Here is a 72,089-nt window from a genome sequence, read left to right as displayed (position 1 = left end):
GGGTTTTTTTATCTTTAAATATACACATAAAACAAAGTTTTTTTAATGCTCATTTATTAAGCTCAAGATCTGATGTTTAGGGCACCTAACATTTAGGGATGTTTAGGCTTTTCTGCTCACCATGTTTTCACAGAGTGCTTATTTGTGTTGCTATAGACTTCCTGTTAGATCAGACCACTCTTCTCATAAGCACTTACCTTGTGATAATAACAATATACACATAGCATCCACTTTAATAAGAACACCTTTACACCTGTACATTTTTGCATTTATCTAATCAGCCAATCATGTGGCAGAAGCACAATGCAATAAAAAACATCATGCAGATACAAGTCAAGAGATTCAGGAATGCTCTGTGCTCTATACATCTGTTCTTTCACAAAAAAAAACTTGTAATAAAATTGTGGCATGGTTGCTTCAATCAGATGGGCTGATTCGAGTATTTCAAAAAGTCCTGATCTCTTGGTATTTTCACACACAACAGTCTAAGAGTTTATACAGAATGATCTGAAAAACAGAAACATCCTGGGTGCAGACAATCTGCAGGCTGAAACACCATTGCTGAGAGAGATCAGAGGAGAATGAGAAGACTCTTCTGATCTGACAGGAAGTCTATAGTAACTCAAACAAGCACTCTGTGCAATCTTGGTGAGCAGAAAAGCATCTCAGATGCTCAGAAGATCCAATCATGAGGTTAATAAATGAGCAGGTGTCTATTAGGTGTTCCTATTAAAGTGGCCAGAAAGCGTATAATAAAGTGTAAAGTATATTTTCATTATGTTTTATGTATATATGTATATTATATTATATACTCTCATTATGGAAACATTATCAGCTGCAAAAACAAAATAACTACTTTCCAAAATTCACAGGCAAACAATCACTGGAAAAGATCCAACATTTGATGTTTTCTCTGGTATCTGATTTTTTTTTCTTGTTTCATTGAGATATCAGATACTGATATTGGGTTGGTGCCATCTCTCTCTCTCTCTCTCTCTCTCTCTCTCTCTCTCTCTCTCTCTCTCTCTCTCTCTCTCTCTCTCTCTCTCTGTCTCTCTCTCTCTCTCTCTCTCTCGCTATAATTAAACCTCCTTCTTCCTTCAATCACAGAAACCGACTAAAGATATAGAATGAAATATTACTTATTCCATAATTACATAATGGACTGTTTCACAGATCATCTCCAACACCTTCTCCTTATCCATCTATCCTTCTTTCACAGCATTTCTAGTATTAAATATTATTCATGTACTACCTTATTTTCTCTCTCTCTGTCTCTCTCTCTCTCTCTCTCTATCTCTCTCTCTCTCTCTCTCTGTCTCTCTCTCTCTCTCTCTCTCTCTCTCTCTCTCTCTCTCTCTCTCTCTCTCTCTCTCAGTAGAAACATATTCCATTACCGTGTTAAGGTTCTGAAACCTTTATGTAAAATTCCCGTAACATGCTTTATAAAACATTCCATGTTCCAGGAATTGGGATTTCCTTCTGCTTTTCTCGAATCAGATCAGATCGGCTGTTGTTCCTGCGGCTCTGTCGACAGATAAGGGACAATTTTTTACTTGGCTATCAACTAAAGCCATCAGCCCAAACAATGGAGCACAGGGACAATTACCGACATTATGCTGCAGCTGCGGTGTGTAAATAAAGTTAAAAACCTCACAGTACATATTTTAGTTTAGGAGAGTAATGTGGTTTTAAAGGAAAAACAGGTGTGTGGAACCAGGCAAGCATGGCACCTGCATGGGGTAAAACCATTTGGACCAAAATATTTTGATAAAGACTATTAGACATATTAATCCTGTGGGTTACCTAACGTTCCATGTGTCTCAGATCAAGTGCTATAACTTTAAGGAAAACCCCACTTAGCGACACTTAGCGATTATTGTGCTAATTATTTGGTCTGTGATTGTCTGCCACTGCTAAAATTATGTTAATACAAGATCCAGTGTAAATTTGACAACAGAATTCTGTCAGAAAGGCCTCGAGATCACCGCATATCTTTGTTACTTGGCGAAGGTGAGAGCTACAGGACCAAAGTGCTGCCACATCGCTCTATTTAGGTATAGATGAAGAAGCTATCAGCGATGGCATTGTGGGGAATGTAGGAAACCGAATCAACATGTCAATGAAAGACGGTTAAACAAACAAACATAAAAAAAACCCAGTGAACTCAGACTACCTTTACAAAGTAAACCTTGTACATCGTTCATATGACCACATGTTAATTGTTAAGATATGTATGTGAGAGCTGGACAGACTAAAGGAAAGTAAAGCGCTGCTGCATCGTGCCCTTTAGGTTGAACTGAAGCAAGGGATAAATCATAGTATAATATAAATCATAGTATATATAATAGTGTTGTGCTGCATGCATGTTAAGCTTCTTATATTAGTAACTGGAAGGTTGTGAGTTTAAATCTCCTGCCACTAAGCAACATACAGTATTAAAACTATATTTCACCTCAAACCTAATCACTAAATGGAAATCGAGCTCCTCGCAGGCTATTTGTTTATGTCTGTATACCAGACACAATGAGGGAAAAGACTTTATTACAAAATCACTGTATGTAATCACGGTATCAGTGCCACAGAGTTGACATTGTGTCATTACACGTTGTGAAATGTTGCACCGGTGAGTATATAAAATCAAATGCTAACACTAAGGCTTGGTTTTACACGAACAAACCAGTATACAAATCCGGTTTTAGCCGGTTCACAGCTGCAGCTTTAACAGCATGACTAAATTAGAATAAAGATTCTATAAATTATTGATTATCTTCTTATGACCTTTTATATTAATGAACCTAAGATCTGTCTGAGATATCAGTGCTTATTAATGGTGCTTGAAAAGCAACATTATTACTATTGTGCTGGACAAAACTTCGGCGCGTAACTTGTCCCGCAGCTTTTGTCCTAGACCCATGAATGAGGTATCAAATCGACCGCTCATTGAGGAGCAGTGTGCTATGACTTTTGGTACTTCCGGTACCGGGTCTCAAAATGGCCTTTTTTCCCATAGACTCCCATTATAAATTTTGGAGGTTTATAACTTTATAACTAAGCTTTCGAACTATCTACACCAAACTCTGCCAGCTCCTTTAGGGTGATACTCTAAACAAACTTTTAAATTGGTGTACCGACTGGCCTTCCGGTTGTGCCGCAGCCCCGCCCCCAAAATATGCAAAATCAAAAAACTTTTTACAACATGGACATGTGACATATCAAAACACTCAGAACAATGAGGGGAACTTTCTCACGTGTATTTTGAAGACGTCACGTGATGTCACTTGAAAATAAAAAATTAGCACAACATGGACATGTGACATATCAAAACACTCAGCACAATGAGGAAAACTAAGTCAAGAGTATTCAGATGACATCACATGCTCGTCTCGACTAGCCTCTGGGATTTGCCACGTGCAAGCACCATTCACATTTTCTTCAGGAAATGTACGTTCTAGTTATTATTATTATTATTATTATTATTATTATTATTATTACAGTAGACTCGTGATTTAGGACTCTACACCTAGTGCAAGAAATGAAAAAAATTCAATGTCACATCATCCCAGATTCCATCGCTGAGACCCACAACACCCAGACATTCTCATGTTCGTGTTCACCAGACTACTGAATACACACTCCAGGACTCAGGATCTTTTTGGGCAAGACTTTGGCCTGATGTTAGACTTTCTGGTTTTGATATCACCTTCATTCACCTCTTGTTTTGTTCCTAGATTAAAGATCAGCGTGTACCTGCACTTGTGTCCACAATGAATTCCTGACACTCAACATAATGAGTGAAGACATTATCTATGTTGCAAATGAACCCATTTGCTCCCTGAATGCAAAAAAACGGTTCATTACATCTGGGTAATGTACAGTATGTTTCAGCTCAATTCTCACAGAATTCTCAATTCTCATTCTCAAAGCACTTAAGTGTAATGTTTAGAATGACTGCAAGCAGAAAATGTATCTTATAGTTTTATGATTTAAGTACAGAGTCTTATGTAAAAACATTTTTTAATCAAAATCTCTGCTTCCACTGCTTCATACTTTTAAATATTACTTTGTTGAGAAGTCTATTAACACAAATATCTATGAAAATTAATGACTTGTGGGCAGGGTTTACTGTTGGTTGGTTAAAAATACTGTGCTGTACATGCGAGAGGCTAAAAGGTGTGATTTGGTGTCAGTGCAGGATGTAGTGTATGGGGCTAGAAACTGTTTATTAAAATGAAGCACCTGTTCAGTGCTACATAACCACACCAGCTTTCAGGTCTTTTATTCTCACACACTGCACCCAAACAGGATGTTGCAAATTTTGGTTCTGAGGTGAACATTCGCATGCGACGTCGAGCAGCGCAGACAGAATGTTCAGCCATCTGTTATATTGTGCCACAGAGAATTCTTCGTTTTCACATCGCACTGGCTTCAAGATAAGGATACAATGCAGACAAACCCGTAAAAAATAAAAAGGTTTTCATGCTATCGTTAGTAGGTTAAGTTAGAATCCAAAGATGATACTGGGCTGGGAGTCTATGAGAGCAATTTTGGATCATGGTGGGAGGGATTTCATAAACTATCTCCGCTGTCAATCACAGTGACACTAGCCAATCAGTGGTGAATGTATGTGGAAGAGGGAAGAGAGCACAAGTGTGTTGCCTGGAAAACATGCAGTTGGTTAGTGAGTAGGAATTGGCCAAGACTAAATTAAGGACTAATAAGGGAGACAACCAAAACAGAATAACATTAAAATGTAACATGAATGGAGAGAACATACTGGAAGCCACTATGTACCTCTATTAAACCCAAAGTTTCTTTCTTCACAGAAGTAGTGATCAAAGCATATTAACAATCTGTACAAAAAGCAAATCTGCCCTTATTGTCTATTTGCTTAAACATACAGTGACAGTTATAGTTTTAGCTTTCACCAGGACAGCACCGCTCAGATTTTGCATTCTCAGTGATACTGCAGGAGGTAAAAATAGGATCAGGGGGAGAAAAAATTCCAACCTGCAAAACACATCAGAAACACCCAAATCCAGCCAAGTGCAACATAAAGTGGACATGCTTACAAAGCACCACCTGCAGAGGAATGTATGCGGATGTGTGTGTGTGTGTGTGTGTGTGTGTGTGTGTGTGTGTGTGTGTGTGTGTGTGTGTGTGTGTGTGAACGTGTGCTAAGGGATCCTCTGGTGGTGCATTTTTTCCTGTGTGTGAGGATAGGTTTGGGTTTCTCTGTTCTCTGGGAAAGTCATCAAGGCTGACTGGAACACAGAAGATTGCGATGATTAAGACACTATTGCGCACAGGTAGCAGCTGAAAGTGTAAGTGTATGTATGTAGAAATAAACCAAATAAAATGGAGATATTTCTGATATCTGTAACTTCTTATTTTGTTAAAATAATTAGGCTGCATAATAGCTAAAGATCATTTTATAAGGGTAGCCTTGCTTTTCTGCATTTCTGACAAGACTTGAATCGGCTTTGAAACAGTGCATTAAACGTATACAAACGTAAAAATACATCTTATATACTGTAGACACAACATGTCTGAGTGAACTTAAAACAAACTCAAGTGCAGACAAATCAGTTTTATTTAATAGCTAGATCACTGAACAAGTGACAGCTCCAGTACGTGTTTGTTGCCTGGAAAACATATTGAACTAAACAGTGGTACTGTAGCTTAAATAATGTAACAACATATTCGCGAGCTTGTTAGCTAGCTGAGTAAAACAAACACGTTTACGATCAGCATATTATTTAGGCTCTTGTCAAGAGGACAGCAAGTCACTTTTCCTCATGAAATGTGCTAGCATGAAGATTTTTCAACAGCTTTGCTTATGAGTTTGTCTGTGTTTTGAATGAAAAAGAGAATGAAAAGAATGAAAAAACATTCGCATCTCATCCGTGTACGCTAATTATTCCACCTGTTAAAAACTTGCCTTCAGTCAAGACCCAAGCACCCAAACAAGTTTTAAAAAAGTTGGAACATCAACAAGTGAAAAATGTAGCTTTGCGAAAGTTAATACAGTGAATTTGTTTAAATTGTTCAATGCGAATATGAATGTCATTTAAATCGTGAACGTGTTCTTAAAGGATGTACATATTCAAATAGGAGGAACACTAATGTTCTTGAGATTTTTTTTTCTTCTTTTCGAACGCTCAGTTTGCCAAAAATTTGCTCAGACAACTAGAGGTGTGAATTGAGACTGGAATCCCACAGGCAACAAAAAAAAAGCTTCCCGAAGGCGGGAGGTTTTTGCTTTTGTGTGGGCATGAGCAAGTCCTCAGATTTAAAGCACAAATAAAGACCTCAGAAACCGCCTGGTCTGAGTTGTGCCAGTTTAAGTTAGGCTACTATTTTGTTCATATTTTAGGAAAGTGAATCAGTTAAATGTAAAAATATCATGGTTATGTAAAACAAAAATACTAACCCAATGAAAAGGATTCAATGATAACAGTACAAAAAACACCTCTCTGGAGGTTATGGGGTTGTTTGAGCCACTATTCACTGGCTTTTCTTTTTTTTTTCCACAACTTTCTATTTTAATTTCCAGTTTTAATAACCATATTGATGATAATATATATTTTTTAAAAATATGTTTTAAAGCCACGCCCACTTCAGGTTTCAAATTTGAATACAACTACAGTTCAAATATTTGATACATGACACAGATACCTATACAGGTTGTGTTACTGTAAGCGAAGAGAAATGTGTAAGTCTGGAAATCAATATCTTGTTCCTTAAACATAAAACCAACCATAATCAACCTTAAACTACAGAGTTATAAAACACAGGTACAATTCTGGTTTCCATAACGACCCCCTTCATTCATTCTGAAAATGACCCCTTTACTCAGTTGAATATTTTGCACCAGACTCAGAGCAGTACTGTAAAGCGATGTGTAAATAAACCTTGAATTTGTCCTCTTACACCCACTGAAAATGATAATAACACACTGGTGAAACATTATTGGAAGCCTCAACAAACTTCTTTTAAACATGACTACTGGTTTAAAGGTCAGCTTTGCCCTTTAATTCACTTCACTGAGCAGATTTCAGAAGGCAGATCAGCATCTTCGAGCACATTCTTTCTTTCTTCTGTGGTCATAGGATAACATACGAGCCAGGCCAGAATAGAAAAACTCAACATCCAAAGCAAACAGCCACAGAGAGAGACTTGCTATTTGTTCTTGGTTGTACTTAGAAGTTCTGACCACGGCCTTAGGGAAAGTGTACACTAGCAACTGAGGTTAGAGGCTGTCTGATTGGATAGCCATTTGACCTGGAGGTCAGAAAAATGTCATAAATGTAATTCATACCCTGCATGTATGTATGAAGGAGTGTACTTCTGTCCCCTTGAGGAAATCAGTCTACGTCAGTCATTAGCAGTAAGATCATGACCTTTAACCTAGATCGTTTGTGTACTTGGCTAGTTCCAATCTAAATGGTTGGTTCCTCTTTTGGGGGAAGAAGCGAAGCTTGGGAAGTAAGTCGTGGGAAAATGTTCCCATCTCCAGCGGCCAAAAGGAATGCTTGATATTGACCTTTGAGCTCAGATGGAGGAATGAGGAACAAGGAACATCCTTTTCCTGCTTTCACACCACATTTTCAGGTCAGAGCTTTTGTTACTATTATGGATGTGTATTTTGAGGAACACCACAAATTGGGCATCACAGGTTTAATAAATATGAAATGACATACTCATTTAAAATATCTTTGCTGTTGAGTGACAACTTAAAGTTCTGCAACCAGGATATAAGGCTCTTATTATGTTAGATATTTTTTAAGGAATACTCTTTTGTACTGGACTTCCTAGTGGCACTACAGAAGAGCATCCACTCTAATATTAGGAGATTGTTTGAATACCAACGATGTTAAAGAATAAAGATAGTTTGATTTGAGAGGAATTGATGAATGAGACAATAGATCAGAATTTCAACATTAATTTCCTGATATTTACATTTAGATGTATTATGAAATGAGGCATGGAAGCCTTTATTATCACCACATTGGAATTCTGGAGCACATTGGAATTCTTTTCTTCGCCATATCCCAACTGAGGAGGTTGGGGTCAGAACGCAGGGACAGCTATGATACAGCACCCCTGGATCAGGAAGGGTTAAGGGCCTTGCTTAAGGGCCCAACAGTGGCTCGAGCTTGATCCTCGATCCTCCAATCAACAACCCAAAGCCTTAACCACTTGAGCCACCATTAAACAACTTAGAACATGAAATCTTTGGTGGCAGACCACTGAATTTCTAGTTTAAGCGAAAGTATTGAAACTAAGCAAGTTAAAGCATGTCTTAACTGAGCCACTTCATTTTGGAAGGAAATGGAAAATATTTGTTTGGACAAAATATTCTGTTTATTGTAAAATACTAGTTACTGTGAAAGATCATTTCCTGGTTTCATTTCCTAGTTAATATTTTGTAGCCTATCCTTTGCTTGTAGTAACCACATATAGCCTATGAGTCACAGACATAACCAACTGCTGCATTTTTCTGTTGTGCTGCCTTTCCAGGTTCATACCACAAGCTGCCAATGTTGGGCCATTGAGTAAAGCCCTTACCCCGTCTGCTCCGGGGTACTGTATTTTGACTGACCCTGTGCACTGACCTCAACTTCCTGTGATAGAAAAGAATTTCACTGTGCTGTAATTTATATGTGACAAAATAAACACTGCTTCTTAATCTTTAACTTTACGTTGTTTGTTTTTTTTGGGTTTCTTCTTTCAGTTTTCTCTTCAGGAGGTGAAATAAATGCTCAGTTTAGTCAGTGACTGGTGATCGGCTTGGCAGACTAAATCCTTTCCCCTTATGAAGTCTTTTGTTATGTTGGCATTGTGTTTTGTGCTATTGTCTGGCAGTGTGAGGAAATTCCTTTCAGTTATATTGGATGCATTTCTCTTAAAATTGGTAGACAGAATGCTAAATTCATTCTGCTGCTTCAGTCATGATTTCCAGCATCAATAACGATTAATGAATCCACTAAGTGAGGTCCAGACCATGACACTACAGTACTACCACCACCATGTTTCACAGACATTCATTCATTCATTCATCTTCTACCGCTTATCCGAACTACCTCGGGTCACGGGGAGCCTGTGCCTATCTCAGGCGTCATCGGGCATCAAGGCAGGATACACCCTGGACGGAGTGCCAACCCATCGCAGGGGTTTCACAGACAAGCTTGCATATTTTGGATCATGATCATTGTTTGCGCTACACTTTGTCCTTTCCATCACTTTGATAGTACTTCATCATATTTTTGTTTTCAAAATCTTCACTGAACAATGGTTTGTTATACATTCACCCCATGCCCTGAGGAGGTGCTTGGTGATGCTACAGTCTGTTTTTTTGGACAATGTTTTAATTATAAACTGCACTTGGTTTCATTTGCTAAATTATTTTGATGGATTTCTTTTAGTCGATATTCCGATTCATTGTGTAATGGCTCGGATCAATTCTCTTTCTCTTCTCGGAATCATAATGGTTTCTTTTTCTCTCAAAGACAGCTCTCTGGTCTTTGGAGCTATTAATTGTTAGAGAACTCAATCTAACAGGGCACACCTGGGCAACTAGAAACCAGAAACTCCTGTCTGTCACATGTTACAATATTTCTGATCAGTGGAAAATGGGTGGGCTGAAACACAAGGTGACAAGGTGACATGTTTAGATAACTAGGTAATTATTAGGAAAATAAAACTGAAACGATCGTCTCATTTTAATCATTTGATCTCAAACCATCTATTTCCAGTGTATAGCAAAGATATGTCAGCCCCTAGACTTCCATTACATGAGATTTTTCAAGTGAACAACTTCTCTGTGTGTTCTCCATGGACTAGTAAATAGGAATTTTGTTTGAAAAATGCCTTAAATCTTAATCTTCATTTCTGAGATGAGAGGAATGACTGACTCTCCTTTGACCTTCTAACTACAGAGCTAACAGGGCTTTGTCTAATTTTTACCAGAAACAGAAAATTACTGCCCTGTCATTCCAAAGGTGTAAAGGTGGTGTTGTTCAGATGAAAGGAAAAAGTGGAATGTTTTAATCTCTTGGAGACAGTTGGATGAGAAAGTAAAAAAATAAGTGAGTAAAAGAGAGAGAGAGAGAGAGAGAGAGGGAGAGGGAGGGTGGGAGGAGAGGTATGTGGGTGGCTGCCACACCTGCAGCTCAGGTATGGAAGGGGGACTCCAGAGGTTTTAACACTAACATGATGACACATCAGATGTTAAGTATTCTGTTTCGAAGGAGTGGCAGCAATCATCATGGCAAATCAGTCTGGCATTCTCTCTCTCTCTCTCTCTCTCTCTCTCTCTCATACAAAAAACAAAAGTCATTGATTCAAGACAGTATCCTTTCTTTGCCTTCTCTAAAGTGTATTGTTGTAAACAATATAAACTCACGCTTTCCTCTACCTGCTGATGTTACATGCTCCTTCCTGTTTCACTCCTCTGATGTGCGGATGTTTTTCACACACCTATAACAATCTACACAACTCCAAACATGAACTTTGAAGCCTTTATGAGCTTTCTGCATAAACAATAATGAACTCTAGACAAGTCTTGAGTTCATCGCATGGCACCACACACACACACACACACACACACATATTTATTAATAAATGAGGCGTCATGCTTTTACAGTTACAGTTTATAAATTTTGTCTGATGTCCATGTGGCAAGTTAGTTTCTACAATCCTGTAAAAACTCTCTCCAGGCTTTTTTTCTCACATGAAATTAAAAAGAAAAAGAAAAAACACACCTTGTCTTGTGTCCATGATTACAACATTCTGACACTGGAGATTTCTTGCATGTATATTAAATAATATCCCTATAGAAATAGAAGGTTTTTTAAACAGTACTATGGAAAGTTCTCCCTAGTAGGCTAGGTAAAAATAGAAAAACCTGAAATAAAAAAAACTCAAATTCTTAAAGACCTGAGTATCTACTTTCATATGAGTCATTAAGCAGCAATATGTAGTGAGACATGACAAAGACATTCAGTGCTGAACAAGAACACAACAAAACAGGAGCAAATTCCATTCTTTGGCCTCTGGGAAAAAGAGTTAAATAACAAGCCTTTCCTTAATCTCTTAATCTGTAATTAGACTCAGATTATATATCTTGTCACAAAATACATTATGACATAATGTATTTTGTGATGAATGTACAGCCAGAAATAAAGTCAGAGCTGCTGTTATAGAAAATTCATCAAGACCTACAGACCAATCAGATTCAAGAATACAATAAATATGATATTAAACCTTATCATAACAATAGAAATTTCAATCTTATTTTTCATTCAAGCCTTATCAAGTATTCCATAGAGGCATGAAGAAACAAACAGAAAAAACAACCTCTCATGCAAAGAGAAATATGCCACAGCATTCCATAAATGCCACGGTTCTTTATTGCCTTTTATGTCCATTTTGCTAAGCAGTGTGTGTGTGTGTACAGTATGTGTGAGTGAGTGTGTATTGCTTTGGCGGTGCCGGCATAACTTTAAATCACCTGTGTCATTCCAATGAACCTATTTCTCTCTGCCCAAACATTATAACATGAGAAGATTATTTATCACATGACTACATGAATGTTTTTTTTTGCATTTCTCACATGCATAGCATAAGCCATATAAGCTCTCTGCTACCAAAATAGGAAATGTCACCTAGCTTCATACTTCACATTTTGCACATTGCTGCTGAGAGATCATTCCAATAAACACCATGTAAGTGTCTTATTAAATGGTCTGGAAATGTTTCTTTTAATGGTATGTGTATCTGCATTGGATTTGTGTCATATGGAGCATGGTGTGCATGTGCTAGGCTAAAGGAGTAGGTGTGCATGTTTTACAGTTTTGCCTAACAAACCCATCAAACAACCCAGTCTGTCTCGTTGAAAAATGTACAGCTAGCAAAATTGCTGATGAACCTAGCAAAACATTGAGAAAAGCTGCCCATCAAGTCAAGTAAAGACCCTTTTTAAAAAAAACATATATAGCTGATGCAATACACAGTGAAATGAAACTTCCTGGTGGTACATAAAGACATAATAGATAAATATTTTCTGCTTGGATTTGTGCTTTGAGTGGCTATTTCCAATTTTTCATTTAATTGGGTGTTAAAAATTTTCTGCTGAGGCCTGCATGTTTATTCAGTAGCTGTGAAACCCATTTTGGCACACGGTTCGGAGAAAAGGAGTTCAAGGAAGCCATTTTACACTAAAGCGCAGAATATAAAAAATATGAAAGATAGTTGTCACAATCAGGGAGTGAATAGTACTTGCTGGATATTCCTGCAGCATAGAATATTCAATATTGAGAATTCCAACGTATACCAGATTACGCTTATTTATTTGTGATGCAAGCTAGTTTACTAACAGTTAGCTAACTGAATAGCTATGAATCATAGGTGAACATGGCAGCATTTCTAATTTCTCCATTTATACCTTTTTAAAGAAAAACATTTCTTCATGTTTAATAATTTATTATTTTACATAAATTACCTTAACGGTAAATTTCTCTGGATGAATGTTGAACATTCACATTGCATTAAAAAAAATATAAAAAATAAAAAACCTATACAACGCGACTGAAGAAAACCCATAATGGTCATATTCTTTTGCAGCAAACAACCTCCAGCTGTGCCTTCACTCTGCCATGAACTACATGAGGAAAGCAAGATTGCATCTGAAATAGAACTTAAAACAAGGCTCAATGTTCCATTTTGAGCCAGTAATAAAGATCTTAAAGTGACACCGAACTGGAACTGCTGAAGCAGGCAACATACTGAACATGATACACCGAAAACTGCGATAACTGCTTGAATTAGCGATTAGTTACCCAAAAGAAATCCCCACATAGTTCAAATGTTTTTTTGTAAAATCTGTATTAAAATGTATACAGACAGCTCAGACAGCAAAAGTCTTTTGGCAGGTAACCCAAAACCTCATGAAAATCTAAACCCACTATGAGCTACCTCAGAGGCTTACAATCGCCCCTAAATAACAGTGGAAACAAAATCGCTAGTGGAAAAACTAAGAGGCCAGTCAGTTCAGTGTGACCTCTCAAGATCTTTACTGTGATGATACGCTAAATATGATGCCATACAAGTCTACAGGATCCAATGAAAGCAGCTACTTTGCATTTAAAAGTTCAAGCTACAAGCTCGCCATACCAGTCTTTCCATGAAGTAGCAAGCTAAGAAAAATGCAGCCAGTTACACTAAAGCTACTTTGTCAAATTGAGAGAAAAAAAAAGTAATGTTAGAAAAGTTACTTTGCATTTGAAAGCTACGCTTCATGCTACAGGCCAGCTCCAGCCAAACTCCTCAGTACGTCATGAAGTAGCTAACTATAAGTTACTAAGAAAAAATAGCTAACGAAAAATAGCTCTTAAGCTAATTTGTCAAAACTGATTTTTACTTCATTTTATTGTTTAATTCGGAATGCTGATTCAGTTTGTTTCTATCTAACTAGTTATGCCACCTTGGATAAAAACATCAAGCAAGTTTGTAGTTAGCTAGTCATTAACAGTCTAATTTCAGATTGGAATCAAGAGTCAAAGAGTCTTACTGGAAAAGCTACATTATTTTGAACTCATCTACAATGCTAATAGTTAAACTAGTATCATTGTTACTCGTAGCTAGCTTCATCCCAGCACAGTTTAACGCTGTTGCCTTGTACACTTTAGCTCATATTGCTACAGCTAGCTATTTGCATCCAGCTAGTTTGTATCAGCAGAGTTATTATTATTCTAACAAACATTTTACAGATTATCAATAAAGCTTTTTAGAAAGCTTCAATAGTTAGATTTCAGATTAGTTTCTGGGCTCCTTGGTGAAAGAGACCCTACTTTCTTGCACATTGAGTAGATTTTAGTTTATATTTGATTACTTTTACTAGCTCGGATTATAATATAATTAAAACTGATTCACAGACTGAAGCCCACAGAAGCTACATCACTATTTTGTTTACACACATAGAGAAAAATGGAACATTCCAGAGGATGAGCAATGTCATATCTTTTAAGCTCATCACTTCCTGGGTTCTGTAAAAATAACCAAGGAATGTATTAAGAAAATGCTAATTTCTTCTTCTTCCTTTTGGCAGAGAAGATTGTCCTCAGTAAAAGGACATAGCGAACACTTTCCATCATCTTCATGTTGAGGATGAACGTGCTTCACAGCACATGTCCTCGAAACAGGACAAATTCCTCAGTAAAGAGCTCCGGGTTTCCGACCTCTCCTCTCCTCCTCCTACAGCGTTGGACCACGGCGTTGGTCTTTTTGAGTGTAATTGCATAATAATTCACGTTGATTATCATGTTAAGCAGTTTGACCTATAGTGACCCAGTATCATGGATTATGGTTGGGGAATGCAAGTGTGCAACTGGTCACATTTATTCATGCATAATAATAATAATAATAATAACAACAACAGCAATAATAATAATTATTGTTATTATTGTTATTATTATTATTATTATTGTTATTATTATTATTACAGGTATATTTATTTTCCTAAAAACACTGTTCAGTTTCCATGGTTTCTGGTTTGTTCCAGCCTCCTAAAACCAGTAAAATCCAGTAGGTGATTTATGACTTCAGGTAAGTTCAGGTCACTTTGATTGGCTCAATACGGAGGTGTACGTTCTCTTAATTAACTCCAAAAAAAATAATATAGCAAGGTCCAGGAAGAAAAAGAACGGGTTAATGTTTTGCTTTTGAATATTTTTAATCAATTTATGAATCTACTGTAAGCATTATTGTTATATATTATAGCGTAATTAAACCATTCTATGTTCTATAGATGCTTGTTTGTATTTCAGTTGCCAGATAATAACTGAAAAATAACTGAAATCAACTTCTGAAATAAAAAACAATAATTTCAACAAATTAACCATCAATTACAGACGTTGCATCTCCCCTGAATCCAGAGTTTCCCACTATTGGTTACGACTTTGTGGTGGCATTTATGTGCTTTCAACCGATCGGACCTATACGCTCATTACGCAAGTTGCGTAGGTCCCCGCAAATTACGCAAGGCCTCGACCTCCCCCGGCCTCATTTTACAGCGCGTGTTAATGTTAACCGTGTAGATGACAATATGAAGTGGAGCTATCCATCTGGCCATGAAAAGAGAAAAAAGAAACAAAATGAGAGTGAAATGCGAGAACAGCAATCAGGTAAACTTGTGTTCTCTTCAAGTTTGATGTCAGCAAGAGCAAATAACAGTAAAGTTAAGTTGATGTGATTCTGTCTCTAGTCTCTATCTGACTAGCTAAATTAGCTGTGCAGTGCTGCCAGTGCAAGTGTGAATGTGTGGCAAATGGTTTACATGGCTCACGGGTCAGGTAGGAGGGCCCCTTAGCAGAATTTTGCTTAGGGCCCCAGGGAGGTCAGGATTGGCTCTGTTTCAACTAGTAAATACAATCTTTCTGACATGACTTGAATGCACCAATAATCTATTAAAAGCCTAGTGTTTAAACCTGATGTTTAAATCTGATTGGCTCTTGTAGTTTATGATGCAATAATACTTGCCACACTTGAACTCAGATCGACAGTTTATTAAGAAAAAACTTAAAAAAAAACACCACAATATTTTTTACAATCATTATTTAATCAGGCTACCATCCTCTTAAAGAGGAAAATTCTGCACATTTTATGATATTTAAGATTAAGTGATACTTCTGGGGTTGGTCAAGTTGCACTAATCTCTTATGTGTCTCTGGCTCCAAGTAACCTGCTTCTCCTCTCTCTCTCTCTCTCTCTCTCTCTCTCTCTCTCTCTCTCTCTCTCTCTCTCTCTCTCTCTCTGTGTGTGTGTGTGTGTGTGTGTGTGTGTTTGGGTGTTCCTACGCACATATATGTGTGTGTCTTTTGCCATACCTCATCATCACATTCTAACACACAACTGAGAAAGATTTCTATGAAAATGTCATCATCTGATCCGAGACCAGGTATAGTCTCTGTCTCACAGTACGTGTAATACGACTTTAAGTCGCAACACTGGTCTGGGATCTGAAGGATGGAGCCATTTCCATGCAAATGCTCTTCAGGTCAGAGGGTATTAGCGTCAGTGGTAGGGATTCCTTAAGAGCTTTGTCAGGGGTGACATTCTTCTTCATGTCGCTGCGTCTCTGTGTCAACAGTGGGATAAAGAAGGTCACTGAAGAAGCTTGCGCAGCTGAGGAGAGACGGGGGGACAGAGAATGTGAGTGTCACAAGGTACTATGAGTTCTGGACATTGCTGCGCAAATAAAGCTAATGGACTGAACACACACTCATAAAAAAAAAAATAAAAAAAAAAGTCAAAATGGCCTCTGCCCTTGTCATTTGTCAGGGCTGCTGAATATGAACCAGACAGAATGTATGGCACATTTTCTCAATTCTTTCTTCTCTGATTCCTTTCATAAAGCTGAGAAAATATGAAAGTGTGTGTGTGTGGTATTGTGTGGGTGGGAAATTTAGCGAGCAGTTCTTTTTCTGGGAAGTAAAATAAAAACAGCTGAGTGTCCACACACACACACACACACACACACACACTGTTCTGAGGCAGCAGGAAAGTGTGCTGCAAAGATGTATGTGAGACAAGGAAAAAACACTCGCAGATTCTTATCAGGTTAACAGTAACAATTGAATTCAATTTTATATTGAATTTAATAATAGTCCTAATAATTAAAATATTTAAGGATATATATTTTTGTAAGTCTATTTTTACTTTTTGTGTGTTTGAGGGAAGAGAAAGACTAATATGAGACATCATTTATACAGACTGTACAGTATATTCACAAAGGCTGTGTTTTTTTAACGACTGCATACATTTGGTCTGCTCTCACAGCATCTGTTTTTCGATGAGAAGAAAAAATAGTGGTGGGGTTGCGTGCTGTGTAAACCAACAGAGAGATTAATGGGGGGATCCAAATGATCTGAGTAAATCCTGAATAAAAAATGGAAGGTATGATATAATTTGGGTGGGAGAAAGGGGTGTTGGGTGCATTTGGTAGTATAAAGGTACTCAAGAGCACCAGTAGCTGAGACAGGAAATTCTGGAAATTCCTAACAGAGACACGGAAATCCGTCAGCTGTTCCACGGAGTGATTGTTTCTTTCTCTCTATCTATTTTTCTCTCTCTCTTTCTTTCTTTCTCTCTCCGAGCGCCGAGCTGATCTGAGCAGCGAATCAAAGCATCATAAGCAATGATGTCAGCTAGTATTTATAAAAAAAACAATATTTGCGGTATCATTCATAGCCAAACAGTGACACACATCCAAACACTTCTTTCTCATGAAATGGGTCAGTGAACTCATAAGTCCTAGGGATTTAAATGCAAAGCCTGTGGTTGAATTGAATTTCTGTAGTTTCATCGCATATTTTCCAATGCAGTTAACTATTTATTTATTTATTTTTTGGAAATCCATCTCCAAACCACCAGCCTCTCCCATTTAAATGATGGAGTTCCCATGCAGCCTCTTTCTCTCTCTCGCTCTCTCTGACTGCTGATCTTCCTGGCACTGAGGTCTAAAAGCCAAAAATTACACTCAATTTTTAATTTTATGGGAAAGAGGAATTTGTGTTGATGTTTTCTTTTTTTTTTGCTGAGTTCACATGACTAGTAAAGAGCGCTCACAACTAGTGCAGTTCACATACACACACACAAACACACACACACATAATTGTCTTACTGTTATGAGGACCTTCCACTGACAAGCAGTTTTCCTTCAAGGCACCAGCCAAAAGTACCAACAAACACACACACACACACACACACACACACACACACTTTTCCAATGTAGCAAATTATGCAAGAACTAAATAAAGTAGTTTTCTTTAAGGCCACCAGCCAAAAGTACCAACAAACACACACACTTATGGAATCATCACTATTATAAGATCCAACACACACCTGGAGACCAAAGAACAAGGAGCGTACTGTAACCTCCTGCCTAGACGACTCCGTGGTAACCAAATAAACCAAAACCTGTGACCAGATTCACAAGCTAAATGTCAAATGTTTGTTGATTGATTGATTGATTAACTAGGTACAAGTTAATGCTGCATATGCAAATGTAGCCATGGAATTTTATAATAGCTTCTTTGCACAAGAACAAGAACACACACTCACACACAAACACTTACACACTCAGAGCCGGTTGCGTGTGTAAGTGGTTGGCTGCCTTTGCAAATGAGCTCAGAAAGCAGGATGTGGGCAACAGAAGATCACGCTGTTACCTGCGAAATCTTTTATCCTTTTTTTTTTCTTTTTCTCCTCAGCGGCTCTGCTCTCGTTTCTTTTGCTGCTGTTCAGTTCACCTCCCACTCACTGCAGAAACACAAACTGCTGAGACTTCAGTGGAACTAAACCCCTTGTATCAGCAAATGTCTCAGATCTGAGAAATCACTTAGCAGATGAATGTGATTTCAGTTTTTGCGTCATCAGGACCCACTTTTTTAATCACTAGCATGTCGATGCTCTCTTAATACACGTGTGTATGCTTTATAAATTGCATCTATACCTCCTATTAGTACACTGTATATTACAGGTATGTAGAGTACAGAATGTTCTACTATGTGCTGATGTTTAGTGCAAAAGTTTATACACCACCATTGAACAACAAATGCAACAAGACATTAGCTGGTGACAAAATATCCAAGATGTCGGGATGTGCCATTACTGTAAAAAATAATCAAGCATTTTATTGTTTGGTGTGAAGCAGAAGGCGCAAAATTGGATTTTTTTCCAATAAGAGCTCAAGTTGTTTTATTCCACATATACTACAGCGAATGCCAATTTTCATTATTTATTTTCCCTTTTAAAATTCCGACATGAGAATTTTAGTGGTTGAAGATAAACATCTTTGAATTATTGACCTCTCAGACAGCAGAAATGGGATCCATATCATTTACTTAAAAGGTAGAAACATTTGTGTGGAAAAAAAAAATATATATTAACCACCTGACACCACTAGGCTACCACATCTATCTATCTATCTATCTATCTATCTATCTATCTATCTATCTATCTATCTATCTATCTACAGTATCTATCTATCTATCTATCTATCTATCTATCTATCTATCTATCTATCTATCTATCTATCTACATCTACCATATATATACCTGTAGATGTGGTAGCCTAAAATATAGGTATTGGGCTACCAATTGGAAGTTTGTGAGTTTAATCTTAATTCCCTTAATCCTCAATATAGATAAACAGAGAAAGACTTATAAAAAACTTTAAATTTCATATTAACCACCATAGAAGAGCACAACCAAACAGGAGGAAATTCCATATTTTTAGTCTCTGGGAATAGAGATGAAGTCATAATATTCTTATTATATTCTCTAATTGTTAATATGGGGGTTGTGGGGTAACAGGGTGGGGGTAGTTGCCTCTCAAGGTAAAAACCAGGCCCAAACGCAGGGATAGCAATTTGGATAGGGACTGGACTAGAAATGAAACCAAAACTCAAAACTACGTAACTAAATACACAAACTGGTGGCACTGAACACAAACCTTGGACACGAGCTGGAAGACTCTGTGCTGTGAAACACAACGCATCAGGGATAAATAGGGAAAACAATTAATGATACATGAGGAACTTTTTTTTTTTTTTTTTACCGTCTGTTGTTTTCAGCACCATGTACTGTACCATGTATCATATTTCTTTTGATTGAGCTTTAAAGAATATTTAGTTACAGATTCATACTATCAGTGAAAAAAAGACAAGATTGGAATAAGATTACTCTTAAGATTAGCTCACAGTTTCCAATATCAGGCTGTAAAGGGTGGAGGGTTTGGTGTGTGTATGTATATACACACATGGCTAGGTGATGATGTGAACTAAAGGATGTTTGCTCGGACTGCCTTCAGTTTTCACCTCTGTGTAATTACTGAAGGCTCTGGGGTCAAATTCACATCTCTGTGTGTGTGTGTGTGTGTGAGTGTGTGTTTGTGAGTGTGCATGTGTGTGGAAGAGACGCAAGGTGTGTCTAAAACAACCTTTTTGTGGTTTCTTCAAACTGGAGATCCTGGCTGGAAAAACACCAGGAGCTGCATATTATCAGTAATTACAAACATGCCGTTTTTCAGGAAAACTGGAAACTACAGAGTTCCCATTTTATTTCTAGGCTGAAATTTTTACCTGGCTAGCTACGGGAGGTCACTTTCAAAACTGTGATCGGTACAAGAACGCTCATCTCATCCGAGACTTTTTCGTCGTCTAGTTAAAGCCGCCTTGACTCGATTACTCCTGAGTAATCTGCTACGAAGTGACACTTGATCCTCCATCCCTTGCTAATGACTTCATTCTGTGCTCAGATTCTGCTTCGGGTTTCTCCACGCCTTTTGTTTTTTGCCTGCTAAAAGGATTAAGAAGAACACGTGAGAAGAGAATGTTTGGGAATAACTAACATGCCTTTTAACAATGCAGAGACGCTGAGCCTCGGGTCCCATGATGCTCTCTCACGCATAGAAGCTGTTCAGAGCTTGTGCAGTTCAGGAAGTGCAAAGTGTTCCTCTGTCTGACCTTTAACCTTGACACACACATATACACAAACACAAGCAAACATTAAGTCTTCAGGGTTAATAGGCTAATAGGCTACATGCTCTTTTAGCGACAAAACACAAGAGAGACGTAAGCATTAGAACCATTTTTATCTGAATATTTTTCTGTGATTTGTAGACAACATACACGCACACACACACACACACACACACACACACACACAAATACACAGAGACTAAGTGGTAGAGGTCATCAAAAAGGTGTGAAATGAGTGTAGCATTACATCAGACTTCTACTAAGTCAGCAGAACCCTGATGTTAGATGATAGTGCAAACATTTACATGAATGCAGTTGACACACAATGCATGGTGGGAAATCCCTGATCAACTACAGTATATACCATTCAGAAACCTGCATAGTAGTTTGTGTGTGTGTGTGTGTATGTGTGTGTGTTAAGAATAGGCATTGTCTCAAAGCAGCTTTACAGGACATAAGAAATATAGTTCAAATACGTTCAAGATTTATATTAGACATAAATGTGTTTTTTTTTATTCATAATGAACAAGCCTGAGGTGACTGTGGCATGGAAGAGGAAGAAACCTCGAGAGGAACCAGACTCAAAAGGGAATCCATCCTCATTTGCGTGACACTTTGGGTGACAATCGGCCTACAATGCATGTTGTAGGCCGATTTTTGCGTGACACTTTGGGTGACAATCGGCCTACAATGCATGTTGTTGTTTTTTTTTAACTAGGGAAGCAAACCAGAGTACACAGAGGAAACCCCTAAAGCATGAGGAGAACATGCAATGACTTTAACACCCCACCCTGGAGATGTTTGCAAATGTTTTAACCACTGAGCTACTAAGATATTTGTTTGAGTGGAAAATGTGAATTTTATGTTCAGCGTGTTTTGTTTACAACATGATGCCGTACCAATAATTTTGCAGTTTTCATGCATTGTAAGATTATTTGTAATCATTTAAAGCATTTTACAGACTTCCTTATCAAGAGTGCCTTACATTTTATCTCATCATTATACTGAGCAATCGAGGGTTAAGGTCCTTGCTCAAGGGTGCCGCAGTAGATGTATGGTGGGCCTGGGATTTGAACTTGCATCCTTCCAATCAGTGGATCATTTTTTTTTTTTTTTGCATATTTGACACATAAATAGACTTAACTAACATTACATAACAATACTCAATCTCTACTCCTGCTGAAAAGTACAGACTAGACTTGTATTTGACAAAGACCAGTGACGATCAGCTCGACCTGTTCATAATAATAATAATAACACAACACAAGACTTAATAACAGCCTACACACAGCCCAGACATTATATGCTCAAACTTATGAAGCAGACACATAATGATGCCTTGCTTTAATTCTCCCTCTGAGTGTCGTCTAATGTGTAGGTACACTTCCTCTTTTGCATAACCACTTGTGTTCCTAAGAGAGTACATGACTACTGAAGGATTCAGGTTCAAATGATCTTTGACTCGACCTGAAATCTGAGGTAAGTGAAGGTTATTTCACAAGTTGCCCAAAACAGACACACTGACACTGTAATGCCAGCTCTTTCCCTCAGCATCACATGCTTTTGGGTTTAATTAGGACCATCTGGAAAATGGGATTGAGAAGCACACACATATGCACATAAACACACAAAGAAAAACACACACACACACACAAACACACACACACCACATCCAAAGTGATCAGAAATAGTAAAGGCATTTTTGTTCAATTTTATAGTTACTTGCCTTCAAAGTTTCCCAGACTTTAGTTTTTTTGGTTGTTTTGAATAATTTAAACTAGTTAGTTGGGGTTTGGAATTATTTAGCACCAACACACTTTGGTGCTTTTCATACACCTTTTCTAATTTCGTCTTAATTGGATAAAGTGCAGAATTTGGCAACCTGAACTAAACTCCAATCCTTGATTAAGCCATAATTCATAATTATGACTTTTTACACACCCTCTGATCTTTCTAAAAGTATAAATTTACTGGTTTTAGTCTGGTGGATTTGTCATTTAGGTGCTCTCTCGTTCACTCTGTCTCGTTTGCAGAGGAAGGTCATGACCCTTGCTGACTACCGCTCCAGTTATATGTCTTTCAGTTGGCTGCCATCAACACAAAAACAGATACACACACACACACACACAGATTCCTGGCCAGCTAATGATGAGGTGAAAGATTTCTAATGCTGAACAGTAGTTGGCATGACTCGACTACTCTTATTTGTGTTTTACAAACACTTCTCTCTAATTCTCTAACACTCCTCTCCTCGTCTATTACTCACACTCATATCTTATATTATTTACACATAAACGTTGTCTACAGGCTTAACCTTATTTTATCAGCTCCTTTAGTCATAGTCATGCTAATCTACACTTACGTTCAGTCCCTAAAACGTTCTGATCAAAAGCTTGGTTGAACAGACAAGAAGGAGAAGAGGGATATTTTTAGTATAACGTTAACGTTTGATTGAGTTCGGCGCAGACTCTGTCCAAGTATGAGTATTACGATACATCTCAGGTGGTACAGCTCTATTTCAGACACCAGTTACAGACTGAAAAACCCTGCAATTAGAAATGAATTACGTAATGTGTGTGTGCGTGTGTGTGTGCACTCAGTGGCCACCCTATTATGTGCAACTACCAAGTACCTATAATCACTGCATTTTTTATCATGGTGTGCTTTGTAGGTAATTACTGATTGTAGCTCATCTGTTGCTATGTTTATCCTCCTTATCCATCAGTGGAAGGGGGCCACAAATTGCCAGATATTATTTTCCTGGTGGTTCGTTCTCAACAAAAGTGATGCTGACGCGGTAGCATTGCGTTTGTTATGCTAGTACGACTGCATCAAATGCCGTAGCACCATGTCGGTTCAGCATATACACTTAGAGACAAAGCTCATCTCTTTCCAAACACAGTTTATGTTAAACGCTCTCTATCCTGGACCCCTGGTCGGGTGTTATTTTAGGTTGGTGGACTGTTTCTCCATGCAGGTAGTGACATGTCTGACAAGGTGAATGAAAACATAAAATCCTAACACTATGACAGCATCAAGAACAACACATTATGTGAAAAACGAACATGTCAAATGACCCCCTGGATCAATAAATTATAGTCTGGGTCTGAGATTTTCCATTTTTGTTACAGGTGGAAATCATAAACCATCAATATCAAAGTTGTTATGAATATAACTAATATCCTCATACTAATATCCTATCATATCCTACTAACAATATTATAATCAAAGTGTGTGAAAAGTTTAAAAATGGAAAAGATAGATAGAAAGATAGATAGATAGATAGATAGATAGATAGATAGATCAAATATTATTGTAAATGAGATATATACTGATTATATATATATGTCTGTGTGTGTGTTATATATGCATATGATATCAGTGTGCATGTGTGTGTTTTATAAAATAATTAATTTGCATAACTTTATGACACAACCATTTATTTTATTTTATGCAACGCACTAGTACTTAGTTTCCTGAACCACGCGTTTAGAAACCTAGCCCCGCCCCTTCGCGTCGATTGGCTGTTGAGTTGCGTTGCAGCAAAAAAAGGGGCGGAGTTCACGGAGTCTCTTATTGTTCAGAGTGTTTGCGCTCGTGCTCAGAGCTCAAGGCACGTTCATGGACGCAGGACGTTGCTGGAATGTTTAATCGCGGCTTTACAACTAAATAACTTGCAAGAAAAAAACAATTTTGTGCTCTCTGTTCGCTTTCAATTGAACGTTTTTGTTTTTCTTGAATAATCCAATCTTCTTCAGGGAGGTCAGCCTGCTGATGCGCGTTCACCTGATGGAATAGCGCGCGTTCCCGTGTCCAGTGATTAATTAATAATTAATTAATTAATCAGTTAATTAATTAGTTGCGCACTTCTCAACGCCGAAATGTTGGACTCCTCCGTCATGAATAAGATCGGAATGGTGACTAAAATCCACACAAGAATCCGCACAGAACCTTTTAAGAACAACTACGACCTGGTCGGTAAAGAACTCGGCAGGTAAGCGCGCACCTTTCACTCGGGAACGCGCTCAGAGGTTAAACTAATGTTTTTACTTGTTTAATTAGTACTTATTAACTTCCCACAGCTCGGTAACCATAACTTTACCCTTTTATTTCTCCGACTGACTCATAAAACTGCGTTTTATTTAGTTGTCAACGTTACATTTCACTTGGTCCTGCTTGATAAACTCTTTCTAGGCTTAATAAAGACATAATGTAAATCATAATGTGGTATAAATAGGGTTTAGTACAAACCTGTGGTTGCCAGGTGTGCAGTTTAAATTTAAGTGTTTAAAAAATAATAATAATAATTTAAAGTCCTGATTTTATTTGATACGTTTTGCATCACCAGACCTGTTTATTCTAAGGTTCCATTTATTTATTTATTTATTTATTTATTTAGCCCTGAAGCTATGAGTTTATGAAAGAGTGTCCCAGAATAAAGCGACGTAGATTTCTGCTAAAAGTCCTGGTGGAAAGAATAAGTGGTAATAAATTCAATTTTGGACCAAATATCGATTTCAAAGCCAAGACTTTTAATGTGAGGGTTTTTTTTAATTGGTGCCTTTTTTGCCATCTGTGCATGAGTTTGGTTCTTAAGCTGAAAAAGAGATTTCTGGGTTTTTTTTTTCTTTTTTTTTTTTTTTTTTGGACACAATTCCCAAGGCGCAGCAGCAATAAAAAGGAAAAACGCGTCAGAACGCACTGGATGCCAGAGATGTATCTGAGATCCCGCATTTGCTGTGGTTTTTAGATCACACAAACGTTAGGAAAATTCCAGCACTGGGTGTTAACATTGTGCATTTAATCAGTCAGTAGTAATTAAACTTCAGCAGGGCATTTTCACTGATGATTATCTGCCGGCAGATGGGTTTCAGTTTCTGGTTAGAAAACATGGAGATAAAATCTGTTTGCTTTCATGGATTCTTGGAATGCTTTTTTTTCCTGTATGAAAACATTCATGACCCCACATGCATGTGTCACTGGGCACATAGTTCTTTATGTAATGCATGCTATCTGATCTTTAGCTGAAAGAGAAATCCAGATCTGAGGGAAGATCGAGATCCATGAGTACAGACAGTCAAAATATCGTGCCTACCTTCTGCACCCAAACACCACCTGCTGCATGCATGTAACGAGCGCACGCACGCACACACATCTTAGCCATTAGACTTCAATATCTCACTGTAGATGCTTTTCCTTTACTTGTCATGTTTGCACATTCTGTCTTGTCATTCATTTCGTGTCTGCCCGTGAACCTCGGCTGTCTGCTCATTTGGAAATTGGTTTGAATAGATGCAAATGAACACATGTTTTCTTTGTTGGTTGGACAAAGTAATGTCTCCCACTCTTTCTCTCTCTCTCTCTCTCTCTAATGCATTTTAAAGTGTTCAGGTCATCACATTTTTGCTGCTTTGGAAGTGGACAGGACAGAAAGAACAGGAGACGGGTTCCTCTGCAGAAAGTGCTCCTCGCTTTGTTTTTCTGATTCATGCTGCATACGAGTCTTTTGCGAGTTGTCCCACTTTTGAGCGCTGCGTAGGACTTTGGCCTGATTTCAGCTCTGCCTTTTTTTCCTTTTCTTTTTTTTTGGATGAGTGTCATATTAGGATCTTTCCCTAAGGGGCTTAGGAGTTGATTCTGCCCTTGTTCTTGCTTTACTGTTGTGTGCCGATCAGGTACAGCGGCCTGTCCAGGTTTTCAGAAATATAGACTATTTAGAGGACAAATCACTCTATGGAATAGCACCAATTAATTTTATGTGGGACAAGCTGCATTTGCAGAATATTTTATTTATATTATAATAAGTTTTCACTCGAAGACGTGAATTATACTGAACAGTGCTGAAGCCTTGGAGTGGCCTTTAGTTGGGGCATTTCCATGGCTATTGGACTGTATCCATCACTGTATCCAATGCCCTTTTCTGTATCTATTACTGTATCCAATGCCCATTGCTATATCCTTTGCTGTGGTCACTGGACTGTCCAATTCTGTAGGCAGTGGGTAGCCATTGGCGGTTCTGTTAACATGCCATGGGCACAGGACTGTCCATTGCAGTATTCATTGCTGTCTATTGGGTTATCCACTGCTTTAGGTGCTGGATTGTCCCTTACCCTTTCCAATGGCTTCTATCATGACCATTTAGGCAACTAAACTTACTTCAAGGATGAAGGCTTATTTTAAAGTGGCAGGTTGTTTTATTAAGAGCTAAGACATCTATGGTTGCCTTTCTATTCTCTGTCTCTCTTTCAGCACTGACATGGAGGAGGGAGGTGGGGGGGGAGGACAAGTGACAGTGTTGGTTTAGATTCGTGCAGGATTTACAACCACTACTGCATCTGGGTCGTGTAACCACATAGCGTGTTTCCTGTCTGCATAGTGTGTGAAAACATCCTTTTAAATCCTTTAAGGTAAAAGACTGCAGATCAGTAGGGCTAAGGGGCAAACGAGGACACTGAGCCATTTTAGGGTGGTTTTGAAGAAAAAAAAAAGAGACACTGCGTATCGAACAGTCAAATACCAGATGCCGAACGAGTGGTAATTACAGCCTGCAACACTTTGCACAGTGGTTGTGGTCTTGGTGAATTATGATGGTTAGAGTCATGCCCTCGGACTTTCTTCTCACCCCACAGCATTCTTCTTTTGTGTCGGACATGAGCAGATACGCCGAGAGCTGGAGGCACCATTTATCAGGTGTATATAGTGGGTGGTCTGGTGTCCCCTACCATCCACATCCACCTCCTGTGCTTCATACAGGCCATAGTGTGTCTTATTGTGAGTCTTTCTAAAGAACAAACAGTGAAGGCAGAGTTACAAGCAAATTGTTTTTTTTTGGGTGTCGGACAAAGGATTGTACAAACTGGTGGCCTTTGTATTGTGTGGGTGGTGGTGGCTGAGTTGACTTTTTAAAGTAATCACTGAAGTGTGGGTTAGACATCTGATGTAGGCAAAGACCCTGTGTGTGTGTGTGTGTGTGTGTGTAAGAGTAGGAGGAGATCCTTGTGTCCCAACTGTTGTTTGTCTCTTGATTTGTCAGGCTGTCAGAAGAAGCAGCACAGATAGCGAGAAAGAGATGGACTCCGTATGAGTCAAGTGGTTTAACCGATAACCGAGCAAGAGCAGTGATGTAACATCTGATTGATGTGTTCTAGTTCTCGATCTCGTAGACCCACGAGAGCCTTATTAAGGTCGTTAAAGCCGCAGGGATTTTTTTTTTCAGCCCATAACAAGGAAGTGCCTGGTCAGCTTGTGGCATCACAGGCGCGTGGATTTTCTTCATCTCAGTAATTCTGAAAACAGCGTATGCGGAAGTCGTGAGTCATTGTGGGCAGCAGGCGAGTCGCTCTTCATCTTGTGTGGGGACACGTTTTCAGCTGATGAAGCTCTGATCGGACACTTTCCCATACCTACACAATGTCAGTTCAGCCTTCCAGGCAATTAAACGGGTTTACTGCAGGCTGAAGCTCCTATTTTAGAGTGCAAAATATTTCTATATAATGCTAGCTATTTACTGTTATTAATTCAGGTCAGGGTTTACCGCAGAACCCGATATTACATGGCCTGAATTTGTGTGTTGGATTTACAAACTCAAATGTCTCTCTCTTGATCGTTATAATTATTAATATTCCTACAAATGATTTGTCAGACACATTTTAGAAAGATTACTTGATTATGATAACTAATCATTTTTTCTCTCTCTCTCTCTCTGCCCCTAGAGGGAAGTTTGCCGTGGTGAAAAAGTGTGTGGAGAGGGCCACACAGAACGAATACGCTGCCAAGTTCCTCCGCAAAAGGCGGAAGGGTCAGGACTGCCGAGCTGACATCCTGAATGAGATCGCCGTGCTCGAAGCGGCCAAAGCCAACCCTTACGTGGTCGGGCTGCACGAGGTGTACGAGACCAGCTCTGAGATCATCCTGGTGCTTGAATGGTAAGTCTCTCTGTGTCTCTCTCTCTGTCTCTGTGTCTGTCTCTCTGTGTCTCTCTCTCTCTCTCTCTCTCTCTCTCTCTCTCTCTCTCTCTCTCTCTTTGTGTGTGTGTGTGTGTGTGCGCACCTTGGAGCTGTTTCTGCTGGTCTCCGCTGAAGCGAGTCAACGCTTCAGCTTAATAACCAGCAGAAATTGGAGGAAATGCTAACCTTAAAATCACCCCTCATGGGAATGTAATGTTCTTGCATGTTTTTATTTTCTCTTAAGCTTGTCCAGGTACCAGATCCTCTCTCTCTCACTCTCTCACTCGCTCACATGATCCGATTCTACCTGCAACATTGTGGCCCATGAAAGATCAAGATGATCTTGTCATGTACGTGCACGGAGGTCTTGCAGGATAAACCCACAAGCTCAGACCGAAGCTCCATCAGTACACAGAGTCGATAACCATCTATAATGAGGCTCTAATTAACCCTGAAACATTTCCCAAACTGCCTTCTCTCTTTTTTTTTTTCTTCTTCTTCTTCTTTAGATTTTCCCTTATTGTCAAAGCTCGACAAAAGTCGCTTTCACCGACTCTGCACTTTTTTTCCCCCCGACTGTTTCTGTAACACACAGCGGATGCTGCTCGAGTGTGTTAGAACTTTTGAGAAACGGTAGATTGCATCTGCGTCTGACTCTGTAGCCCACTTCCTGTGCACAGTTCATCAGCTTCTGCTGAAAATCAGCTGTACGTCAGTTATTATCCTGACGTAGACAAGTGTGAACACACAGCACTACAGTGTGTGTCATTGCCTTATTAGGAAGAAGTTCTTAATTTAATCATTCTTTTTGCCTGGAGGTTTATCTGGTTATTATGACACTTCTTCTTCCTGTATGTGTCTCTCCCCTGTCTCTCCCCTGTATTAGCTTCAAGTACTGAACTCAAGTTTTTTTTTTTTTTAATTCGCTGTGTTTCTAAGGCACACATACAAACTGAATACGATGACGCTTCAGTTTCTAACGACGATGCATCAGTTTCTAACAAAGCTTCCTTCTGTCCATTTAATTTTGCATGCTGGGGCAAAAACAACCTTCCTTTGTTTTAACCAATTAGCTTTTTTTGTACCTTTTGCATAGAAGCACAGAAACAGAGAGAATTGTGAGCAAGAAAAGAGCAGGAGTTACAGAGAAATGATTTGTTTCCATTTCCTTTGGCTTTTCTTGTTAGGCTTTAACCGGCTTCTAAAAACAGAGCGCACACACACACACAGCCACAACCACATCCTCAGTGCTGAGCACAAACACACACGATGCGACACTGTCGATCACACGCATCATACATTTATACTGCAAACAGCGGTGAAGTGTTACAATAAATGCAGCCCAAATACCATCAGTTCAATGGCTGACTCTTGTTGTGACTCCTCGCTAGCCCTTTTCTTCTTCTTGCTTTTTCGTCCGAGATTTTTATTTCGCTTTTTTTTTTTTTTTCTTTTTTAAATTTTGTTCCAAAACGATGACACTATTACACAAGTGTTGTCATTAAAAAAAACCTCCAGCAAAGTGTCAAATGCAGTCAGTCCACAAATCCACCTTCAAATTTCAATTTGAGTTCAGTTTATTTTGTATAGAGCTTTTAACAACTCGCATTGTCCCAAAGCAGCTCTACAGATATATAGAAACAGATGAAATATTGTAGAGTTTATTGTAGATTAAGTTACTATTTATCTCTAACATCTATCTAACCTCTAATGAGCAAGAGACAAGAAAAAGCTTCCTGAGATGATACGAGGAAGAGACCTTGAGAGGAAACAGACACAGAAGTGAACCTCATCCTTATTTAGCGGACACTGGACAGGAAATGACATCAATGTAAATAATGTCCTTTCTACAACAGTTTGTGGTTCAGTAGAATAAAGCAACCAAGAGCTACTGAGGAACTAACAAGTCAGTGTTATTTCTGAGTTCATTACAGACCCAACATCGATTCCTCCCTGATGAATCCTCTGATGAATCATCGCTGGTGAAGAAGCGACCTTCAAAGTGTCTTGTTTCTGCACGTATAGTTTCTGTTGCTCGGCGCCGAACAACAAGTGCAGCATCTAGTTCTGGCTTTTCCTGAGCTCCCACTGTCGTTTGTTGAAAGTGCGTGCAGGAGTGAGACTATCTAATTAACTCTGAGCCGACGGCCAGGCCGATAAGCCCCGCTCAGGACCCCAGTTATTTACACAGCTGACTTTCAGCGTTGTGTAACGAATAAAGTGTACAATGTACTCACAGGCAAACAAAAAGAAAAATCCCACGCACTTTGCTGAGCTGTAATAAAAAAAATAAAAAAAAAGGGTTATATCTCCATTTTCTCCCCAATTTGGACATATATGACACCTAAGAAGCAGCGAGGGTGAAGACAAACCCCTGTTTCCCTGAGACACGAGTGCTGCTCATACTGCAGCACAGGGCAGTGTAACACACCGAGGAAAGCTCTGTCTCAATCTTCCATATACTCCAGCTCACAGATGCTCGTGATTGGCTACATCACTGTGATTGACAGGAGAGAGAAATTGTGCCCCTCTGCACTCCAGATTTTATTCACACGGTGCCAGACGACAGGGTGAAAGTTTCTCACCCTCTCTCTCTGTCTGTCTGTCTCTCACCCTCTCTGTCTGTCTGTCTCTCACCCTCTCTGTCTGTCTGTCTCTCACCCTCTCTGTCTGTCTGTCTCTCACCCTCTCTGTCTGTCTGTCTGTCTCTCACCCTCTCTGTCTGTCTGTCTGTCTGTCTCTCACCCTCTCTGTCTGTCTGTCTCTCACCCTCTCTGTCTGTCTGTCTCTCACCCTCTCTGTCTGTCTGTCTCTCACCCTCTCTGTCTGTCTGTCTCTCACCCTCTCTGTCTGTCTGTCTCTCACCCTCTCTGTCTGTCTGTCTCTCACCCTCTCTGTCTGTCTGTCTCTCACCCTCTCTGTCTGTCTGTCTGTCTGTCTGTCTCTCACCCTCTCTGTCTCTTTCAACATCTAGTATGTGATTAAACTCATGTCAGGACACAAACATTAGCTGATCTGAGTTGAAGCAACAGCTGTGTCAGTAATAAAACCTTGACAGTTCTAGTTCTACAGATCACTTTGTTGGTGTTTGAGTTGTACGTCGGTAAAATCTGTCCGTAGTAGGAGGAACATCGACCCATTGGAGGGTTTGAAACTTCACAGCGTGGGCCAAAGGGCACTCGCATTAACGCCCATAAATCCACTGTAATTCTGGCCTGTTTGGAGCTGAGAACGAGTGATTTATGGGTGTGAGATCTGCAGCTCTTGGCATCAGGCCTCGCTTTGTGTCTGCTTCCTTATAATTTTCCTGCCAAAGTGATGCAGGGATGTTATGCAATTCGGAAAGCGTGTGTGTCCGGGGTGTGGGTGTTTCTACCGCCACCGCGTTACAATGTTCTTCACACCCGGTCCTGGTGGGTTTGTTCACGTTGAACGCCAGAAATTTTGAAACAATTTGCAAGTCAGTTTGTGAAGATAAAGTGATTCAGTATTGATCCAAGTAAATACTGTACTGAGTCAAGAGGATGTTGCACATGCACGCATTTTATTTCTCAACTCTATTTCTGCTGTAATAACTTCTCAATCTGATGACCAATATTTGTTTGTTCAGTAGGCATTGAAGGATGTGAAATTTTGGTATTTCCAATTGAATATCTTTTTAAATAGTGATATTAATCTGATATATTTTCTTTTTTCGCAAATGGGTGTTTGTCTAAACCCAACCCTTTTCTTTTTACCTTTGTGCCTTGCAGTGCTGCCGGAGGAGAAATCTTCGATCAGTGCGTCGCCGATAACGACGAGGCCTTTACGGAGAAAGACGTGATCCGGTTGGCCCGGCAAATTCTAACAGGAGTGGCTTTCCTTCATCGCAACAACGTCGTTCACTTGGACCTAAAGGTGAGCAACCTGCACGTGTGCCTGAGCCCGTAAACGTGTACGTAAACAAGCCGACGCGCCTTCAGTCTTTATTCCGCGTGTCAAGTTACACACAAACAGAGAAGCCAAGATTTCACATGGTGTAGCTGCAGTTAGAGTTCAGGGTCTCGTAAACCTAAACATTCCAGCGAAACCCAACAGATTGCAGTCCATGTCAAGGTTGCCCTGGTGACGAGAAGATAAACAGCGATAAACCTGTGCTAATTACAGACGTTGTAGCAGCTACTGATTTCAAGACGCTCACACGATACAGTACGTCTCAACAGACTTCTGAGAAACGTCTCAGCCGGTGGAGTTAAAAAGAAAGAGTTGCATACTGAAAGATTTAAGTTGGTGGAAAAAAAACTTGTGCCGGAAAAAAGTTGCACCTCATCCTTAAGTCGTACATCAGCTGTATTTAGTCGGAGCAGCCAAAACCTCAGGTCACTGGTAAAGAGACGAGCAAACGCGTATGTTAAAACTAGACAGTGCAGATGTTGGAAAAAATCCCTTTTTCCTCTCAGGAAGTGTTTTAATTTGACATACCAGGCCGTCATATTTGCTGCTAAAATCATTCATTTTTCCAAATCGTTCCGTGCAGGCGCAGGATTTTTAATCTCCTCTTTAAAAAAAGCCATGTGAAAAACCCAGCAGTGTGCACGAGCGTATGAGGCTAAGGTCAAATGGCTCCACGCAGACGTGTGAACACTAACGCTTCATGTCTGTGTTTTGTCTGTTCCAGCCTCAGAACATTCTGCTCACCAGCGCTCAGCCGCTCGGGGACATCAGGATCGTAGATTTTGGTCTGTCTCGACACGTGGACAACAAGTCAGAAGTGCGTGAGATCTTGGGAACTCCAGAGTATGTAGGTGAGTCATTCGGGTTTATCTGCGGTGTTGAATGAAGGTCAGATGGAAGTACAGATCAGAACCAGAGTTTTGGATTGAAGTATAACGCCAAGCTGCTCTATTTAAAAGCATAAGCGTGGGATACGTTGGCAGTTTTCAGGTCACGTCTCCTTGAGAATACGGCAACTTCAAAGCGGTACGAGGCGAAAAATCCCAAATCTTTTTTGGTGCAGCTTGCAGTCTAGTGTTTCAGTTCTTCGCCCCTTGACTCTACTGAAGGTTCAGGAAACACTAAAACTTTGTCATTCTTTCACTCTGGAGTTTCTGTGCCCAGGGAATAGCAGGCTGAAACTTGAGATCTCGTTGCAGTCGTGCTACTGGGCAATAACACAAACTCCCACCTCAGGGTTTACCACAGCTGCCGTTTCACTCAGTACATTTATTCCCACTGGAAAGTTTTTGACTTGAAACTGCTACCTGATTAACATGTATACAATGTCTTGGCTTCATCTCTATTAATGCTTAATATTTTACTGTTACTGTTTACTGTATTTAATATTATATAACATGAATAAAATATTCATATTTCTCTTTTTCACTCCCAGCTCCTGAGATTCTGAGCTACGAGCCAGTGACCACAGCTACAGACATGTGGTGAGTAAGACGTGAGCGTGTGTGTGTGCGTGCGTGTGTTTATTGCTTTATGAGGTCACTTTGATAACTCGACTAGCGTGACAAGGCAATTCTATAAATATTGTTTTATCGCTCTCGCTGCTTATCATTAGAACAGTTTGTATAACGAGTTTCCCACAGCAGCCAGGATACGTGACTGTGTAAAAGGTAGCACAGAAATGACAGAGTGTAACACTAGGTTTTTATGCCTCGTAGGAGCATCGGCGTGTTGACGTACGTGATGTTGACTGGCGTGTCTCCTTTCCTGGGCGAGGAAAAGCAGGAGACGTACCTGAACATCTCCCAAGGAAATGTGGACTACACAGAAGATGTCTTCCATGGGATCTCGAGCCTCGCCGTGGACTTCATCCAATCGCTGCTCCAGCTAGACCCCAGGTATGTCAGGAAGGAGCAGCCAATGTGCCTTTTAAAGGCTAAGGCTTATTTTCACAACACACGCTAATTAAAACATGAAGCTACGGGACAAATATAGCAAATAAATAAATCTCGCTTCAAATGTAACAGCAAGCAAACCTAGAGGCGGTGTTGCGTTCCCTCGCTCGTCTGGTTCCCTGTCTGACGCTCAGCACTGGCCATTTCGGCTCCATCGCAATGACTAATGGCAGCCCAGATCTGTCACCATCTTGGCTCCATACGAAATGATTGAAGCCTTTGCCTCTGCACTCACTAAACCTTCACAGCCACAGATCATCAGTGATAGAGGAAAATGAGAGGCTAAATAAAAGCTATGTGGAAAAATTCCTCTGTATGCGAGTAATCCCAAAGTGAAGGAAAAACCTGGGGAGAGGGAAAAAGGGCAGCAGTTCTACGTTGTTGTCAAATGGCTGGAAAAAGCTTTAGGAAAAAAATCCACAAATTGACAGTTATAATATTAATAATAATTGAGACGATTTATATAGGAAAAGAATTCAATATAATAGAAAATGTAGTCAAAATTCTGAGAATGAATCATAACAAAATTCCAAATAATGTAACTAAAATAAAATGAACAAAAAATAAAAAAAATGACAGCAGGGATTTGTAGCTCTGAAAACTAGAAATTACAATGTAGAGTTGCTGCTAAAATGACAAATGATACAATAAATGTTAAACTAAAGAGCTAGAAGAAGAAAAACACCTCATTTTTAGCTTAAATTCACCACTTAAGTCAGTGTATATTAACAGAAGCTGGAATTTCACCTCACAACTTAATCCAACTTTAAATTGTTAAGACCTTTCTAACGGTTTCACTACTTTTCCTCCGTTGTCTAGAAATCGCTCCACAGCAGACGAGTGCCTGAGTCACCCCTGGTTAAACACGGACTCCAACAGCCACATCGCTACCACCATCACCTCCACAACCACCTCCACCTCCACAGCCGACGAGCAGGAAACCAGCCAATCAGAATCCGAGCCCGAGAGCCCCGATTTGTCTCCCGAGCTTCCCGACATTCCGCTGTATCCCATGTGCCCTGGACAAGGGGACCTGAAAACGGGCCGAGACACTTTCACTTTTACAGAGTCGTTCCCGAGTCGGCCTGAAATGCAGCAGGAGCTGATCTGTTAGAGTGACAGCCACAACGTCCAATCAGACGGGAGCTCGGTTTGTCAGCGGCGTTAAGAAAAGGCACTTTTGTGAAGTGTGAGCTGGTTTGCTCAGGTGATTTCGGCCCTGGTTGTGTGTGACTTTTAGGTGTGCCCTTGTGACTAGAAAGATATTCCCTTTAATAAGACACCTATAATAACTGCAAATTGTTAATAATTTTTTAAATAATAATAATCAAATTTAAAAGCAAGTTTCTCACCATACAAACAAAAAAACACAACAGTGTAAGTAGCTTCTGTGGTTACTGAGTATCTGTTAATCTGCTGGTCGGAATTGAATCGTGGGTAATTCTTACCCGGAGAGCTGAACTCTGAACACCAATGAAAGCTCGTGAGCGCAGAGACGGCGGACAGATGTTCGGCGCTCCGTCTGCACTTACAAGGTCACCGAGGTGTGAGACCGGAGAGCGTCCTCGCCATTGGATCTTTTGAACAGATCTTTCTCTTGGGGCGCTTCAAACTTAGGAATAGTAGTTTGTTTTTTTTTTTTAAACTTTTTTTTTTTTTCCTAGCACTTTCTGAAAAAAATAAATTAAATGGCAAATGTGTCAAAGACTTTGGTGTAGATAAGCACAGTTTAGAGTTTCGAGTTAATGTCCACACATGTACGTGTCAATCACTCCATCACTGTAACCACTGTGTAGATCACCGTCTCCACCATGTGCCACAAACACCTACTTTTTCCTTCCTATAGATTTAAAGAAGGTTTTGCTGCGGTTGCACAAGTTTTATGTATAGTCTTTCACTTTAACAGGCTCTTATTGTCTTCTTTTCTTTCTTTTTATGTAAAATTTTCATGCTCTTTAAAGAGAAAAATCGGCATTCTCACAAAATGCGGTTACTTCGTCTTCATCTGTAAAATAACTGTCTGTCTGTGTGTCCGGGTGGGGAAGCGATTGGGTTCGATTTAATTTAGCGACTCGACGCTCATTGGATAATTCAGAAAACGTCTGGGGTTCATGTGAGTTGAATCCATTTTGTTTGTTCTAAGAGAGAATATTGTGTAAAGTATTTTTCTATTTTCCATTGTAATTGAAAATATTGAGTATGTAAGAAAATATAAAGATTGTCTTAATTTAGAATTTTATGTATGCTTATGGCAAGTTTGCACTTGTGTCCACTGGACCATCTCTTGATGAGTTCGATGTTATTGGCATTGCTGGCAAAGTATTGAAGAATAATAAATGTACATTTTTGTATTAAACTTTTTTGTTTTTTGTCTGGTTTGTAACTATTGAAAAACAAAAAATAACATTTTACTGAAGCATTTTATTGTAGCAACACATTCTTGCTGGTGTACTTTAGGCCACACCCACTTCAGATCAGAATTTGAATACAGTACGTTACCGCAGGATGTATTTTTCCACACAAGCGATTTTTATTTCATAGTTCAGATGAGTTTTGTTTTGATGCACTGTAATAAGGCAGTTTTACAGATATAAATATTTAGATCCCTAATGAGTGAGCTTGAGATGATGACTGGCTGAGCAAAAAGTCCCTGATATAACCTCGAGAAGAACCTGTCCTCTTCTGGGAGACATCAGATAACAAGATTTTAAATCATTACAGTCTACAGTAAAAAGCATGACCTTTAGAAATGAATAGTCTGCTAGATGGCCAAAAGTTTTGTTGAGATAGTGTCCGAGTCAGGGCTTTATGCAGGACACTTAATTTCTTAAACTAATAATAATAATAATAATAATAATAATAAGCTTTATTTTATATAGTGCCTTTAAAAGTACATCTCAAAGCGCTTTACAAAAGCGAATAAAACAACAAAAATAAACCACATAATATAAAGATTAAAACGAAAGCAACAAGAATAGACTATAAAATAAGCACAATGTAAAATTGCAATTAGTCAATTAAAAGCTACCCTAAAAAAGAGTTTTAAGCTGAGATTTAAAAATGGCAAGAGATTTTGCTTGCCTTATCTCAGTTGGTAAAGAATTCCAAAGTTTTGGAGCTAGTGAAGAGAAAGCCCTATCTCCCATCGATCATAAACGAGTTAAAGGAACAGTTAGTTAAAAGACCAGTTTCAGAAGAACGAAGGTCACGAGGTGGAATATAAGGAATTAAAAGCTCAGTCAGATATTGAGGAGCCAACCGATGTAAGGCCTTGTAGGTAAGCGTCAAAATCTTAACATCAACCCTAAACCTAACAGGGAGCCAGTGCAAGGACTCCAAAACGGGAGTAATATGCTCTCATAACTTTGTTCTAGATAGAATTGTAGCAGCTGAATTTTGCACTACCTACAATTTGTTTAAGGTAGCTTCTGACACCCCAGCCAACAAGGCATTACAGTAATCGATACAGGAAAACACAAAAGTGGTGATCAGTCTCTCAGCAACGGAAAACGACAGCATTGGACGCAATATGGCAATATTTCTGAGATGGAAGAAAAGTTTTTAACTAAAACCATTACACACCGTCATGTCTTCATGAAGCGTGTTTTGTGTACAGGTGTATTGTCATGCTGGAACGTGTTTGAGCCTCTACACTACAGCACACAAATATATTCTATACAATTGTGTGTAAGTTTGTGGTATCAGTTTGGGTAAGATCTACATATGGGTTTTGTTGTGTTTTTTTTTTTCTCTTTTTTTCCCCCCTAGAGCACCAAAATGAGTTTTTATCTTGTTAACAACATAACATGACTGATTAATCTGCAAACCTATCTGCTGCCTGATTAGCCAAACAGAACCAGAACAGCAACAGGAAATTCCAGCCTGTAAGAACACAAATAGTTACAGCGCTGACATGATCTGCCCTCGTCTGTTTATTCGCTCTCTCATGGAGGCTTCACGCACTCTTAAATACAAAGTCAAACAATAGTGAAAACTTCAATCAATTCCTGCTTTAATGCTATTTTCCTGCAAACTACGGCTCTTCTCCAACGCCGAAAACAAGAAGGTCTCAGGAGTTTCCGTTTCCCTGAAGAAATGGAGGAACGTCCTGCTGTTTTGCAGTCTGGAATGTGAAAGTTGTGACGCTCTCTCTCTCTCTCTCTCTCTCTCTCTCTCTCTCTCTCTCTCGCTCTGTCTATCTCTCTCTATCTCTCTCTCTCTCGCTCTCTCTCCACATTGACGCTCTGTTTAAACGTCCATGTTTTAAAGAAATGAAAATAACACTGGACATTTTTAGACTAGAACATACTTTTCTTTCATTTTTTGGGATCATTCTACTTAGCACAGTCATGGAAAATTTGCGATTAATCACACACACTGTTGGTCGCTGCGTTTAAGATTTGTCTGAGGAAACATCAAGTACAAACCCGTAACAGTGGGTTTCCTTTCAAAGTGCTCCTAATTAAACCTCTTAAGAAAGCTAGAACCTTTAACCAAAGTGTTTCTTTTATATAAAGTGATCAAATTAAGAGGAATAATTGGTTTCAACTTCAGGACAAAAGTCTAGCATAGCTAGCAACATCCTCCAGCTCAAAGTGTTATAATTATTATTGCTATGTGGATAATTAATAAAAAGCTGACTGCTCTGTTAGCTAGTCAACTAGCTAGCTAGCAAGCCCCTTTGATTAGCCTAATAGCCAACTGGATAATGCTGGTTATCGTACCCTGTTTGTCTAAAACAGATGTGTTTGTTTTGCAAAAAAGTTTACAGAAAAAATCCAGAAAGACTTAATACATATAATTAACATGCAGTGGACTCCTTTAGTGAAGTCCAAGAAAAGGTACATTCATCCACAAAGTTTTAGTCCTTTCTTTATCACTACCAAAGGGAGAGATGCGGCAGCTCTTTAGTCGTTATCAAGATTATTTCTCTATCTTTATCTGTACTCTTTGCTTAAAGGTGGGGTGCACGATGTTTGATAGCCAATGTTGACATTTGAAATCACCAAAACAAACACGCCTCTAACCGAAATGGGTGTCACCCCTGTTTTGATAGCTCCGCCCCACACATACATACGTAACCCAGGCAACTATTATGGCGGAACCTGCTGCTCGGCAGCTGGCCGAGGGGATATTTTTAATCAATAAATGAACTCAATGAGTAATACTATGGTAATACAAATGTATTTTTGTAGTACTGTGTGTTTAAAGGTTTAGCTCCGTTTCACACAGAGGTAATGTTTCTGCTAATGTCAGACATGCGCACTCAACACTCTCTCCGCCGCATATTGACAAGACACGCCCCTTTCTGCTTATTGGCTACACGTTTGTTTTGTTAGTTGGCCCGACTCAGTTTTCTGAAGCATTTTTCAAACATCGTGCACCCCACCTTTAAGTAGATCAGCTTCGAATTTCATGCTAAAACAGTCATTGATGCCATCGCAGCTGCATTGCACTGATGGTACTTTACATTCAATATGTGTAAATGTTAACCGCTGTGTACATGTTAACCTTATACAAGCGCTCACAGACACGCGTGTTATTAGCAGCCCTCTGCGTTTGATCCGTCTTTACAAAGCCTTTCTCAAACACGAGTGTCTCATGTGGTCTGAAAATTTGAGCAATTTGGGACCACATAAAAGTTCAAAAGTACAGTATAGGTGTTATTTTGCAGCTGTGATATAAGATTCCCACCCCCAACCTACCCCGAGAGCCACAATAATATGGAACCTTCCAAGAAAAAAGGAATCTGGGATACAAAACATCCTGAAATAGAGAGGAATCCCAGGAGGTCGGTGAGATCAGGAGAACATTGCACAACCAAAAGACAACAACATTGAAAGCAGAGACTTCTGTAGTGTGGAATTATGCTAAATGAATGTGTTTGGGTGCAAGAGAATGTGTTTCAACAGAATAAGAAACTAAATTTAGAAGTGTGCTTTTTCAATCAGTATAAACAAACGAATTCTTTTCTAGCCGCAATCTAATCTAAAACGAGCCAGGATTCTGTTGGCTTTCAGTGTGAGATGTGTGCTTTTCCCTCGGCTGGGGTAAACGTTTAGTGTTAGAGTTTTATTGGTTGACGATAATGGCTTTAAATTTTAGCACTTGGGGCATCTCAGAGAGCAGAAATGGGTTTGATATCACCATTTACTTTGAAGATGCTTGTTTTTCTGATCTTTTCTATGAAAACATTGCCCCGAGTAGGCTAGATAAAAATAGAAAGACTTTAAGAACCATTGTGGGTTGTGACATGACAAAGACATTCAAGAAAGAAAGCTCACACAACATTAATGCACAGCTGCATTGTCATGATGAGGCATGATGTATGGGTTCATTAGTTCCAGGGTTTAGGGTAATAATAAAGCCATAAAGACATTCTAGATTCCACATACTTTTGTCCATGTAGTTTATTTTTATAAGAAAATCAAAATTAGGAACTAGAACTATGGGTTGGAGTAGTGCTGGCTCAAGCGTTTAAGGCTCTGAGTTGTTGATTGGAGGATTGGAGTTCAAACCCCAGCCCTGCCAAGCTGCCACTGTTGGGCCCTTGAGCAAGGCCCTTAACCTTCACTGCTCCAGGGTTGCTGTATCATGGCTGAACCAAACCTCCAAAGTTGGAATATGTAAAGAAAGAAGTTATTACAGTTATTTTTCCAAACTATATCTAGGATACAATGAATCTCCACAACAGAAGTTATTCATATACATCTGCCTGATATCCTTCAAAGCATAACTGATAGCGTTCCATGGAAAGCCATCATCAGCATCCAACAATGTTCTCACAAAGATCAAAAACTCTGGATCTCGGATTTATATCGATTAGGTAAAAGTGTCCAAGATTTCTCTGTGTGAACCCGGAATGACTGTAAACAGACAAAACCCACAGTACACCTCATCACTCAGCGGTCATCCCTAATCCACATGATCTCAGTCTCTCGTGTTGTCTTTTTTTTTCCCATCTCTTTCTCTGCCACCTTAATGAGCCGATAATAAGGAGCAGGGCCGTAAAGGAATGTCCTGCTTACGCAACACGTCAGATCGACTTCAGAAAAAAGTGACAGAATGACTAAAAGGTCAGGACAAGAAGCAGTGAAAAAAGTGGGAGTCAAGCTGAGAGACAGATGGAGAGGAAGTAAAGTAAAGAGGAGAAAAGCAAAGCATGAGAGAGTGGAATGAAAACCAGAACAAAAGAAAGAGAGAAAGAACAAGAAGAGACAGAACATCTAAGCAAGCCATGGCTAATTGCATGCCGCCCGGAGTTGGAACCATATGAAATATTCATGGTATGGTAAGGTTGTTTACAACATAGCATTTTCCAAAGAGGACTGCTATATATGATGAGTAATGATAAGGAATGAAAGATTATAGGGAAAAGCAATGTGATAATGTGAGTGTGCTCGGAGTGATCAGAGTTAAGAATTCTGTTTTTTAGTTTTAATAAAAAAGGCAAGAATTTTACATTATGTAGATGATACATTTGTGGTGAAACACTGCATGATGGATGATTCCTCGTCCACTATAATTCCCAGGTCAGTGTTTCTCATTTTAATGTTTAGCATTGCACTGATTACTCAGGAATGCTGATTAGTAGGAGCAATTGGTCCGATTAGAGAAAATAACAAAATCTGCCGAGCAGTTGTTCACTAGGACCAGGCTGGAGAACAACTGCTTTGGGTGAATCGAACCTCCTAATTTCTGAGAACCACAAAAGATCTTCATGAGAAGCATCTCATCCATCCATATTCTCTACCGCGTATCCTACACAGGGTTGTGGGGAACCTGAAACCTATTTTGAAACGTAATTAAGCATTTGAACAGCCTCACAACAATCAAAACAATACTATTAATTCAATCAGTATAAAATGAGCTGACACACAATATGAGCTCTTAATTTTATCAGATCCAGAAGTTTCCTGAACTGCAGAAACGAGATCCATTCTTTGGAATATAGACAAAAAACATTGGCTCTTGGGTATCTTTGAAATGGTAAAATTGTGCAGGGTTTTCTACATTTTTAAACATCATAACCATGATATTTAGATCTAAAATGATTGTCCCTAAGAAAGTAGGTATTACAGAGGACAGCCCTAGTACTGTTACGTGTAACTGACATCAAAGAAAGCTTTAAGCATCTCAACCGGTTCGTTTCAATCCAGAAGAGCATCATGTTTTATGTTACATATTGTCATATTGTTCAGTGTCAGTATCATACATCAATTACATTACACTGTGGACCTTTTATCTGTTCTGTAATGTGTTTTATATTTATGTATTATATTGTTTGTACAATATCTTATTTTATCTTGAGTCAACATCATACATCAGTATGGACAACTTACATTATATGTGGACATCTTATATGTGGACATCTTATAGTGTGGACATATCATATTATAGTGTGGACATCTTACATAATAGTGTGGACATCTTATATTATAGTGTGGACATCTTATATTATAGTGTGGACATATCATATTATAGTGTGGACATCTTATATTATAGTGTGGACATCTTATATTATAGTGTGAACATATTATATTATAGTGTGGACATCTTATATTATAGTGTGGACATATCATATTATAGTGTGGACATCTTACATAATAGTGTGGACATCTTATATTATAGTGTGGACATCTTATATTATAGTGTGGACATATCATATTATAGTGTGGACATCTTACATAATAGTGTGGACATCTTATATTATAGTGTGAACATATTATATTATAGTGTGGATATATTATATTATAGTGTGGATATATTATATTATAGTGTGGATATATTATATTATAGTGTGGACATCTTACATTATATGTGGACATCTTATATTATAGTGTGGATATATCATATTATAGTGTGGACATATTATATTATAGTGTGGATATATCATATTATAGTGTGGACATATTATATTATAGTGTGGACATCTTACATTATACGTGGAATGTGGACATCTTACATTATATGTGGACATACTATATTATGGTGTGGACATCTTATATTATAGTGTGGACATCTTACATTATATGTGGACATATTATATTATAGTGTGGACATCTTACATTATATGTGGACATCTTACATTATATGTGGCCATCTTATATTATAGTGTGGACATCTTATAGTGTGGACATCTTATAGTGTGGGCATCTTATATTATAGTGTGAACATATTATATTATAGTGTGGATATATTATATTATAGTGTGGACATCTTACATTATATGTGGACATCTTATATTATAGTGTGGACATCTTACATTATATGTGGACATCTTATATTATAGTGTGGATATATCATATTATAGTGTGGACATATTATATTATAGTGTGGACATCTAACATTATACGTGGAATGTGGACATCTTACATTATATGTGGACATTATATTATGGTCTGGACATCTTATATTATAGTGTGGCCATCTTATATTATAGTGTGGACATCTTACATTATATATGGCCATCTTATATTATAGTGTGGACATCTTATAGTGTGGACATCTTATATTATAGTGTGAACATATTATATTATAGTGTGGATATATTATATTATAGTGTGGACATCTTACATTATATGTGGACATCTTATATTATAGTGTGGATATATCATATTATAGTGTGGACATATTATATTATAGTGTGGATATATCATATTATAGTGTGGACATATTATATTATAGTGTGGACATCTTACATTATACGTGGAATGTGGACATCTTACATTATATGTGGACATATTATATTATGGTGTTGACATCTTACATTATACATGGAATGTGGACATCTTACATTATATGTGGACATATATTATGGTGTGGACATCTTACATTATACATGGAATGTGGACATCTTACATTATATGTGGACATATTATATTATGGTCTGGACATCTTATATTATAGTGTGGCCATCTTATATTATAGTGTGGACATCTTACATTATAGTGTGGCCATCTTATATTATAGTGGGGACATCTTACATTATATGTGGACATATTATATTATAGTGTGGACATCTTACATTATATGTGGACATCTTATATTATAGTGTAGAGATTTTACGCTACAGTGTTGACATTTTACATTACATGTGGACATTTTACCTTACAGTGTGGACATCTTATATTACAGTGTGGACATCTTACATTATATGTGGACATCTTACATTATATGTGGACATCTTACATTATATGTGGACATCTTATATTATAGTGTGGACATCTTATATTACAGTGTGGACATCTTACATTATATGTGGACATCTTACATTATATGTGGACATCTTATATTATAGTGTGGACATCTTATAGTGTGGACATCTTATATTATAGTGTGAACATCTTACATTATATGTGGACATAATATATTATAGTGTTGACATCTTATATTATAGTGTAGAGATTTTACGCTACAGTGTTGACATTTTACATTACATGTGGACATTTTACCTTACAGTGTGGACATCTTACATTACAGTGTGGGCAGTGTCATGTCTGTTTGTTTTTTTGGTTTTTTTTACTGTAAATAATATAATAATACAGAAAACATTTTTATTAATATACTAAAGCATCTCAATAACTTCTGCAATTCTGTGCCAAATTCACAAGACAACAACAAGAGAAAAGAGAAGTGCAACAAAACAGGTCAGTGAGTCTACCCTGTGTGTATGAGAGAGAGAGAGAGAGAGAGAGAGAGAGAGAGAGAGAGAGAGAGAGAGAGAGAGAGAGCTTTCCTTTTGGTTGTACATGGCTATTTTCTTCTGTGGTGAGAGAAAGTTTAAGTGGATAAAATAAGCACAGAGACACCGAGAGAGAGAAAGAGAGAGAGAGAGAGAGAGAGAGAGAGAGAGAGAGAGAGAGAGAGAGACAGACAGACAGACAGACAGACAGAAAGACAGAGAGACTTTAAAATACATAAAGGCTTTAAAAAACATTTCTTACAACTGTTCTCTCTCTGGTTTTAAATTATAGGTGTTATTTTTCTAACAGAAGACTTAGAAGTTGACAGAGCACTGAAATCTGTGCAGTAGTTCATTCCATCAATGTGTGTGTGTGTGTGTGTGTGTGTGTATGTGTGTGTGTGTGAGAGAGAAAGAGAGAGAGAGAGAGAGAGAGAGAGAGAGAGAGAGCAATTTTAGGTGCAATTTTATGTCTACTGGTCTGTGCCAATGTCCCAGTGCCACTATCAGGGTGGATTAGAGATACTAATAATCATAAAAGCGCTTAAGTCTTTTTCCTGTTAACGAGTTGTCAGCATTTAAGAATGAAACATCGCCTCTTCTTTTTTTCCTCTCGGTCTGACATCTGTCATTGTATTCTAGACAACTTTAAAGATATCTGACCTATGAGATTTAAATCCTGACCTTATTCTATATATTTAACTACCTTAAATAATGTATTATCAGCTAAATCATTAACAAAGGTACGAACGTGAAGTGTCTTAGTGATAATGACTTCTTAAATTGTTTAAATATTAAACGTGTATTGTGCTAAACTACAGCGCTAAAGTCACAAAAACTGCTAATCAGATATCAGAAACATAACCCTTCATAATCCTATTATGTTAAGTGTTACACCTTAGGGTTTCTCTACAGTTTTCTACAGTCACTGGATTCACAAAGATTCACTTACTAGAGTTTCCCAGATTACACCTACCAATCCTGTGCCTAGCCCCGCGGTGAGTGACCGGAATGGTATGGTACGCTTATCAGTCAAGACACGTTCAACTTCACACATTAGGGATTGGCATGTTTAGACATCCTCAGCACTGTCTAGTCTACACTTGCAACGATGTCTAAGGCATCATCAGGAGTGGTGATTGCGTACAGAACACAACCATCCCAAACCATGGCTCATCTCCAGCATCTCTCCTCCTCATGTTCATATTTACACACCTCATCACTGCTACTGTCCCACTGTGTGACACTGAATCAGATCTAATAACCAGCCTAATGCACACTCGCTATTGTCACAAAGCAGAAATCTGGGTGTAGATCCTTAATGAGCAAGCCAGGGGCAATTGGTGAGCAATTTGAAACATGAGGGAAAAACCTTGTTATAATTTTACAAATATGGACAGCAGTGTGCAAAAAATCATTAGGTATGGGCATCTAATATTGTCTTGTATTACACTGTGGACATCTTATATTACAGTGTGGACATCTTACATTACACTGTGGACATTTTACATTATAATGTGGACATTTTATATTACAGTGTAGACATCTTACATTACAGTGTGGACATCTTACATTACAATGTGGACATTTTATATTACAGTGTACAAATCTTACATTACAGTGTGGACATTTTACATTACATTGTGGACATTTTATATTACAATGTGGACATGATATATTACAGTTTGGACATCTTATATTACAGTGTGGACATCTTACATTACAATGTGGACATTTTACATTACAGTGTAGACATCTTACATTACAGTGTGGACATTTTACGTTACAGTGTGGACATCTTACATTACAATGTGGACATTTTATATTACAGTGTACAAATCTTACATTACAATGTGGACATTTTACATTACAGTGTGGGCATCTTACATTACAGTGTGGGCATCTTACATTACAATGTGGACATCTTACATTACAGTGTGGGCATCTTACATTACAATGTGGACATTGTATATTACAGTGTGGACATTTTATATTACAATGTGGACATTGTATATTACAGTGTGGACATTTTATATTACAGTGTACAAATCTTACATTACAATGTGGACATTTTACATTACAGTGTGGGCATCTTACATTACAGTGTGGGCATCTTACATTACAGTGTGGGCATCTTACATTACAATGTGGACATTGTATATTACAGTGTGGACATTTTACACTCAGTTTGAACATTTTACATTGTAGTGTTACTATAGTGTGACTAAAGTGTGTTTTGGGGTGATAGTAATGTTAAAATGTACCACATACATTGTTAGGGCCCTGATTTGAAATTCTCTTTTCTGCTGCAAACAGAAAGTTTAACAGAAAGTAGGTGTATTGACTTTACCTTTAATCATATCTTCCTAACTGTGTTTTGTTCCTTATAATGATTACAAGGCAACGCATCCAGTAAAGCATCTGTCAGTGAGCATGTGGGCTCTACAATGAAGAAAGCAAAATGTAGATGTTATGTTGCACAATAGAAGGTGGTAAGCATCCAGAAGCTTCTATATACTGGGTACTATATATATACAATATACTTAGTACATCCAAGGGGATGGACTAAACATTACAAGCTTATGTCCAAGCACAAAACATGACAGAAGAAAAGAAAAAAAACAAATAACAATAAATTAGCTTTAAAATCTTTAAAAAAAATAGGCTGTGTTTATAACTCTGATAGGTCTCCAAAGTAGTAGTTTTAGCCAATGGTGTGCTTAAGCCCTTAGCTATTTATGCTAGCATGAGGATGTTTATTTGTAAATTATAACATGGATCGCAATGCTACGGCATTCCGTTCGCTTAATTCTAATTCTCGGAAAGCAGAGTTCTGTTGCTTATGTTCCATCAGGAAATCAAGAAGAAAATCTTCAGCACATTAAATTATCAAGACAATCACCCGTATTTCTCTTTTCTCTCCATGGAACAAGCTAGTTATCTTTCCAACCGTCATACTTGTGCGTGCGTGTGTGTGTGTGTGTGTGTGTGTGTGTGAATATCTTCTCTGTTTTCTAAAATAGCTCGCATCATTCGCCATATTTCCGTCACTGTTATATTCCAATATTGAAAAATGGGCCTAACTTGAATGAGGTCTCAGGCACAAACTAAACTTCTCCTTCACTGGTATTAAATCACTAGCAGGGTAGGTTCAGTGGAATTCCAAAGCCTTTCAGTTAGGAATGTGTGTAAGGAAACAATACATTTTCTCAGGCTTTCTCTCTCTCTCTCTCTCTCTCTCTCTCTCTCTCTCTCTCTCTCTCTCTCTTTCTCTCTTGCCCTCTCTCTTTCTGCTTCCCTCTCAGTCATGAAGAAGTTAAAAACAATATGTGAAGAAAATCATCAGTTATTTTAAATATCAATGATGTTATGTATCGTGAGTGTGCAGTATGTATCTCCAAAAGACGATAAAAAAAAAAAAAAGAATTGTAAAATTCCCAGATTTGTTTGGACAAAAGGTGTTGATTATTTTTCTATTACAGCAACTCTGAGACAGTTTCTATTAATCTGCACAAGTTTGAATATGTTGTTTCTATGGTTACTTTCAGACTATGGCAGATGATCAACACAATCTAATTCGAGTGATACTCAGACATAGCTAGTGGTTCATTTAAGCATAGTGTTATCAACGTAGATGCGGTGATGCGGTTTTAATGACACGTCTATAAAATATTCATGGAAGGATTCTCCAGTATCTGTACTGTTTCATCACTGAAAAAATGGTGGACATTTTGTGTTTCCTGAGTGTTTACTTTCTCTTATTAGCTTAAAAAATAAGAATAGTTATTATTATTTTTTTTTAATAAAACAATGTAATCTGGTAATATTTAGTAAACTATAAAGATAATAGATTAAAGAGATTAAAAAAAATCAAGTGTTGATTAAAATAATCAATTATAGGATGATAACAGGAACTTGAACAGTAACAGTAACTAACACCACACAAGTTTTATTCTTTACATATTTATGTCTATCTTTGCTTTTATTTCTACCTCCAACCCCTTTCATACCCCCGACAAGCATTTCGCTGCATGTCGTACTCTGTATGTATGTGTATGTGACAAATAAAATTTGATTTGATTTGATTTGATTTGAGATGGGGGCACGGTGGCTTAGTGGTTCGATTCGAGTGGTTCCAGGGTTGGGGGTTCGATTCCCGCCTCCGCCTTGTGTGTGTGGAGTTTGCATGTTCTCCCCGTGCCTCAGGGTTTCCTCCGGGTACTCCGGTTTCCTCCCCCGGTCCAAAGACATGCATGGTAGGTTGATTGGCATCTCTGGAAAATTGTCCGTAGTGTGTGATTGCGTGAGTGAATGAGAGTGTGTGTGTGCCCTGCGATGGGTTGGCACTCTGTCCAGGGTGTATCCTGCCTTGATGCCCAATGACGCCTGTACTGAGATACAGTAGGCACAGGCTCCCTGTGACCCGAGGTAGTTCGGATAAGCGATAGAAAATGAGTGAGAGTGAGAGAGTGATTTGAGATCCTCTTTGTGTGGGTTTTGGAGAATTTTGTTTTCAGTAAAAAAGCGATGAAGAATGCAAACTCCTGGGTTACATCTACTACATATATATAGTTCCCAAAATGTCAGAGAGGTGTTTGATATGATCTTATGGTTTATAGTTGAAAGAAATGTCGACAACCATACACTTGAACGTCTCAGATTAGTGTAGTAGGTGTGGTTTTATCTTAAGCGATTATTGTTATATCTCAGTTCTCGGAAACCCATTGATACTTGTGATTATAGTCTTCCAATGAAAAGGTTTCATTTTAGTTTCAGTATGTGACTTGAACCATGGATTGACTCAGATATGTCTAATCAAAGTGCATACCCGTATTGTAGCTTGTCCAGATTTCTCAGGGATTTCTTTCAAAATCTTTGTCTAGTGGGAATGTTGTGACATATTTGGTGTATTGTATCAATCATCTCAAATATGCCATCAATTTTGTTTTGTTAGCAGCCGGACTACTTTTATAAATAGTTTAAAATGATTGCCGGATTTCCTCCTGATATAACCGGATGGATGGATGATTCGTTGGAATGTACACGAACTAACACTTGTGAAAGGTTTGGATTTGTGCGGTGTGGTATGGTGTGGACCTGCTTTTCATTATAAACAGATTTTCTAGGAAAGTCAGTGACTATTTGCACTTAAATGTAATTTTCTTAATATCTAAAAGATTTATTTTCCATTTTGGATGTGAATTGACTCCAATACAGAACTGAATATGACAAACCAAGAGCTCCTTGTGGCCTACAACCACAATGTACTGATTAATTCTCTCACTGATCAAAACGTAACCACTGCCCAGATAGATAGATAGATAGATAGATAGATAGATAGATAGATAGATAGATAGATAGATAGATAGATAGATAGATCCTGTACCCACTGATCTTCTGTCTGCTTGATCCAGTCTGGCCTCTCTTTCCCCTTTCCCTTCTCCTCTGACCTTTCTCATCAACAAAACCTTTCTGCCCACAGAACTGATGTTTTTTGTTTTTTTGCACCATTCTGTGTAAACTCCAAAAATTGTTATGGTGACGATCAGAGAAGACCAGCATCTGATTACAGCCATGCAACTATCTATATGCAAAATAAGCTTTGTGCTACATCTTGTGCAATGTCATGTTTCTCGCCTGTTGTTTCCTGTCTGTTTCACAATCTACCTAATGTGTTGCCCTATTTATACCTGTCGTTTTGTGTCTGTCTTTGTCAAGTCATTCAGTGTTTCAAGGCAATGTTTAACATTAGGGTTTAAGGCACTTTGCTATGTTTATTCATGTCATGCCTTGTTTCAGACCCATTTGGGTCTGACTGGTGGCGTCTCTCTAAAAACATATATACATATATAGTACATGATATGATACATATATAGATATAGATATAGTGTTATTACATATATATATATATATATATATATATATATATATATATATATATATATATATATATATATATATATATAATAGCACAATCCATCTTGCTCTCCATCTTGGACAAGCTTTTAATGTTGGGGCTTGATCCCATTACATCCTGATCAGTAAACCACTGAGCCAATCAATGCTGTAAACACAATCTACAGGTAGCTCAATGAAGACGATATGGAACCTTTTGTTGTGGTGATGATGTTTATTTTAGGGCTCAGGTTCCCAACCCTGGACTTGGAGTAACAAATTTCTAGATCTTTACAGTTTACACTAATATTATTCCATATATTAATCATATACAAATCAGCACAATGGAACCATCCTCTATTGTAGATGAAAAAAAGGATGAAAAGTGTTAACGGCCTTGCTCAAGGCTTTCTGACAGTTCTGAACTCCTAACCTTCCAGTTACTAGCACAGATCCCTAACCGCTGGCCGCTAAACCAAAATAAATTTTTCTAAAGTGTCTCAGAGGGCCCATGTGGTTGTAATGTGTACGGCTACATGATGTGTTCTGTTCTTACCACCGTGAGTCACCAGATTAGCATGAGTACATGACCGAGCGATATGCAACTGATCAGCTATCATTTTAAACACATGCAAGTCACTGTGTTTGGGATTGTATATGCTGTTCAGTGTCTCAGAGCTCAGATATGATTATAGACTATAAGGTCTCCTCACATCAACAATCACTTTGTTGTTCATGGTGGAATTTCACGTCCACTATACAAGTACACTAACATAAACCGCCTAACCGATCAGAACCATCTATTCAACAACAGCATATGTTCCTTTAATTCTTCATTCAGTCGTTCTCTTAATTGCGGCTTTGTGTTTACGTATGAGTGTGTGTGTGTGTGTGTGTGTGTGTGTGTGTGTGTGTGTGGAGAGTTGAATGTCCTACTACAAGATCCAGAACATTAGGTCAGATTTCTTGGAATCGGACTGAAAAAAAAATGCCCAGGTGCAAAATCAGGTAGGTTCACATCAAGAACATGAGCACATTAACACCTCTGCTCCCACACACACCCACATACACACATACCCACAATTATCTATTGTAGCACAAACACACATACACATTTCCAACAAGCTGTGACGAGATTTTTCAAGAATCCAGAATGTTGTAAAACATCTTGTGACAGTTTAGAATTTAGTCCCTTTAGCAAAGATTATTTACTGCGATTGCTCACAGTAACGTTCAACTTCAGCTTTAATAATAACAGTTACAGTATAATATGCAATAAATATGTTAACAAAGTCATTATGAGTTCCTGAGTAATATCAGTTTATTGGGGTCCAAGCATCTTCTTCTTCATCTTCTTTTTATTATTATTATTATTATTATTATTATTATTATTATTATTATTATTGATCATGTAATGGGAGTCTATGACAGCACATGCATTAAATGACATTCTGCAAACTGATTCCTAAGAGACCTCCAATTTTTTTTTTGGTGATTACAGTGGAACGTAAAGAGTCGTACTTAAGGCAAAAGTTTGTATTGCAAAACAAATTTTCCCATGAAAAATGATGTAAATGCATGTTATCAGTTCCAGATACCCAAAAATATTTACACCTTTGCATATATTTGCACTGTTACACCTTTCACGACATCAGTACTCAAAATCTTGTCCTTTTCTTTAAAGAAAGTGCTTATGATGGTTGCTGGCCGTCCGTACTCTCTAGCAAGATCGCTCGTTCTTTCACCAGCTGCTTGTTTAGAGGTGACTTCTTTCTTAATGTCCACTGAAAATGGCTCCATTTTCTTTGTGCTACCATCCGTACAAAATGCAAAAAAAAAAAAGAGAAAAGAAAACAAACACAAACACTAATGAAGTTGTGCCGCTAAGGTCGGGCTAAAAATAGGTCAGGCCACTCATGCCACCAAAATGTCAACAAAAAAACGCAAAAAATCATGTAGCTTTTAAACACATGCTGAAGGCAACGTTGGTGTCGAGGGTTGACTTAAAACAGCTTTCGCTGGAAATTCGTAAAATTCGTAAATTCATTACGGTTGGCTTTGCTTGGCTTTCCACTGACACAAACAAGTTTTGAACGGCTCCCGGATGAATGCTTCTTCTGCCTATGCTAATTTCTTGCAAAATTTCAATTCATAAGGGAGGGAGTTCGTATGCCAAGCTTCAGCTCTATTATGTATGTCTGATCTGTCGATAAATAATCTAGATCCTCCAACGGGGCAAAGTATTAGTACTGAAATAATATTAAGCAGTAAACCTATTATATTTTTATCCATACCTACATATTTCCATCCATCCTGTACACCGCTAATCCTTCTGGATCATGGAAACCTGGAGTCTATCCCAAGGGACTCGGGGCACTGAGGCAGGGGACACGCTGGATAGGATGCCAGTATATCTGAGGGCACAATCTCACACACACTACAAACAATTTTAGACATGCCAGTTAGCCTTTGAACTGGAGGAGGAAACCAGATTACCCAAAGGAAACTTCCGAAAACACAGGGAGACACAGGCGGAGGCAAGAATCAAACCCCGGACCATGGAGGTGTGAGGCAAAGGTGCCAACCACCAATACCAACCGGATTAAAAAAAAAAAAAAATTATCCTAATGTTGCTTTCAGAAAACATATAAACCAATGGTTTTTTTTGTTTAGAGAAAACGGCTGCAGATGCAGATAATGCGTCAAGAAAATATTTATTATGATTGCTAAAAAATAATCTCACCACAATTCATAAATCATTTAAAATTACATAACATTCATTATGGAAAAAAACAATGAGGGAAGAAGGAGTGCAGACTCAAGTAGATTTATTTAACCCCCCAATACACACCACTTCAATTGTTTTAGTGCATTTGTGACACCACCCACATTCCCTGCTCATGTTTCTCTTTCTTTTTACATAAGCCTGCTAATCGAGATCATTGTTTGGCAGCATATTTGTGAAGAATGAAGTCACACCAGTGGGGTGAGGCTGGAAAAACCAAATGAAGGTACACAGCCGTTATGCAAACTCGTTATGAGACGTCTAGCAGTTGACTAGCAGGAATGTTCCTACTGGAAAGCACGTGTACCTGCAGGGGTCTGTGTGTGAGCCTGAACATCTTGTCACACATATGTAATGTTATCAGAAATGTTAGTAGGGTTTCCCAATGTCATTTGGATTTCCAGTTGCTGGTTAATATCAGTCCTCAATGGTAACTTCTCACAAAGAACGGGATGTAACCATCCACCGACTCAGGATTAACCCAAATACAGAGGTGAATTACAATGAGTTGATAGTTTTGTCGTGTGCTCCCCGTGCCTCAGGGGTTTCCTCCGGGTACTCCGGTTTCCTCCCCCGGTCCAAAGACATGCATGGTAGGTTGATTGGCATGTCCGTAGTGTGTGATTGCGTGAGTGAATGAGAGTGTGTGTGTGCCCTGCGATGGGTTGGCACTCCGTCCAGGGTGTATCCTGCCTTGATGCCCAATGACGCCTGATATAGGCACAGGCTCCCCGTGACCCGAGGTAGTTCGGATAAGCGGTAGAAAATGAATGAATGAATGAATGAATGAATGAATGAATGAATGAATGATAGTTTTGTAGATAGCCACAGCTAAATAAATAATGTATTTAAAACTCACTCTAACGTCAGATGAGCAAGAAAGCCATGAATAATATAATCAAGCCAAGATCACAATGAGTAAGGCTGAGTGTAAAAGTTTGTACACTCCATGATTTCTGGATGAGGAATTTAGGTATAGTTTATTTACAAAACTAATTTATCTTATGTTCATTTAACACTCCTTAATTAAACTTTAGGGATGGTTATTGGATGAAATAGGCTTCAGGAATACAACCAGCACAAAAAAGAAATTACTGAACTGGGGAAGAAAGAAATAAAGAAGAAAGCAGTATACATGATGATTACAATACTAACATGGCTTTACTCTTGGATCTTAAGTTAGATATGGTTGTTGTACTGTTTACTAGATTAATAGTTTGATATCAGTAATGGAAAGGTCAAAGTCAAAGTTTTTTTCCTTTTAATGACATGAAATATAAAGACAGCATAAAATATAGTATATGCAATATCTGGATTGGATTATAACTCTAATATCTGTATTGGATTATAACTCTAATACAGTGGTCTTCACTATTTTTTTCATGTGAGCCACACTGATAGGACAAAGTCAATAGGAGAGCCACTTTCACCGCAAAAGTTTGCCAAGTTATTCGGTCTTAAATAGCTTATCTGCTTAAATACAATGTACAGTATTGCAATACAATAATTACTCGAGTTGCGGATGATGCATGCTCCCCATCAGTTACCTCTTTTGTCACTGTCACATTGCTTTGTTGCTTTCATTTTGTGCGCGGGATTGTTTGATAAGAAATCGATCCATTTTTTAGTCCATGTGTACAGTAAACACAAGTTGTTAACTAGCATGAAACACAAACTAGATTCTGGCAGGCCGCTAAAAACTGGCTATTGCGCAGAACGCAGTGAGTCAGTGACGAGTCAAATAATATATATAAATATATATTATTATTTGTAATAGAGCACATTCGTTTTTTTCTATGCTTCCCTGATTTTTTTTTAATGTTATTTAAATGAAAAATAAATTTTAACCACATGATCCTATCATCGTATTATTTACTGCCATGCAAGCCGCATATTAAAGCTTGGCGAGCCGCAGGAGGCTCGCGAGCCGCGCAATGAGTAACACTGCTCTAATATCTGGTCTGGATTAAGGTGGATCCACTGGAGTACATGTTGGCCATTTTGAGCACCATTCATACCCTCATATACACATTTGTATTTGATTTGTAGTGGTGTGTGAATACTTAGTAGTGAACCCAAACAGGAAGAATGTACACTGAAACTCCACACTTGCTGTACCAGCAATCATCAACATGTACAAAAGTTTTTTTGTTTTGTTTTTTAACATTACCTAACCCCATTACACCATTCCTCATTCAATATTTCTCATAACAAACATTCTGTAAGTCACTGTTTCTCTGCTTTGTTTATATAAAAGATGACTTCGCAACCAATGTAGTAGTCAAACTACAACAGACACCCTAGCAACCACTGTATAAATTGGTTTCCATTACAAAGCACGGCTAATCGCTGATATGTTTAACTTAGCACTTGGTAACTCGGTGTATAGGAGAGTAGCGTTGTGGGAAGTGGTAGCTACATGGTTAAGATGAAAATCCCAGGACCATCAATCTGCCATTCCTGGGCTCTTCAGCAAGACCCTGAATCTTCAACTGCGCATTAAATGAGCAACAAGATTCTTCCTTTGTATGAGCAACTCGTGTAAGAATTTCTGTTGCTGTAGATGTCTCATTGTGAAGGCATTCAGCAAGGCCTGTCCCGGCTGATTCCGTTCATTACCATTCCAAGGTGATTAAATGAATTTCCCATAATTGTCCTCGATGCCGATTTCACAATCAACGTGTATTAAAAACACTTTAGAATGATAACACCGCAACACCTTTGCGTGAGAGTGTGTATCTCTCCCAAGGTGTGCCATTGCCTTGTGCTGTGTTGTCACATGTTTATGGAATTAATGGCACCACATTGTGTACATTTCTTTTTCATGTTCTTCGTTGACCTGTCTGTGTATATTGCAGTGTATCCTTCTAGCTGATCGCTTCGTGAGTAGTGCTTGTTAGTGTTTACTCCACCCTTTGTGTTCACTACAGCAACCAGGGCCTGTATTCATAAGGATTTTAAGAGAGCTCCTAATTTAGCTTAAACATTTCTTACTATGAATCTTATCTTAAGAGTGATTAAGCTCTAAGCAAAGAAAAATACAAACACTTTTATCTTCGAGAGAAGGCGGGGCTAAACCTGTTACTAGGTATGACACATTTTGATTGGTTGTGCAATAAAAAAATAGGAACTCTTTTAAAATCTGGTAAACCTTCACTTTGTCTCTATGATAAGATATTTGATGCTACATCGTTTAGGGATTACGTTCGTAACCGATCATATTAGAGATGCGCTAACATCTGTATGTTATAAATGTAACATCTCCGACACAGTGCAGAAATATATACTGTATATGTTATCTCTAATATGAATGATCACAAATCTTTATCATCTTATTAACTCACTATCATTATTAAATATTGTATACCACACATTTCTTCTCCCTCTTCACCTTTCGGCCATTTTCTCCTCTGCTAAAGAAACTCTTAAGCCTATTAAAAGTCCTCCTCACTGCTCCTAACACTTTTTGACCTTATGAGCTCTTTTAAGGATTAAGATGCTTTGTGAAGAACTTTTATATTTACTAGGATCTGCTCTTTAATCCTAAGGGGAAATGCCCACATTTCTCACTAGAAGGAAATCTTTACACTAAGAATTTTACAAAGGTCACTTTGAATGAAAGAATCTGCTACAAGAATAAATGTAAATGTAAGAGATAATCACAGGTACTGATTTATTACAGAAGTACAGTAATGTGGTTCACTGTTTAAATACTGAAGAAAAAAAACCCTTTTCACAAGCATCCCTTCCCAATTGGGCCTAACATTTGCAATTGACTCTCTAGTGAAGTCTGGGGCTTGGTTCATCTATGTGCATTGAGCACATTTAGCCACATGGCTGTGCAAACTAGCTGTAGGTTAGAAGAAGAGAGACCTGGATCACTATATTCTGCCACAAAGCAGTACATTTGCGCCACAGTGTGGTAAAATGAGCACAACGCACGGAAAATTCCTTCTGCAAGAAGTCTATAACAAACTCAGAAATTACACTGAGCCATTCAATATATGTTGCTCAGGAGCTCTTGGTTTCATAACTAATCTAGACTATAAACTGTTGTAGGAAGGACATTAGTCGCATTTACATTATTTACTGTCTAGTGTCACCCAAATGAGGATGAGCTTCCCTTTTGTGTCTGGTTCCTCTCGGTTTCAAGTCAAAAATCAAATCAAATTTTATTTGTCACATACACATACATACAGAGTACGCCATGCAGTGAAATGCTTTTTACGTCTGTCTGGTATTCAAGCATAAAAAGGAATGGAATTAAAGATAAAAAATAAAACCAAAAGGAGGTAGATAAGTAAAAAGTATAAACTAATATATATATATATATATATATATATATATATATATATATATATATATATATATATATATATATATGAAAATATATGTGAAAATATATGTATATACATAGTTGCGTATGGTAGATATTAGCAGTACAAATTAAAATGATTTAGTGATTGTCCTTAATGTGTCCGTGTGCAGTATGGTGTGGTATAAAGTGGCACTGTGCTGTGCAAGTCTAGATTTAAGGTGACAGTCCAGAGTTAAAGTGTCATAGTGCAAAAAAAGGTTGTGCAGAAAAAAAGTGAAGATGTAGGGAGAGTTCCAGTACTACTGTAGATCCTGGGTGTTTCCTGGTTTAAACTCCGAATGGCCTGCGGGAAGACGCTTGATATAAGGGTTTCGTCCTCATATCATCTCAGGGAGTTTTTCCTTGCCACCATTGACTCCGGCTTGCATATTAGGGACTTCACTGGGAAATAATATGATAATTCCTCTTTAACCGAGTGAGACGCGGGAAGCTGAGGCAGGGGAAACAGAGCATACGTGGTTGTTGGGGATCTTTGTTTCGGTGGCGGCGGCTCGGATGCTCGTATCTCAAAAATTTGCTCGTTTCTCAAGGCAAAAATTTGGTCGAATCACAGCTCGTATCTCAAAAAATTCGTATGTCAAAGCACTCGTATCTCGAGGTATCACTATACAGTATTTACATTACATTCACAGCATTTGGCTGATGAACTTATCAACACCAATTTCTTTCTTTTTTAAAACATAACTGAGCAGTTGAGGGTTAAGGGTCTTCCTCAGGGGCCCAGGAGCGACACTTGTTGGTCCTCGGAGCCTTTTAAGCTTTAATCCAACACATTAACCACTGAGCCATCACTTCACAAACACCTGTAATGCATCAAAAATCTACTTATCACAGCGGAATAGTTAACACAAAGAGTCAATCACCTGTCTACAAGCTGCTATGTAGCTAGTGCAGCATAACAAATAAGAGTATAAGAAGAAGTAGAGGTCTTGGTATGGGTGTGCACATGTAAAAGAAGGAAGACACCCAGGTGATTCTCACTGCCCCTGGTGGTTATGTGGGGTGAAATCGAGCTGTGGCATCACTCTCTATTTCTGCACAATGACCTATTACCCACTGTCCTTCAGGATGCCAACAGATGGCTGTGTCACTAAGCACATGCATTCACCCACGCATCTGCTCCAGTTACATGTTGGACAACACCATGGTTACAATCTACTGTAATCATATACAGTCTGGAATACCGAGTGTCTGAGTTACGGTAAGACGATGGTTTGGGTGATTGATCCATGGGGCTGTTTAAAAATAAACAACAGCCATTTTGCTCAGGCTTGTTGTACCTAATCAACTACATTACTGTGGCAGTTTCAAGGAAGAGGACTGGGATTCAAACCCCATCACTGCTAAGCTCTTGACCAAGACCTTAAACTGGTTTTCAAGCAGTTACAGAGTGAATTATTACAACATTGATATGATTTATAATCATTAAACCAATCTTTGATCGATGACTATGTATTTCAGCATATCCTGTAATTAGCACTAGCGCTTTTGCTACCTAAGTCTGGTTAGATACTACACAAAATCTGTTAGCATGGATGCCAGATACTCTATAGGTAACATATCTAGCTAGCTAACTAACTTGCAAGCACTATTAGCTTGCTTACATGGTGCAACAACTTTTGATAAATAAGCTTACTTATATTAGTTTGTTTACAAAAAAACATTGGCTCATATAGCTTGGCTAGTTAAGTTAGCACCAGTGCCTGTGTTGGCTCTGCTTGCCGTCTTACATTTTACATCTTGATAAAGTCATTGCAAGGGTTCTCAGGCCATTACATTTTTGCCAACAGCAAAGAATTTCAAGGCTGTCATCTCACACTGCCTTTGACCTGCTGGCCATCTTTCAGCACACAGTGATAGATTCTTCATGCTGTTAGTTTCTAGCCTTCGCACCCGGGTAACAAGTTGGGTTGTAAGCTCTTCAGTTTAATTAAAGCTGCAGCTCTGTTTGTTCCTCACATTCTCATGCATGTGCATTTGCGGTTGATCTCTGTGGCAAAAAAAAGCTAAATGGGTGACGATCAGGCTACATATTGATAGCAACACTCTATGTAACTTGGGGCTTGATCAGTTATAGTGTGATTATCTAACATTCCCTAAATTATAAACCTAAAATTATAAGACTGTAGGTGAAAATATTGTGAATTTATGATGCTAAAATAACGCATAACATTTTAACGTTCATTAAAGTCAAATTCTCAAATAAACTCAGTGTCACAAAAATAAAACATTTATAAAATTTAATCATTTCTTGCCAGATAATTTCAATGTTTTTTAATTATACTATGACTAGATTACGATATGATGGCTAGCGTTTTTATTCCAGTTCATTGGCTTAATGTTAAAATCACATTTCTTGACACGTGCGCAATGTTGGTTCTCATTTCTCTCCTTTCTTAACTTAAAGAAATTCCCACTTTTATTTATTTATTTATTTCATTTTCTTTTCTTTCTTTCTTTCTTTCTTTCTTTCTTTCTTTCTTTCTTTCTTTCTTTCTTTCTTTCTTCATCTCTTTCTTTCCTTTCCTTTCCTTTCCTTTTTTCCTTACTCATTCTTAAAATTGGTTTTAATAGTACATGAAAATAATATTTTCATTTATATAATGTTTATATTTTTTAAATAAAAAAAATATTTGTTTGAAAAATACAATTTTCTTTCTTACAGCTTTAATAGTACATAGAAATTAAAAATTACATTTCTAAATATAGGCAACATTTAAAAAATTAATAAAGAAATAAGTAAATATTTGTAAATATTATTTATAAATAAAAATATATTTAAATAAATAAAAATAAATAAAATACTATTTAAAACACTACATTAAAACCTAATTATTTAATTATTTATATAAGTATTTGATCTTTTGATCATAAATTAACAGACAAATGCTTGTGATTTAACGAGTAAAAAACACTATTCATTATTATTAATATCTTATTGTGTTTATCTAGCTGAGGCAGCTCTTTATTTACTCTCAGTGGTGTCCTGCTACTTAGGCCCTGTTAGAATTTAATATTACATCAAAAAAACCTTTAAAGGTAATATACTTAATGGTATCTGGAAAAAAACATTAGCCACATGTTAAGTTTTGTTTCACTGACCTGGAAAAAGCAGTGTGATATGGGGAAGCAATGAGGCCAACCACTCCTCCCAAGCACTAACCACTGAGAGTGCAGCGGTAAAGAGAGTGGGCTGGTGAGGAGAGAAAAAAACAAGAAATTAAATACATATGTATGTATATATATGTATATATACGTGTATATATATATATATATATACGTATATATACATATATATACGTATATATACATATACGTGTATGTATATATATATATATATATGTATGTATATATATGTATATATACGTGTATATATATATATATATAGAGCACAACAAGAGGAAATGTAATGGCTCTGCAACATTATGATATAGACATATCATGGATCGTAGAAATGTTTTATGTATCATGACATGATATTTTAGTCTTAAACCACAGCACTGTTTAATTGTAGATTGTCTAATTAGTTTAGAGGTGTTGATTATTTTTATACAACAGTTTTAAAGAGTGTAATCGAATCATAGGTATATATTAATGAACTCGTTTTAAAGTCTTTCATTTGCATTATAATATCTAACAGGTCTTTTATGGTGGACACTGAACAATAATCAAATATTATATTATATTATATAATTAAACATTATATTTCTAAACAGTAATTGGTCAAAACCACTCTAAAGTGCACAATCAAGACAGTCTTACGAGCTAGGACCAGCTACACCAACCGTGGCTGCCAAATAGACCAGTTAGAATAAGTTCGGAGCTTCTGAAACCATCTAGAAGCAGCTTGACCAGCCTGTAAGTGTCAATCAGACAAACCGGAACCGGCCTGACCGGCTACAGTCTTCTTAACCTGCTAGAACCAGGCTGTAAGTGCCATCAACCCTGAACATCCTGAACCATCAACCCTGACCATCCTGGCCATCTAATACCAGCTAAATATCCCAAGCTGTTGTGTCTTCCACTGGTGGCTTTCCAATTTCTTGGTGACTGATAGAATGATAGCAAGTGATGAATGATCAGTATGTCATGTTCTAATGTATCTTACATGATGCACCTTTAAAGTACCACAATATCACATCCAGGCTTTTCTAACACACCCATGAATCAGGTGTTAAAGGTGCAGGTAAACCAGTGTATCAGGTTAAGACCTGACAGCTGAATCTCTGCATCAATGGCAATGGTGCTCACCTTGGTCACGTGACCTACACGGGCCTGACGTTCAATGACGTCACTCGTGTTGTCGGTTGTTGGCTGATCAGCTGATCACGCTGAGTGGAGCCAGAGCACTGCGAGTAGACGCTTTAATTCAACTTAAATCGCTATACTGTGAGTAAAAATGATGTTTTTTATTTTATTGTTGTTGTTTTTATATCGACTGGATATGGATTTTTATGCTTATTCTTGTGAAATAAAAAAAAGTGACGGTTGGGACGTTTGCGCTCGCGCATACTGGCAGCAGAAACCTGCTAAAAAGTGTTAGCATTAGCTAAAAGAATTTAAACTTAGTGATGTGGGTCGCCTCAGTAGATTTATCTAGAGTTTTAATCGAACTTCTAGCACATAAATATTCAATATAAACACTTTCGACGTTTACAAGACGAATAATTTACTTTCGGCAACCTGTTGCTCTTACAGCCGACAGAAGCTAATTGAATTTGCTAGCTTGTTAGCCGGCTAATTAAATTGCCTGCTATCTAATGTGAATGTTTACAGAATGTATTTCTGTATTCCACACGAATTATATTAATGCAGTGAGTGTGTGTGAGTGTGAGTGTGTGTGAGTGTGAGCCTTGATGTGATACAGAGAGAGGAATAAGTGCACTGAATTATGCAACAAGCCTCCTGTTTTCCACCAGATCATCAGAAACCCATCTAATAAAATATGCATTAGTTGGACATTGTTGTAGATTTGACTAGCTAATCTGTAACTTTAATCCTCTTCTTAACACTGGATACGAATTTTTAAAGAAACACATACACACAGCTCCAAAATATGTTATGAGATCTTTCTGCTTTTTATTGTGAAAATCTATTGAAAATACTGAAATTGCCAGCACAGATTTTTTTTAAACTACTATCAGTGAAGACTCTTCATATATATATAATGATATATAAGATATATAATGACTTTCTACGATGGCTGTACTCATTATGGCATTTTTCAGACGCATCTTGCATTTTTATCTCATATTATACAACTGAGCAATTGAGGGTTAAGGGCCTTGATCAGATGCCCAGCAGTAACAGCTTAGTGGACCTAGGATTTGAACTCACAAATACCTGGAGTATACACAAATACCTGGAGATTTTGCACCGATATGTCACGTTTGAAAGTCAGCGAATGTCACCATGGTACTGTATATCAAGTCAAGAAACTTTTATTGTCATTTCAACCATATATAGCTGTTGCAGTACACAGTGAAATGAGACAACGTTTCTACAGGATCATGGTGCTACTTAAAACAAGGACAGAGCTATAAGGACTTAGTAGTTAGTCCTAGATACATAAAGTGCAACTATGCGACCTGGTGCAAACAGTGCAGGACAAGACAAACAAGACGGTGCAGGACAAAAGACAGTGCAAACAGAAAATTACAAGACATCACACAAAAGACAATAAACAGAAATGGCACTGACCAGTGTATATACTGTTTGTTCAACAATATTGCGTTTTGCAGAAATACTGGAATGAACACAGAATTATAGCCGCAATTACATGAGATACTGTGAAGTATTGTGCAAAACAGCAAACGACTGAAATGTAAATCTTGGCTAAATCTAAGCAATTAAATCAAATTTGAAATAGAACTAGAGAAAAGAGAACTAAAAGATTCAAAGCCACAGTCGTATATAACAGACAGGACAGTAACAGAAAACCTGATAAGCTTGACAGCACAGTTACCTCCGAACTTCCTCTGGGTCCATGGAGAAGTTAAAAGTAGCTGATTAGACAAAGTGCTGGAGGTGTTTTGATGACAAAGATCAGAAAAAGAAATACAAAAATCTCTATTCTGTACTCGACTAGCCAGTAAAGGGAGGCCAGCATATAAATAATTATACCAGCTTTCATAATGGTTAGTTGTGATTTCTGAAACTGTAACTAAATTAAAATCTACAGTCCCTCCGGCTTTGCTTTACCAAACCGACTTAAGTTGTAATTCAAGAAATCTAAATTTGACCATCATAGATTGTAATTAAAATATAATTAATATGATGTCTTAATTTGTGTTTTGTAAGTTACTGCAAATCCCAGCTTCATCCTCTAAACCGAATGAATTTGGAACGTTTCGTAGATGTTCAGAACATTGTTCTCATTGTGTCTTAATAGAGGCCGTTTTTCCCACAGCCGTGCGCCCTGTCACATGCTGAAAGATTTGTGGCGGCTTTACTGAGAACACTTTGACTGAGTTGGAGTCATTGTAATAAAGTATAGTATACTATATTGTATGTAGGGTTTTTTTCTCCAATGTCAGCACTTTGTAACAGTCAGAGAAGAAGCTTGATCTAAAAACTGACTACTTTTATGGGTTCTTAGTAAAAAAATACCATTCTTTGGTCTTGAAGTAAAAGTGAAGGAAATATATATTTAGAGCTGGAATACGTTATAAACTGGAATAAGTCCCATTAAGGGAAGTTGTTTCTCTGAGGAAATAGAAAATATAAGCTTGACAATTGGCGAATTCCAGAGGGAATCTTGCCACTCAGCTTAAATGAGTGTTGTGTTCCTGGACACACTCGGATGAAATCCTATCCATTATAAAAACATCTAAACATGGATGACCATGTAGAAAGACTCCTTTATCATTGCACTTGCTGATTTGTTGGCTAATAAATCTGTGGGATAAAAATAGACATTAGGATAGATATGTTATTACATATCCGAATAACATTACAATTCCAACATAACCGTCTATAAAACACAGAAAATCAGAAATCTCCGTGGCATGTTTGTAATTGTACCATCTCGTTATTTTATTATTTGCTCCTTTAAATTGCATAAATTACTATCTTACTCTGACAGGTCACATGACCTGCTGTGCACCATGCTGAGAGCTCATACGTGCAATGAGATGCTTTAAAAGCTCAAATGTCACAACGCCGGATTTGCTTCATATAATCCTGTCGTGAGTCTGTGAAACTTGTGCTGCTCTTAAATAACAAAGCCGTCAGGTTGTTTTCCTCTGAAAATAATCACTGCCACACCTTTTACTTAGCTCAGTGTTTCGCCTGGGATTGTCTTTCACCATCAACAGAGGTGGCAGTTAATAAAATGAAAACACAATTTACCACACACGAATATGCTTGTGTGTGTGTTATTTCTGTACACAATAAGTATTTATGTCCTTGTAGTTATAAATGGTGCATCATGTTTTTGCAGAAGCTGCAATTGGGTGAAAGTGTTAATGTGTTGTTTTTCAGTTTGTTCTGTGGCGTCAGGCCCTCGCTCGCTTGCACACTCCCTCCCTTCCTTCCCTTCTGTGAAGCCACACAGTTCAGTGTCGATAAAGCGCGCTTCACTCTGTTCGCTTGTACACAGTTTAGATCTCTGCGTATTCGGGTGCAGTGCTTTTCTGCCATTCTGTTTATCTTTATTCTTCTTCACTTTATGACTTGACTGTGAATTTAAACTTGAAACCTTTTCCCCCTTAAGTTTTCTGTAGTGTTGGTGGAGTGTGTGCGAGCGTAACATCATGGGGGAGATGTTCCGCAGCGAGGAGATGACTCTGGCCCAGCTCTTCCTGCAGTCAGAGTCTGCCTACTGTTGTGTCAGCGAGCTCGGGGAGATCGGCATGGTGCAGTTCAGAGACGTGAGTACACACACTGAAACACGCGCACCGATAACTCCTTCTGCAAGGGATGTGCACAGGAAATGCAACCATTCTAGGTAATGTCGTTTGAACCGCAGGTCTATTAAGTTTTAGAGTAGACCAGAGTCAACCAGTTCAACCACAGCCTTGACAGATGGCTGTGTTTTGATCACTTTATTGCCTCTGGATAATTTAGCTAACGCTGACCTTTTGTGTGTGTGTGTGTGTGTGTGTGTGTGTGTGTGTGTGTGTGTGTGTGTGTGTGTGTGTGTGTGTGTGTGTGTGTGTGTATAAATTATAGCTGAACCCTGATGTGAACGTCTTCCAGAGGAAGTTCGTAAATGAAGTGCGTCGTTGTGAAGAGATGGACCGCAAGCTGAGTGAGTCACAGCCTTTCTTCTTATCAGCCTAAAATTATATACTGTGGAGAAGAGCAGTTGACATTCAGTTCTCTCTCTCTCTCCATCTCTCTCTCATCTTTCCTCCACACTTCCTCCTTTTTTCCACAGGGTTTGTTGAGAAGGAGATAAAGAAGGCTGGTATACCCATAGTAGACACAGGAGAGAACCCAGAGGTCCCTTTCCCTCGAGACATGATTGACTTGGAGGTACTGAATAGATTATTAAATGGATTCTCAAATGATGTTTAAGCATCATCAGTGTCAGAGGGTGAAATGCAGAAAACAATGTGTGACATGTACTGAAGCCTTTCTTAGTAAATATCACATAGCTTTGGCAAATGCTTCTACATGCTCAGAGGAGCACACTCCACTCATGTGACTCGCACTTGCTTGAGGCTTGCCTGAAATAAATAAATAAATAAATGTATGTGTGTGTGTATATATATATATATATATATATATATATATATATATATATATATATATATATATATATATATATATATATATATATATATATCAAAAGTATATGAATTAATGCAGATCTGTTGAAATTTGACATACATATATATATATATGTATGTCAAATTTCAACAGATCTGCATTAATTCATATACTTTTGATCAATTACAAAAACCCCAGTAAGCTTCACTCTGACAAAAGCAGAAGCAGGAAATACAGATGAAGTTGACTGTCTCTAACCTGTTAACGCACCTATAGGTCCTTTTCAAGACCTACTGATCTCTACTGATGTGCAGGCTTTTCCTGATTTTCCTGCAGGCAACATTTGAGAAGCTGGAGATTGAGCTGAAAGAAATCAACACTAACCAGGAAGCACTGAAGAAGAACTTTCTGGAGCTGACCGAGCTCAAACACATCCTCAGGCGCACACAGCAGTTCTTTGATGAGGTATTCAAAGCTTTAAAAAACAGCTTTTGCTATTTTGTTGCAGTTTTATTCAACTACCATATCTATCTATCTATCTATCTATCTATCTATCTATCTATCTATCTATCTATCTATCTATCTAGATAGATAGAATCAAACTAGATCATGTGTTAAAATGCTTCAGGGCTGTTGTCTATGTTGTGTTCTTATGTTCTTTGATCGATAAAGATGTAATTGTTGGCAAATTGCTGGGACATAAAAGGAATAACACACATTAATGGAAACTAATTCGGGCTTCATTTCAGGCTGCTTTATTATTGTTATCGATTATTTGAATGCTTCAACACTTTTTGTTAATATATGTTTTCTTAAATTTTGTTAAGTTTCATTTTCACCTTAGCATATGCTTCGTTTTTTTGACCCGCAATCACTTAACCGCAATCACCTCGCAAGTGAACTTTGATGTTATCGTTTTTTATTTTTATTGTCAGCTAAATGCCTGTTATATTGTAATCGTTTACAGCAACAAAGCTTACAACAGGCCTTTTGTATATTTTACAGTGAAAAGTAACCTTACAAGCGACAAGGCTGATATGTATTTTAACAAAATAGTGGAAACACAATAGTAAATGAGAGAGAAACTTTTGGATTTATTTGTTGGGTGAAGTGTCTAAGTGTCTGCCTGCATATCAGTCTGTGTTAACTGTTCATGTCTGTCTCTGTTTGTAGATGGAGGACCCTGCTCTACTGGAGGAATCGTCCATTCTGCTGGACCCGACTGAGGTCATCCGAGCTCCTCTCAGGCTTGGGTGAGTTATCTATCTTTCTGTAGACAATAAGTAAACTGTTCCACCTTCATATGCCTTGTTTTATTGTTTCTTACATCATAATTGTACTGAAGACAGTAACGGAGTTACAAAAAACTTTGCTTGAATAATATGTTTATATAATAATAAAAATAATCTAACGATAATAATATAAATGTGCAATAAGTTCTCTCCAGTAATAGTTTAGTGTAAAAAAAAGTTTATGAACAATTTCGAAACTGTAAAATTAGCTAGTGTGTAAATTTAGAGACGTGGCAGTGCTTTTTCACCACCTAAAGTGTTGCCAGTGATGAAAGAACTGAACATGGGTTTATTTAATTAAAAATTAAAAGTACACAGAACTTTTAACAGTACACAGAGCTTACTAAAATGCAGCTCAGTATTTCTCCCTAATAATCTCTCTAATTTTGTTCACATCAAAGTTCTGGTCTGACTCTGAAATCACACTTTCTGCACAATGATGTGCCACCATGTTCATTCCCAAGTGTCAATTTATAGTTAAACATTAAACAAAATAAGCTTAAGGAGTAACTATAAAGTTCTGAAATTTTTACATCTTAATGAAATGCATTTAGAGCACCAGTGCTTCCTTTATTCTAGTTCTGTAATTATTTAACCTTTTTAACCTCCCACAGATTTGTCGCAGGCGTGATTGGTCGAGAGAGGATTCCCACCTTTGAGAGGATGTTGTGGAGAGTTTGCCGAGGCAACGTGTTCCTGCGCCAAGCAGACATCGAAGACCCCCTGGAAGACCCCACTACAGTCAGTGCCATAGCAGTGATCAAATATAGACCAGTTTATTAACACTTTGTCATGATGCCAAACAGCCAGGTTGGTATTCAGCCAATGAAATGGTACTGACGCTGCCTCTGTGTGGTCTGTATGCTGTGGTGTTACAGGGTGACCAGGTGCACAAGTCTGTGTTCATCATCTTCTTCCAGGGAGATCAGCTGAAGAATAGGGTGAAGAAGATCTGTGAAGGGTAACAGCTCCCTTTGCCCCTGAATAATATATGCTTGTCAGTTGCCTGTTGAGTAACTGATAAGTGTATTTGTTCTAATCTACAGGTTTCGGGCTACGCTGTACCCCTGCCCTGAGACACCACAAGAGAGAAAGGAAATGGCTGCAGGAGTCAACACTCGTATTGATGATCTCCAAATGGTTAGAGAGATACACATACACACTTGCAGACCAAAAATACAGACAAACAAATGTCATTTAAGTTGGCAGGAAGGAAGAGGACATCAGTGTCTATCTGTCTTTGCGTGTGCATGTTGTGTGTGCGCATATGCAAACACTACCCTTGCTTGTTGTTTCTTTGTATGAGAGCTGAGTGTTGATACACACAGCTGCCTGCCCTTTTTATGCCAGTTTACATTAGCCTTCCTGTATGAAAGATACTTTCCCTACATGGTCATAGACTGTGACTATTCATATCAGCCTGCAAACAATCAGCAGCTTCAAACCAAAAGGCTTACGCAGTGCCTAGACTAACGAAGTACCCACGACAGAGCAGTTGCAGAGACAAAATGCCGAAATGAAAACGAAACATCAATACGATCGATCAAACACGTCAGCGCTCATCTGACCGTCGAGCTGAGGCGGGTCAATCCGACAATCTAGTCTCTGCGATCCTATATTTAGCCTGACTTAATTTTGTGAGTGAAATCAGGGTTTTAGTATGTTAATGAGACCAGATTAGATGTGTCCCACACACGTATATGCTACACAGAACAAATCAACATAACCAAGTGTGACAGCTGCAGTTTATACAAACCTTTCCATCTTTGCTCAGGCATTAAGTCACTTCAGAGTATGAGCTAAAAACAGCACTTTTTTCTTTATATAGCTTACTGTAATTTAGTTTGTGTCCATTTCAATACAACAATGAGCTCCATAGGCTACAGACATCTCTTACCAGAGTAGCATTCTCTTTTTTAAAGTACTCACTCTATAAAAAAAAGCAGAATTATTAACAAATTTGAACAACTGCAGAATAGGGATGTGGTAGCTTAGTGGTTAAGGCGGCAGCCTACTGAGCAGGAGGTTGTGAGTTTTAGTCCCAGGTCCACTAAGTGTTAGCTATCTGATAAGTGTTTCAGTTTATTATCATAACTGTTGGAGTGTTCATACTTGGAGAAGACAACTGTAACCCTGGGCCTCCTGTTTTGCTATGGAGAAGAAAAAAACACAACAAAAATGCTTTTGTTTGCATCAGCGCAAAATTCTGAACAGCGTAAAATAGGAACAGCTGCGTTGAGGAAATAGTCCGATAGTCTCTGCTTGAACCGAATTAGGAAATCAAAGGCTTAATGTCAACGGGTGTGTGCTATCTGCTGCTGCCACACACATAGTGACCATAGTAACCGACACACACTTCCACAGTCCTGCATACACACATTCAGAGGGTGTCGCTCTCACACCTGCTCAAATTCATATTCGCTGACAGAGAGACACTCGCCAGACAGTGTGTTGGCTCTGAACCATCAGTGAGACAGATACCGTCACCTTGCCAACAGTCCCTTATGTTTCCTTGCTCATCCTTCCACACACTCAACAACTCGCTCACACACACCCACACACACAACACCTCTGATGATCTTGAAATTTGATGCCAGAAATCCATTGAAGCTCATTCAGAGTTATAAAACTTTTCTTATAAAACAGTGGAATTTGTTTTGTGCATAGGGATAACTCATGAGTAAGGAATAAAACTCTTTGGAGTCTAAATAATCAACACCCGGGTTGTGTGATGCAGGCTGATGCAATGTGGAGTTACTAGCACCACCCTGTAGTTGATTATTTTCCTGTAACCGCATATGCCAGTCAGCTAACTATAGTGCTGAGTGACTCACACCAGGCTATTAACAGGATTGGGTAGTTCTGATATGAATGATGGATTTGGGTGTGACCCAAAATGAACCAAGAGCAGGATAAAAATCCTTCCACCCCCTGTTTGTGTGACTGCTCATGCCTCAGTGATTAGCAGGAGACCACTGGAGGCATGAACTTGGCTTAGTGTTCTGGGTGTGTGTCTTGCATGATACAGGGTAGACCTGGGAATTAAGTACTGCCTGGTATGTGCTGATCTGCTGTCATAATCTCTCTTTAACTATCTCTAACCTTCTCACTCTCATATACATCACGTTCTCTGTCAGCCAGGGCCTATAGGGAGAATCTGTTTCCCCAAAATAGACTCTGCATATGCTATGCTGTTTATTCACAGTCAGCCCAGACCCATAAGTGATCTCTTGATGAGAAAAGCAGCGAGACGCATATGGCCGTACATGGCACCTAAGCTGCTGTAGACAGCTGTGCCTTGTTACAGAAGATCATGGGAAAGACGGGTAGCATATCAGCTGTTTAAATATTAGTTAACTCAAATTATAGGTGGATTCCTTTTGTCATTCTGCTGATAATTGAGCTTGTATTATGTGAGGCTGCAGGACTCGTCCTGAACTGTTTTTCACCAGAGACCAGTTGCACAAACATGCTTTTGTCTCTTCTTAAGCTATGACAGACAGTTACAATGGGTCATATGTAAGGTTAACCTCTAGCAGGGGCGTAGATTACGCGGGGGACGCGGGAGACATGTCCCCTGCACTTTTTATAAAAAGTAAATTCGTCCCCCTCACTTTTTTAGTGATTTAAAATTCAAAGAGACAAGAAATTTTAAGATAGTCTATACATGACGATCACGGCAGTCACTCACTCACTTGTCACGTCCTCATCACGCGCCCACAGTACTATAGCTCGAGTCGCACCCGCGGTCCAGCATTCGGTTACGGATGAGCTCAAAGTGGCAAAAAACGCTTCACTCCTTTTTTTTATAAAAATGTGAAGCAGTGTAAGTTGGCATATGGTATCCGAATTGTGTTGCACAATGTTTAGTAACTCTGCCTGTTGCTCTTGTTGAATAATTAGCAAGTTTTAATTTAAAGGATTATAAGGAAAATAGCTGCTTTGACACACGTTATATAAACT

The 72,089-nt window shown here is 38.3% G+C and overlaps 2 protein-coding genes across 5 annotated transcripts in view; both read left to right on the top strand.

Moving 5' to 3' along the window:
• Positions 1 to 24,137: 24,137 nt before the first annotated feature.
• stk17al (serine/threonine kinase 17a like) lies at positions 24,138 to 36,733 on the top strand. Its single transcript, XM_060892304.1, has 7 exons — positions 24,138 to 24,537; positions 28,256 to 28,468; positions 32,242 to 32,386; positions 33,147 to 33,273; positions 33,858 to 33,906; positions 34,141 to 34,320; positions 35,197 to 36,733. Exons 1-7 carry the CDS (start codon positions 24,425 to 24,427, stop codon positions 35,489 to 35,491), a joined length of 1,122 nt encoding a protein of 373 aa, XP_060748287.1. The 5' UTR covers positions 24,138 to 24,424; the 3' UTR covers positions 35,492 to 36,733.
• A 25,638-nt stretch (positions 36,734 to 62,371) lies between these two features.
• atp6v0a1a (ATPase H+ transporting V0 subunit a1a) overlaps positions 62,372 to 72,089 on the top strand; it is a 20,984-nt gene continuing 11,266 nt past the window's right edge. The window contains exons 1-9 of one of the 4 annotated variants that reach the window (XM_060892015.1): positions 62,372 to 62,508; positions 65,834 to 65,990; positions 66,292 to 66,370; positions 66,500 to 66,597; positions 67,171 to 67,299; positions 68,008 to 68,087; positions 68,741 to 68,867; positions 69,005 to 69,087; positions 69,173 to 69,266. In XM_060892015.1, the coding sequence (XP_060747998.1) occupies positions 65,874 to 65,990; positions 66,292 to 66,370; positions 66,500 to 66,597; positions 67,171 to 67,299; positions 68,008 to 68,087; positions 68,741 to 68,867; positions 69,005 to 69,087; positions 69,173 to 69,266 (807 nt within the window). In that variant the 5' untranslated portion in view covers positions 62,372 to 62,508; positions 65,834 to 65,873. Of the gene's footprint in view, positions 62,509 to 65,684; positions 65,741 to 65,833; positions 65,991 to 66,291; positions 66,371 to 66,499; positions 66,598 to 67,170; positions 67,300 to 68,007; positions 68,088 to 68,740; positions 68,868 to 69,004; positions 69,088 to 69,172; positions 69,267 to 72,089 lie in introns of those variants that run through there. The other 3 variants (XM_060892014.1, XM_060892016.1, XM_060892017.1) reach the window with 3 other exon arrangements.

The sequence above is a fragment of the Tachysurus vachellii genome, chromosome 18 (genome assembly GCF_030014155.1).
Source record: "Tachysurus vachellii isolate PV-2020 chromosome 18, HZAU_Pvac_v1, whole genome shotgun sequence".
Classification (NCBI taxonomy): Eukaryota; Metazoa; Chordata; class Actinopteri; order Siluriformes; family Bagridae; genus Tachysurus; species Tachysurus vachellii.
The sequence above is the reverse complement of the archived record's forward strand: the minus strand, read 5'-3'. Positions and strand labels throughout refer to the sequence as shown.

What these genes read in the sequence shown, in the direction of transcription:
- stk17al (XM_060892304.1), top strand. Translation starts at nt 24,425, where the DNA reads ATGTTGGACTCCTCCGTCATGAATAAGATCGGAATGGTGACTAAAATC. An exon ending in TCGTTCACTTGGACCTAAAG is followed by an intron (nt 32,387 to 33,146) that starts GTGAGCAACCTG and finishes TGTCTGTTCCAG; the next exon opens with CCTCAGAACATTCTGCTCAC. An exon ending in ACCACAGCTACAGACATGTG is followed by an intron (nt 33,907 to 34,140) that starts GTGAGTAAGACG and finishes TATGCCTCGTAG; the next exon opens with GAGCATCGGCGTGTTGACGT.